The following is a 68,643-nucleotide window of genomic DNA, read 5'->3' as shown; positions in this document are numbered from 1 at the left end:
AAACTTACTTATAGGCTTTTATCTAAACTTGTCTTGATAAGATCTTGTTCCAGGAAGACTAATCTACTTGTCTTTTCCCCTTGGAAAAAACAACATATAGTCTCCCAGTAAATGACTAGGTTTCTTTACAAAATTCAAGGTAACACCTAAAGCCATATGGACAAGTTACTGGAAAAATGTACATGGTATTAGGTATCTATTTTTTTCTTTTCTTTCTTGCTTTTGTCAATCTATCTGTAACAGGGTGGTCCCCAGGAAAGGGGGAGGTTCCAGGTTCCCTACCCCACCCAAGGGAGGGAGAAAAAAAGCAGGATGAAAATCCAAAAAGAGACCTGAAGGAGGCGCATGGAGCCTAGAGACATGTAAAAAAACTGCGCTTGTCTTTTGGTCGTGGACTGGGTGACACAGATGTGGGTGAGACCCGTGGGGAGGTGACAATGGCAACTTTTATCTTGATTTTGATTTTGCTCTTTTCCTTCCGGGCTTGTCTGGTTGTTTCTAACCCTTTTCTGTGTGTCCCCACTGAAAGATGCTTTAGACTTGTTGCAGGCTTTGGGGCCTTGCTCTGGGCCAATCCCATTTGGACGGAGTTTTACCCACGAAGGAACCGGTAACTTAGGGTGCATAATTTAAAAACTAAATTCTTTGCCTTTCCTGTGTTGTTTCCTAATTGAAGTAAAGTTCCTTCCCATTAAAGTCTCATATGTTTTGTGTTGATGCAGCTGATGGCAAAACTATTTAGAACAGGCAGGTTTGCGGGGTCTGGGCTGCTCCTCTCCCTGCCCTGTAACATGTCTAGTGCTTGCCTAAAGAAAAAAAAAATTAAAAATATGTCTAAGTTGTGCAGTCCAAAGAGATAATAAACAGCTATTACGATGTTTTACAATGCAGAGATTAGAAACCAAAATGTAATAATTCTGAATACAAGTAAAAATAAAGGTAGTGCCTTATACTATTGTGTGTTTTTTTTTTTTTTAAATTCTTTTCCCAGGAGTCCTGTATCTCTGTATTTTGGCTTTGACTCTATAAACTGTATAATGTAATGATTGTTTTTAATAGTCTGGACTCTGGTTAAAAATTAGTATAAAAATTTTAGCTTCTTAAGTAAATTTAAAAGTTTCAGTTTTGTATTTTATAAAATCCCTTGCCTTTTTGGTAATGCATTGCTGGATTTTGGTGATTGCCTATTCATTGCTTGGTTAAAAAAAACCAACTCTTTTATCCCATGTGCCCCTGGCAAAGAGGTGTTATATGCAAAAGTGTGTATGTGGGAAATAGTAGCATTTTAGACACAGGACAGGTGAACAAGGTAAAGTAAAATGATTTATATCAAACACCTGTTTTATAGTTAATGACAAAAATGGTGGAAAACTAGTTAACTTGTTCACAAGAGAGGCAGCATGATAACTTTTGCATTTCCTGTATTTTTCTCTGCAGTATTATATGTACACACTGTGTAAAAAAAAATGTTATAATGTTTAATTGTTCAGAATTGGAAAAATATTATTCACTGTTTTGGTGTCACTTAATATCCAAGTGGTCTCTGGTCTCTATTTTATAGAGACTGTATAAAACCTATAAAAATGCATGATTAAAATATGTATTTTTAGCCAGCCTTGTTCTGACATCAGGTGCAGGCTCTGGAAACTAAATTAAGGGCCTAAAAAAAAAAAAAATCCTTTTAACACTTTTATTGCATATGGCCTTCAAGGCCTACAGTAATATGGAGGAGACTAGCTAGACTAAAAAAAAAAAAAAAGGGAAAGAGGCAAGAAAAGGGCCCAGTAAATGGCAGTTGCCATCACAGTGCTCTGCCACCTCAGATTCACCCAAGGCCCCATGCGCCCTAGGGCATTCGGGACCTCAACCTCTCATGGGCTGCCAGCTTGCATCCACTGCCAGCAACCAGGACACCTCAGCTGCAAGAAGCTGTCCCCAGGGCCATGCCTTCGGTGCCATCATACAGGGCACTGAAAAGAGGGACTGTCCCTCTCTCCAGAGAGGGAGGGGGCCAGCCCAAACCATGGGCCATTATGGGAGGACAGGCTTGACGGTCAGCTGCCTCTGATGAAGAACCCAGTGCAGGAAAAGACCTTCTCTGAAGAAGCCCAGAGGTGAGACAAGCTCCCCTGTTTACTGTTTATATGAATAAGCCTCGGGTGACCCTAGAAGTGGCAGACAAAAAGATCATCTTTTTGGTAAATAAGGGGCCACTTGCTCTGCCTTACTCCAATTCTTTGGATTGACCTACTGGTCGACTGTCCCCCTCACTAGTACAAATGGCCAGACTGAGCCAAGACACTTTATAGCACTGCTACCTTGCTCGCTATGAAGCTACTTGTTTGTACATTTTCAGTGGTTAAATAAAATACAGAATGGCTTTGTATTTTTTGTCATTGACAAAATTGCACCAGAAATGTTTATACAGGTATATTTTTAAAACCGTTTTATAAAACATAAAAATATAATTGTAAAGAATTTTTGTTTGCATGATCATGGTTGGCCAGGTCTCATCGTGCATTAATGTTGAGCATCAATGCACAGGAACTGTTCATTGTAAATTTTGGTTGGTACCGGTGAGTCTGTGATTTGGCAACTTGTCTGTTCACGTTTGAAAAAATTATGATGTAAAATTTCCAATTTTCTGTAAAAATAGGTGCAATAATAGTCAAAGTTTTAATGTCCTGAGTCTTCATCTTGAAGGATTACCTCATTATGTTAAAATTTAATATTTTATGTACTAACATTTAAAGGGCCACATTTTAATAACTAAAGTAAAATTAAGTATGTATAAAACCCTAAAGCCCTAGACCTATTAATGGCTAAAGTTAAAAAAATTGTGACCTCCTTACTCTTGAACCTCATCACTCTTGAACTAAAATCTTTTGTTTTTGTTTTTCTCTTGCTTGGGCCTTACATCCTCAGTGCCTTCGTTTAGGTCATTTCTCGCCTGGAGACCATCGAACTATGACTCTTCCACTGTCCTTTCGAAGTCCCTAAGATCGTCGCCCTGTGGTGGAGCCCTGACTGTTTCCCCTCATCGCCCACTTTCAGCAGGAAGCAGTTACTGATCAGAACGACGCCCCTTTCCCTGACTGCAGTTAAGGGTTCCATTCGCAGAAGGGGAGGACTAAGACATAGGACAAGTTAGGGTAATTAGGCAGTTTTAGGGACAGTGCAGGAGGGGACCTCTGAAGAGTTTAGGAAGGCTTCAGAGATAAAAACAACTAAAGAAATGTGTTAACGTTGGCCTTGGTTTCCTTCAAGTAATAATGGAGAGTGTTTTAATTAGAGCAGCAGACTCACCTATGCAAGGAGGAAATAAGAAGGGATTGGTATTAAGACTGGTGGCGGCAGCCTGTTTTATTCAATAACTGATGTTTAGTGACCAGATGAATAACTCTGTGACTGGCTAACTAAAAAAAATCCCTTGTTTGAGCAGAGTAATTCTCATTTGTAACTGAAGATAATACCTCTTGCTGACTAGATAGATGGTTTAGCGTCTGATTTTCAGAGGTCGTGGTCTGAAATGACCCAAGAAAAAAGTCAATGTTTTGTATAAAAATGACAATTTTTCAACTTTGCTGGACCTATAAACCTGTAAATGAACAATACATAGCACATTATGTGTGGCTGAACTTAACCATAATTTTGAGACTGACCTACTGATAAAAGGCTTGGTAGCTGTGTTATAGAATAAATTTGTGCTTGGCCTGATACTACAGAACTCTGGTTATGTAAAGGTTTGAAATGGCTTAGTGTTTGTACAGGAGGAATAATATTTTAAGGTCTGGGAATCTTAGTTAATGTTAGAGCAGCTTTTTACTTCTGTAGTAGAAATGTTAGGGGGAAAAGACAACCTGTTTTATATCGGGGCTGCCCTATAACAGAAAGATACTCTGATAATGACATTGCAGATGAGTAAGACTGAGTAAGTTCCACTGAGACCTGTAAGGAATGCTGTGAACCAGTCAGCTGTGCCTGAATAGACTGGGTACCTGAAGGCCGCTGATGGTGTTTTGAGGCAGCAGTATCTGGCCTTACATCAATAAAAATCTCCTTAAAAAAAAAAAACATAATTACAAACCATTCAGCTCATGGTCCTCCACTCCCGATGTGCTCCCCTCCCTCTTATTGATTCACATAGCTTTGCTTTGTAACAGTTCTTACAAAAAAAAAAAAAAAATGGGGAAATGTGAAACCAAGCATAAATATTCTTAGCCATTGCTTTGTCATTTTGTGTGTAACTGCCATTTTAGAATTTCAGGTCTTGCAGGTCTTGCTGTCCCGGGAAAAGACTGCATTCCAGAGATAGTTTGGACCCTCACTCCACCCTTACTCTCTGGTCACCAATGAGGGTAAACTTGCTGTAATTGGAGCTGCAGGTTGGAGCTGCATCTTGGCCTGGCCAGTCAGCTTAGAATGATAGCCTGGCAAAGTTGGAGAACTCATCCTTGTAGCCAATGAGTAACTGCCAGCATAATTTAACCTTATTAAAAGACCCCTGCTTCCTTTGTTCGGGGCTCTCGGTATCTGCCACTGCGTTGGTAGGTGCCTTGAACCCGGACTCGAGTCTGAAATAAACTCCCTTTTGTGTTTGCATCAGCTGTCTTTGGGTTCTTGGAGGCTATGCTCGCCGAGTCTGCTGACCTTGGGCACAACACCTGGCTGCTCCCTGGCCACCGGCGGAGGGTCCCATATGGCGCGTAGACCTCTCCTACCGCCCGCTGCTCCCCTCAGCAGTGTACTTCGGTCCTTCTGCCTGCTCTGCTCCTCGCTCTGGCTCTGGTGAATTCTCTCACCCTCCCGCGCTTCTGACTGTACCCAGTGCATGTATAAACAAAACAAACAAACAAATAAAAAACATGCCTCTAAAATATATATATATATATATATATTAAAAGGCAATCAACCTCAATTATTTCAAGAAAAAAATTTTTTAAAGATTTATTTATGGGGCCTCCCCTGGTGGCACAGCAGTTGAGCGCTGGGCTGCGAAGCTGCCTGAAGCCCCTGCAATGCCAGTTCGGTCCCGGGCTGCAGGCGAGGGTCCCACATGGCGCAACAGACCTCTCCTGCCGCACCCGCTGTTCCCCTCAGCAGTGTATTTCACCGGTCTGCCTGTTCTGTCCCTCCCTCTGGCTCTGGTGAGTTCTCTCACTCTTCCACTCTTCTGACTACCCAGTGCTTGTATAAACAAATAAATCTTAAAAAAAATTATTTATGCATACAAGAACTGAGGTACAGGCCAGGGGTGGGAGGGTGAGAGGAATCACCAGAGACAGAGTGGGGAACAGGCAGACTGAAATACACTGCTAAGGGGAGCAGCAGGTGAATCAGGAGAGGTCTGCTGCCCCATGTGGGTCACCTCCCTGGCTGGGGATCGAATTGTTGCTACAGTGGCTGCAGATAGCTTCATAGTGCTGCGTCTTAACCCCTTGCACCACCAGGAAGACTCAACTGTTTATTTTGTGAAGAATTTATGTGATATGGAAAACTCTCTTGGGAGTGGGTTGTGTGAAGGTAAGGTACAGAAGAATGCAATGTACTATCTTTTAAGATAGGAGTAAAAATAATGCATTCATAGTCAATTCTACCTGTGTAAGAACCAGGAAATGTGACAGATTTAGTTCTAATATTCCCAAACTGGGAATATTATTCCTAAACTGGTTAGGTTGTAAAATCATGTGACTAGATCTAACCAAAGGATCCTATTTTTCCTCAAGCAGTATTTCAGAATTGTTGCAGACCTGTGAAGCAAATATAACTTGTCCTTTTAATTCATAGGTCTCCAGATCAAGAAGAGCCACTTTTGGATGTGATATCAAAGATGATAGTGAAACTCTGAACCTTGGAACTGTTGTAATTGGACCATAGTAGTAGTTTATCTTTCTTGTGGAGGGGTGTGTCTTTTACATGCAGAAGGCAAGTTAGTATTTTAGACCAAGATAGGAGACTGTGGCACAAAGGAAACTTGGACACCAGGGCTAACAAAGTTTATTGTACGGGTGCTGACTCAGCAGATTTGCATCCGAAGGCTGAGTCCCGTTTGTAGGAAGTCATGGCTTATATACACTTTTAGTTTTATAGGGTTCCGGTTGGGTTTGCATTGGCAGCTGTACATGGTCAGATATGCCATGGCTATATGCCAAGAAGTGAGTTGTATAGTTGCATACAAAGGAGTAAAGGGTCAGTAGTCATGGGACCTCCCACCCAAGTTCCATTCTGCCTCATGGCCAAGCATGGGCTAACATGAAGCAAGATTCATACCAGGAACTAAGTTGCATACCAGGAACTGAGCAAAAGGTTGTTACTAAGACCCCCAGGTCACCATGCTACATATTCTTTTCAGCAAATATCTATTTTCTTCCCTCTACTCTGAAACCAAGAACTCCCTTACTGCAAGAGTACACTTTTCCAGTCCCAATGATGTGGGGCTTGATCAGTGGAACCTGGGTAGAAATAATTATACATCTCTTCTGAGTAGAAACTAACTGTGCTTGTATAATTTGATTTGGCCTCATAAGACATTGTTTCAACAGTGGCTGCTCAGTCTGGATCCCAGAAAGATCAGTCAAACCACGGATCCAAGAAAGTAGCAGCTGCCATAAGCCACTGAGATTTAGGGATTATTCAACACAATTTTAGGAAAAGCAGACTAATACAATTTCTCTCTCAGCATTGAGCTTTAAGTGGCGATTCAAAAGACAATAAAATCCCAGGAAAATGCAAAAATATTTTCAGATGTTGCTGATAATTCATTGGATTGGGACACACTAATAAAATGCACACTTATCAGTATGATTTACTTTCTGCTATATCTATGGACTAAAAAGATATTTTCAAGATTGTTCTTTTTTAATTGAGTAAAAGAACTGGAATGTAGGTGAGGGGGGATGGGTACATGGATGAAAGGATTCACCAGAAAAAGAGTGAGGAGCAGATCAGGTGTTATTTACTGAAATACACTGCTAAGGGGAGCAGCAGGCAAGACAGGAAATGTCTGCTGCGCCATATGTGGGTTAACTCCCTGGTGGGGGTTCAAACTCAGGCCTTTGTAGTGAGAGTGCTGAGATTTAACCCCTAGGCCATCACAAATGCTCAAGAATTTTTTTCTATAAGAAAAACAGAACTTGTCTCACAATTATTCAGACGATTTCCAAGAATATACTGTATTGAAAAGAATAAAACTACAGAAATTATTACTTACCAAATTAGATGAAAACTCTATTCCAAAGAATGTTCAGAATTAAATTCCAGGCAAATCATACTCTTTTTTTGATCAAGAGAACAAATTTCAAATGCTGTCATTTGCTGCAGTACATATTTTCAAATTTAAAGATCTTACAAAAAGAACACTTAAAAATACATTATAGGGCCTCCCATGGTGGCGTAGCGGTTGAGCGCTGGGCTGCGAGGCTGCAAAGCTGCCCGCAGCCTCTGCAGCACCAGTTCGATCCCTGGCTGCCGACCAGGGTCCCACATTGCGCGCAGACCTCTCCAGCCGCACCCGCTGCTTCCCTCAGCAGTGTATTTCACCCGTTTGCCTGTTCTGTTCCCTGCTCTGGCTCTGGTGAATTCTCTCACCCTCCCGTTCTTCTGACTGTACCCAGTGCTTGTATAAATAAATAAATAAATCATTAAAAAAAAAAAAAAAACATAAAAGTGATCACAACAGTTCCAAATTAATAAAAGGTAAAATTATAGCTTTTAAAAATGAAATGGGGGCCTCCCAGGTGGCACAGCAGTTGAGCGCTGGGTTGCGAAGCTGCCCGCGGCTGCGGCGCCGGTTCGATCCCCGGCTGCTCCCCGGCCACCAGAGGAGGGTCCCACATGGCGCGCAGACCTCTCCTGCCGCCCGCTGCTCCCCTCAGCAGTGTACTTCGGTCCTTCTGCCTGCTCTGCTCCCTGCTCTGGCTCTGGTGAATTCTCTCACCCTCCCGCGCTTCTGACTGTACCCAGTGCATGTATAAACAAAACAAACAAACAAACAAACTAAATAAATTAAAAAAAAAAAAATGAAATGGGGTGATATGAAAGGTGGCAAGTTTTATTTTGTAAAAAGAAGAGTAACATTCTTTTTATTTTTTAGTTTACAGAAGTAAAGCATGCTAAATATAGAAATACAGAAAAGACACAATCCCCCTAATGTAACTGTTAACATTTCATATATGCTTTTTTTTCTCTCTTTTTCAAGGTTGAAATGCTTTATTTAGGTCTCTATTCAAATAAGTGAATATACTTTTCTAATGTTCTGGCTGACAAACAAACCCATGTAAGTATTCCTAAGGAAAGTTGGGAATGCCAGGAATGTTGTAGGGAAAACATTCACATACAGTGGAAAGCTGGTATTGATATATTTTAGGCTAATATTTTCACTCTTTTAGGAATATGCCAGTCATTTTAACGATTATATTTAAAATAATAGAGCCCAAGTTATAGTGTTAACTAAAAATTAAAAAAAAAAAAACAGTATTAGAATAGATTCAAAAACACTGAAAATATACTTCAACTGAAATTTGCTTTATAAATGACATATCAAAGATAAGAACAAAGAAATGCCAAAAGAGAATTCTTATTAGATCATGGTGAGATTCTTCTCAAGTTGCAGAACAGTTTCCTTAAGAGCAGAATCCTCTGCCCAATTGGCTTTACTCCCCAAAATGAGGTTCTATAATTAAAAAAAAATTAAAGTTATAAACACTTTCTAGAATTTAACATGATAAAAAAATCTTTGTTCACTAATCTTATCAAATAGTGAACATTTACTAGATTTGCACATTTGCTGTGATCATGAGAAAAAGCATTAATTTTTTTTCATTTCTAATTTCAGTAAAGCTTTAGTCTTGATCCCCACAATGTCAGGGAATACTTACCATATTTAAAATGTGTTTTTAATTGAGTAATGTTGGTTTATAGATTCCAGGTATACAGCATTATAATTTAACATCAATATAATTTAGCATTATATTCATTATCAAAAGTCTAGATTCCATCTACCACAATACAATTGACCCACTTAATATGATTTACCCACCTTCCCTTCTAGTACCCTTATTTACAACAGTTTTTTAATGCTTTATCAGTTTTTGTGGCTAGTTTTTACTTATTCTGGATATTTGCAGTGCATGCTATATTAAAGGAAAAAGACTAGCTATGGTCAAGAATTCACTTCCTACTTCCATGATTAAAAACCAGTAATTTAAGAGTAAATAATAAGCCCTATTTTAAGAATAGACAAAAGTTTCATTCTCAGTCCTTGCAGTTTTAAGACCCTGAAAAATACTTAGAATATTTTTTTTAAAAAGATTATTTATGCATACAAGAACTGGGGTATAGGCCAGAGATGTGGGGGGTGAGAGGATTCACCAGAGACAGAGTGGGAAATAGAACAGGTGGATCAACTGAAATACACTGCTGAGGGGAGCAGTGGGCAAGACAGGAGAGGTCTGCCGTGCCATGTGGGTTTCTCACCAGCTGGCCGGGATCGAACCTGCGCTGCAGAGGCTGCTGAGAGCTTCATAGCACTGCACTCAACCGCCTGCGCCACCAGGGGAGGCCCCTAAATTACTATTAATTTTGATTCAGTGAGGTCATTGCATTGTCAAGCAGGACACAGTTTTGGCCTACTTTAGGAGTCTCTTGTTCTTAAGTTCAACTAGAGGATTTAGTCATGCTTGAATACACACTTCCAACTGTCTTTGTAAATTTGACTAGATTTACATATACTAGACCTTTCATATTTTTATAACAATGTGCTTAATACAGGCCAAAGTTTTAAATATTTTTATATAGTAATATAACACTTCAAATCCGTTTTCAGTAGCATTTCAAGTAGTAACTGTATCTTGAGCCATAGATTTTCAAAGAATGACCAGAATTTTAATTAATTATGATTCTAAGCATTCCTCCATTGTCTATAAAAATATTCTAAGGGATCTCCCTGGTGGTGCAAGGGGTTAAGTCTCAGCACTATGAAGCTATTCATAGCCACTATAGCAAAGCACGAGTTTGATCCCCACCATCCAGGGACCTAGCCCACGTGGTCAGTCTGCCTGTTCTGTTCCCCCCACTCTGTCTCTGGAGAATCCTCTCACCCTCCCGCACATTTGGCCTGTACCCCGGTTCCTGTATGCATGAATAAATAAATCTAAAAAAAAAATAGTAATTTAGATATGAATAAAAATTAAACTCAAAATAACTGTGAAAGCAGTATGAAGGAAACAGTGTCAAAGGAAGTTAAAATGATTCTGTATTTATGATACAATCATCCACTCCAGGTTAGAGTAGGGGATTTGGTCACTCCTAATGCAATCACCAATTGCTACTAAAATAGGAGGTGCAAAATCTGGGGAAGAATTTTTATGGTGAGATATATGACCTCACATTCTACAAGGATATGCTTTATGCACAGTAGGCATTTGTTTTACACATAATAGGCAGCATGGAACCATAAATTTTCTTAACTGAACAATGGCAATTTAGGTGTTTCATATCAATAGTTCCAGAGATATTTTATAACTTTAAAAACAACACCCAGAAGAAATACATAAAGCTTAAAAACTGGGCGGATCTCTGCCTGCCTGTGACTATGCAGGTGCCCCTCACCCCTCTTTTCCTTTCTCCTTTTCCTACTCATCCTTTTAAAATGCAAAATAAACAAAGCCCCAAATTAACAAAACTTAAAAACTGTGCTATTTATTGAGAATTTACTCAAACCAGACACCATGCTACCACATTAGCATGAATTATTTTCTTTGGCTTTCATATGCAGTCTCTCTAATAAGGAAACTGATGCTTAGGAAATTTAAATAATTTGTTCAAGATTTAGCAACTAGTAAAGTAGCAGTCAGAATCTCAACTTTATCTTCCTATCACATTATCCATGTCTTCCCCCAATTTCTAATTTGGAGCTTGATGCTCTGTAGATTGCATCATTCTACTTGCTCAGAGCTGCTAAAATCTTTCCATTTATAAATGCTGAAGTAGAACCATAATGAAAAATCAAAGACTTAAATTTTAAAAGATAGATGAATCCCAGGTATGTCAAAACAATAATATTCAGTAAATTATATTGTCAAGATCAAAAACTGGAAGTTAATAATGTAACAAAATCTATCATTTAAAAAAATTGTTTAACTCCCTTCCTAATTTATAAAAGTGTTACCTGAAACACATGTTGAATAACTGTAGTAATTTGTATTTCCGTCTGTAGGTTTTGTTGTATGGTCTTTATCTTGTCTGAATTTTCCATACTGTCCATACCATCTTTCTGTTTGTTCTTCTCAGTCTGTATTTCTAAAAGCTTACTTTCTGAGGCTTGTTTTAATTCTATAAAATTAAAAATAAAACAATTTATTATAAATAATAACTTTATAAACAAGTACCTTGAAAAATTATGAAGCAGAATAGTTCCTGGTTATTTCAGTGAAGAAAAATTTTAAATGAGCAGCATTTTAGGTTGCATTTTGATCTGAAAATAACTTCCCGAGTGCAAAATCTATTAATTTTCTTCTTAGCTGTACCCTTGGTGAAATGTTCAAGGTATGCATGTGTGACAATGACAGCAATCTACAAATCTTTGAAATAGCATAATGCCAAGGAGGACATACTCTGGGTTGGCAAGATATAAATATAAAAGGAAATACTTCCTCTCCTTTATTAAAAAAACTAATATACCAAACAAGATATATTTTCAATAGAAAGATTCCATTCTCTTTTTTTGTTTTATTTCCCAAAACATTTAAGAATTAAAAGTATTTGAAAATTGCAAATGGATGTGTCTGAAGAGTTTGATTTCTTAACATTAATTAATGTATCAAAAGCAGGTTGGGATGTAATGAAAAATTAAACTTCTAATTAATAGCTAAATGAATAACTGACAAATGAAATTTGAGGGAAAAAATTAAAATAAATGGTGATTAGATTAGATGACCAAGACTATTTCCAACTCTGAGATTACCTACAAATCTGTATATTTAAAAGCAATTAATCATGTCTATACTGATAAATGAAAAAAAGTAGTTTACAACACAAAATAAAATGAGACCAATTTTCCTTTATCCAAATTAAACACTTTTCATAAATATGCTTTTTCCAAATTTTCTACTGAGAATGTTACTTTTGAAATAAATATTTCAATAATTTCAAAGCAAAAGGCATCTCATGTTCATTAAGTTGAAAAGCACAGAAACATATATATCACTTTGATCATTTAAAAATCATACATTGGGGGCCTCCCCGGTGGCGCAGCGGTTGAGCGCTGGGTTGCGAAGCTGCCCGCAGTCTCTGTGGCGCCGGTTCGATCCCCGGCTGCTCCCCGGCCACCGGAGGAGGGTCCCACATGGCGCGCAGACCTCTCCTGCCGCCCGCTGCTCCCCTCAGCAGTGTACTTCGGTCCTTCTGCCTGCTCTGCTCCCCGCTCTGGCTCTGGTGAATTCTCTCACCCTCCCGCGCTTCTGACTGTACCCAGTGCATGTGCAAATGAACAAATAAATAAATAAATAAAATACATGCCTCTTTATAAAAAAAAAAAATAAATAAATAAAATAAAAATCATACATTGGGCCTCCCTGGTGGTGCAGGCGGCTGAGCGCTGCACTGTGAAGATGTCCGCAGCCTCTGCAGCATGGGTTCAATCCCGGCCAGCCAGGGAGAAACCCATATGGCACAGCAGACCTCTCCTGTCTCGCCTGCTGCTCCCTAAGCAGTGTTTTTTGTCAGTCTGCCTATTCTGTTCCCTGCTCTGTCTCTGGTGAATCCTCTTACCCTCTCACACATATGACTTGTACCCTAGTTCTTGTATAAATAAATCTTTAAAAAATAAATATCAATAAAAATCATACATTTATAAATATGTTTATATGGACATAGAAAGTAGCCTGGAATGATACATGCCTAACTTTGCCCACACAAAAAAAGAGACATGAGGGCCTCCCCTGGTGGTGTAGGTGGTTGAGCGCAATGCTATGAAGCTATCTGCAGCCTCTGTAGTGCAGGTTCGATTCTAGCCAGCCTGCGAGAAACCCACATGGCGTGGCATACCTTTCCTGTTTCGCCTGCTGCTCCCCTCCGCAGGGTATTTCAGTCTGCTTGTTCTGTTTCTGCTTTGTCTCTGGTGAATCCTCTCACCCTCCCGCATTGTAACCTATACCCTGGTTCTTGTATGTATGAATAAATAAATCTTTAAAAAAAAAGAGAGAGACATGACATTTACATTATACTTTTCTCTATCAACTGATTTTTCCCCACTGAGAAACTATTCATTTGTAATTTGAAGTCTAAAACAACAAAAATAAATAGAATAATACATATTTTGTATACTTTTTAAATTGCCATGTCCCCACTGGAGCTTTGGGTGAGCTTTGGAGCTTTGGGAGTGAAGCAGGTGCACATATCATGGTGTGAAGTTGGACTCTCAAAATTATATAATTGTGTAAATAACCGATAAATCTGTAAAATTTGGGGGAAAATTGCTGTGTACAAAATATTAAGAAAATTAAGAAATTTCTATTCTTAAGAAAAGTCTTGCATTACAATAGCAGTTGAATTCTTTAAAAAAAAAAAAGATTTATTTATTTATTTATACAAGCACTGGGTATAGTCAGAAGTGTGGGAGGGTAAGAGAATTTACCAGAGCCAGAGGGGAGAGCAGAGCAGTCAGACTGATGAAGTACACTGCTGAGGGGAGCAGCGGGCGGCAGGAGAGGTCTGTGCGCCATGTGGGACCCTCCTCTGGTGGCCGGGGAGCAGCCGGGGATCGAACCGGCGCTGCAGAGGCCGCGGGCAGCTTCTCAACCCAGCGCTCAACCGCTGCGCCACCGGGGAAGGCCCTGAATTCTTTTTTTTTTTTTAAGATTTATTTATTTATTTATACAAGAGCTGGGGTACAGGCCAGAGGCGTGGGAGCATGAGAGAATTCACCAGAGACACAGCAGGGAGCAGAACAGGCAGATGGACCAAAAGCACTGCTGAGGGGAGCAGTGGGCGAGACAGGAGAGGTCTGCCGCACCATGTGGGTATCTCCCTGGCCAGGTGGGCATCAAACCCGCACTGCAGAGGCTGCGGACGCTGTGCTCAACCCGCTGCGCCACCATGGATGCCCCATAATAGCAGTTGAATTCTTTAAAAAAGGAAAAATAATTCTCAGTAGCTGAGCGATCTGGTCTTATCAATCTCCATTGTAAGTGAAATACGTTGTATAAAAAAAATAGTGCTCTACATACGTAACCTCTTCTTTCTAACATCAAGCAGTTTTTCCTCCAAATCCCAAGATACCTGTTATTAGAAATGTAAAGGTTAAAATGCACAAACCTGGAATACATATCCTTGAACATTATATATTTGTTTTTTCTAAAGCTGCAGTCTTTAAATCTTCTATTTCCACATAGCAAAAGAGAGAGAACAATAACATAGTAAGTACATAATTAGTAAAGTTTATTTGCTTAGTCAGAAATTATAGAGTTAAGAAAAAGAGAAAACTTAAGGACAGTGAATTCCAACCCTAGCAGTTCCTTTAGGAGATACCATTTAATCAATAAGTTGTTACCAAAATCATGAGAATTCAAAGGCAACCTAACATGCAAACTTACCTGCTGTGATTTCATTATTAAATTATTTAGCTTCAATATGTGTTTCATGTTATCTATGAGCACACTGAAAAAGAATTTTAAAAAGTCTATTAATCCTACTTAAAAAATTTCATTAATGAATTAGCATATATTTCATTGTATCCAATGTACATGTCAATAGAAAGTCATCATTTAACAAGATAAATTTTAGAAAAGTTTGATGTAAACTAAATTTCTGTTTAAAATTAGACATGCCTTTCCCTAGAAAAGTTTTTGGTCACAGATAATAAAAAATATAAAACTTAGGCATATAGGAACATTTTTTTTAAAAATCTCATATTTAGGGGAGAAAAACTAATTTGCTAAATTGCCCTTTATTTTTGATATACACTTTATTTTTCAGAATAGTTTTAGGTTCACAGTAAAACTGAGTGCAAGATAAATCCATATTCTGCCCTACCACCCCCCAACTGAACAGCCTTCCCACTATCAAAATCCCATGCCAGAGTGGTCCACTTGTTACAAAACATGAACCTACATTTGAAACATCATTATCACCCAAAGTCCATAGTTCAATTCACATGAGGGTTAATTCTTGGTGTACAGTCTAGGGCTATTGACAAAAGTATAACTACATGTGGGCCTCCCTGGTGGCTCAAGGGATTAAGCACCACACTATGAAGCAATCCGCAGCCTCTGTAGCATGAGTTTGATCCCCGGATGGCCAAAGAGAAATCCACATGGCGCAGCAGACCTCTCCTGACTCACCTGCTGCTCCCCTCAGCAGTGTATTTCAGTTAGTCTGCCTGTTCCCTACTCTGTCTCTGGTGAATCCTCTCACCCCCACACCTCTGGCCTGTACCCCAGTTCTTATATGCATAAATAAATAAATCTTAAAAAACAAAAACAAAAACACAAAATCAAAGTACAGATGCCACCTTTACTAAGTCCAGGATAAAAAAAAAGACAAAACAAAAAACATACCTTGTCTTGATGTCAACTTTCTCCAGATTTTTTTTAAGTGCAGTCGAAAGTTGCATCCTATGAAAGGGAAAAAACTTGCATAATAAAATATAGATAACATTTATGGTACATTGAAAAAAAAATGACAAGTTAAAGATTGATTTCTCTTTTCTTTTGAGTTACAACTGATATATAACTGTAGTTTTATTGTATAACAATGATTCAATATATGCATACATTGCAAAATGATCACCACACTAAATTTGCTAAACATCCATTACCATGATTTCCTTTTAAATATAACGTAAAACATAAATAGGTTTTTAAGCAGCATGGTATGGGCAATACTTTTATAAATAAATCATAGATCTATAAAACCAAGATGGATGGGCTGTTAAATATGGCTGTACATGGCCCAGCTGAGGGGTTGAGCTTTGCTCTCCAAGCCATCTACCTCGGTACAGGGCTGGGAGGAAGCTTTAAGGCACTACAGAGATTAACATGGGCTTCAAGTGGAAAAAGCTAGGGAATACAAAGTCACAAGTGACTGTAAACTTTAAAATACGCCTACAGAAAAACAAACATAAATTACTTTTAAATTCAAAAAGCTAATGATACTAAGCTAATGATATTAAAAGCGAACTTTTAACTTATTTAAAGGCAAATAAAGAAAGTTCAATTCATGAAATGAAGATATCTTAATAGCTTTAAAGTCACCTGAGTTAAAAAATATGATCTATCAATATAAAATGACCCAGCATGATATGAGGGAAAAAAGTTCACTGCTAGAAGCAATTAAAAGGGCTTTAGCTACTTTTCAACTAAATGTATTAAGAAATTCATTCAAGGAGCCCAGAAATACAAGGAAGCAATTACAAGTCATTCAGTTACTTGAGATTATTCAGACCACAAGTCTATAACAGACAATGTTCATATTATTAACAGTTGTATACCAGAACCTAGCACAAAACCCAGGACACAGTAAACGATTTTGTTGATAGAATATCAAAATATAGATGCAAAAGCTATAATTAAAATATATTAAACTCAAAGACAATTCTTTTACATGATTAACAGTAACTAGATCAATGAATCCATGTAACCTTTTCAAATACTAAATGGGATTTAATCTTATATAGGTGTTTACTGTGTTGATTGAGATTTCCTTCTTAACCCTGTATTATGTAACTTCATCAAATGATGATATTAATGAAAGATTTAATTTGCCTTCCAGAGCTCAGAATTGTGTGACTATTATCTAATCATCATTCCTCTTGATTAATTCATTGTGACCAGTTAAAATAACCCCTCCACACATTAGCTATACCCATTTTACAATAATTACCTGTCCAGTGCAAGTTTTTTCATTTCAAAAGCTGTTTTCACCTTTTCAATTTCACTTTCCAGGTCTTCAATTTTACTATCAAAGAAGCATGGACAAAAGAATTTCAGCAACATCAGAAAAAGCCATTACTGAATTGTATAAAGTAAACCTTTGGTAAACTAGGACCTTCTGAGATATATACACTATGTTAAGTTCTTGATAAGGAGGATGTCAGAAAGTACTAATATAGCCGTTCACATACATGTAAGTATACATCTCATACTAACAACTTGTCAACAGAGGCATGACAAATTATTTGGAAAAGTAAAGGAAACGTAAATGAAAAGCAATGTTACAAGAGAGGCAATATGCTATCTTAGTGATTACCACAAATAAAACTTAAAAAAATGACGTACCCTTCAATTTGCTTTTCCTGCATGATTTGTTCTGGAGTTTTTTCTTCATCTACAAATAAATAATGTTTTGAATTTAGTAACATTTTACAACAATTTTGTTTGTCAAACAGAAACAAAATTTAAGCCATGCAAATCAAATGTTTGCATTTAGTTTTCAGACTATGAAACAACTGAAAACAATTTTAATATAGTTTATTCAACACAATAGACCCAAAATATTATCATTTTGACATGTAATTAATTTAAATTTACTAGTGAAATATTTCATAATAATTTTTAATGTGCGTATTTTACATTTAAAACTCTTCCCAAGGAGGACTAAGCAGATTTCAAGTGTTAATCAGTCACATGGAATTAGTAGCTACCATACTGGACAAGACAATTTTAGGAGATAAAAGGGAGTAAAAGCAAATACTTTTTCACTGTGAAATGTCCATATATTAGCAATTAGAACGAAAAAGTTTTAAGTACCATGTACAAATGCATCTAAAACCCTGAACAAAATAAAAGTGTATGACCTCTACAATGAAAACTACCAAATACTGAAATGGAAAGATACACCATGTACAAGTATTGGAGAATCAATATTGCTAATATAATAATTTTCTCATATTAATTTACGGGCCCCAATCAAATCTTAATCAAAATTCTATAAGGCTTTTTTTTCTTCTATAGGAATTTATAAGCTGATTTTAAAATCCACACAGAAATGCCAAGGACCTGGAACAAAGTGATTTTGACAAAGGAGAGCAAAGTTGAAGAACACAGAATAACCTTTATCAAGATTAACTATAAAGCTACATTATGGTTTACTGGAAAGACAAATATCTGAAGAGAACAGAGAGGAGTCCAGAAACAGGGTTATATAGAGACACATGGAGAAAGGTAACTCTTTTCAACAAATTGTTCTGTAAAATTGGATTTCTATATGAGAAAAACGAATCTTTAGCCTGACCTTACACTACACACAAAAATTAACACAAAAATGGCTTCCCCGGCAGCTGGCAGGGGTCCCACATGCCCCGACAGACCCTTCCTGCAGTGCCCGCTGCTCCCCTCAGCAGTGTATTTTATCACTCTGCCTATTCTGTTCCCTGCTCTGGCTCTGGTGAATTCTCTCACCCTCCCGCACTTCTAACTGTACCCAGTGCTTGTATAAATAAATAAATAAATCTTTTAAAAAAAAAATAACACAAAAAGGATCACAGACCTTAATATTAAAACAAAAAAGCATAAAAATTCTATAACAAAACATAGGAGAAAGCCGTTGTGACATTGAGGTAGCCAGAGATTTCTTACATAAACTCAAAAATTACAAACCACAGAAGAAAGATAAATGATAAATTGTACATCATCAAAATTAAAACCCTCTACTCCTCAAAAGACACTGTTAAGAAAATAAAAAAGCAAGCAACAAACTGGGAGAAAATATCCACACTAACTAGACATTTATGAGAAATGGGACTTGATTTATATATAAATAAGAATGCCAAATCAGTAAGGCAACAATCCAATTGAAAACTAGTGGTAGGGGGCCTCCCCAGTGGTGCAGCGGTTGAGCGCTGGGCTGAAAAGCTGGCCACAGCCTCTGCAGCGCCGGTTCAATCTCCGGCCACCAGCGAGGGTCCCACATGGCACAACAGACCTCTCCTGCCACACCCGCTGCTCCCCTCAGCAGTGTATTTCATCAGTCTGCCTGTTCTGTTCCCCGCTCTGGTGAATTCTCTCACCCTCCCACACTTCTGACTGTACTCAGTGCTTGCATAAATAAATAAATAAATCTTTTTTTTTTTTTAATGGAATTTTCCATATAGGGAAAATAAGGACTTTAGGAGGTTGTAGATTCCTTAATTACTTGCATTTTAGCTCTAATGTAACCTTCAGAGAAGCATCATTATTCTACCTTGCTTCATAATCACCTTGCATGTTTCTTTACCTGCTTTGCTATATAAGAATGTAAACTCCATAAGGGTAAAATCTTGTTCAACATCGCATCTCTATGCCTAACATGGTGGCAGGGACATATTAAACACTCAGGAGTGAATGTAAGAATACCTATAGGGCCTCCCTGGTGGCGCAAGGAGTTAAGACACAGCCTATGAAGCAGTCCCCAGCCTCTACAGCACGAGTTTGATCCCCCGGCAGGTCAGGGAGCAACCCACATGGCGCAGCAGACCTCTCCTGACTCACCTGCTGCTCCCCTCAGCAGTGTACTTCAGTCAATCTGCTTGTTCTGTTCCCCACTCTGTCTCTGGGGAATCCTCTCACCCCCCACACCTCTGGCCTGTACCCCAGCTCTTGTATGCATAAATAAATAAATCTTAAAAAAAAAATACCTATAAAGATAATTCCACAATGGTCCAAATTTTGAAAAAACCTTTTCTTTATACCCTGTTCTCCAAGGATAAAGATTATCCTTTTTTATTAAATGGGCTTTCATGTCAAGAAAAGCACTGGCCATTTCCTACCTCTCATCTCTGAGATAAACATTAATTTAATACAAGAAACATTAGCTTTGGGAACAAGGAGACCACCAGTTGTTTCAAAGGGAGGAAAGTGACCAACAGACATCTCTGAGGTAAGCATTACTGATATAATGCAAAGGTCAGAGCTTTGGAGACAAGAAGGTCAGGTTTAAATACCAGTTCTACAATTTCTATTTATAGTAATCAGAAAAGAGGCCAGGTGGCCCACTTTATAGTACTTTTTTTTTTCTTTTTCAACAAAATGACTTTAGAATATTTGTGACCCATGCGCTTATAAATCAAGTGGCAACAGATGGTCAGAAGATGTAATTCCATTATTTATTATTTTCTTGGTTCCTGAGATTTTTTGATTCATGATTTTCAAAGGAAAATTTAATTTTTCTGTGTTTAGAATAAGAAACTGCCACTTACAACTTTAAGTTGACCTCCCTTCTGCCTATCATTTCTATAATCCAGTATTTCTCCAAGTAATGGTCTCACATCACTTACTTAACAATCATTGGGTTTGCCAATTTGATTTTCAAGTTGTTGATAGAACTTGTTCTATGATCCCTTCAGCCCAAGGGATTTCACAACTCTGACCAAAAGAATGTAAATGCCCTGCATTGTTATTTGGCTGTTTAAAATATTTTTTTCTAAATCCCTAACTAGTTCCCGAGGGCTTGAGTAAGCCTGCTTTCAGTCTTCCTACACGGTATAGTATTGCATTTTGCTGCCTCTCCTATTCCCTAAATAATTTTTTGTAAAGCTGATTTCCTTTTCCCTAAAGTTTTGTTCACCACCAAATTTATACAACTTTATCTGAAAATGAAAATACTTACTTGCATCAACCATTGATTTATATTCCAAGAGTTGTTGTTTTGTCTGTGTTCTCAGTCTGAAAAGAAGAGAAAGTGATGTTTATTCAGGTTTTATTCACCACTGTATTATAACCTAACTCCTAATTTTTTGGGAAGCAGATGCAACTAAATGAGTACAAATAAACTCAACATTAAAGTCTTCCAGTAGAGCTTATTTTACTTAAAATGGACATAAAGAGTTTTAAGGATTCAGCGGAAGCACAAAATGGAATATAGTGGGGAAAAACAGTATCTATGAAGACGTTAAAAATGTGATTCTCAATATATTCTTAATGAGCCACACCCAAATGGGCCTCCATGAAAACTGCTACGTAAAGAAATAAATCAAAATAGTGAAACCTACAAACACTGTGTTACAGATTCTCTATTCCTTGGATTTTGCTGCCTCAAAATTGTCCTATGATATATTGAATCCAAAATCATACATAAACAAAGAAAAGCTATGGGTAAAGTGGCAATTAGTTATTAAGTTGTACTTAAGGGTTGCTTCCAACTTACATAGCAGTTTCATAAAGCTGAAACTATTTTTATTTGGAGACCTATTTAAGTAGCTAAGAAACACGGAACAAATTTTTTTAAAGCTCCATGGCCAGTTCCTTATGTTTCAAAATCTTAAATTAAAAGGACAGGTTAAATAGGTGAACAAGACAACTGAAAGAATATTTTCTTTCTAGGCAGAGATGGAAATGGGACTCGTACGTCTTTAATATTTAGTATTTCATATTGTAGGTAGAACAGAATTTTTAAAAGGAGGTTTATTATTAGTCAAGGCCTTCTAAAGCTAAAATACGGTTATAAGGCTTATCTCTCCCAATCCTAATTTTCCCCCCATAAAATTTAGATGGTAAGACTGCAAATTTTTTTTTCTGTAAAGGATCAGATAATAAATACTTTAGACTTCATTAGTCATATAGTGTCAGTTGTTATCACTCATGGGTCCTTGTATTAGGAAAGCTGTGTTCCAATACAAATTTAGGGATACTGAAATTTTTGAATTTCATGTTATTAAATATTTTTGTAATTTTCCCCCCTAACCATTTATTTCTTTTGTTGGTTATTTTTTCCTTTTATCATTATTTATTTATTTATATTTTATTTTATAATTCTTACAGTATTTTTCTTTTTTGCACAATGTATGCATTTTCATCTTGGTTATATTCCCCATACAATTGCACCCCCCTTATTTTAACCCTTATCCCTCCTCTCCCCCCTCTCCCACCCGTGTGTCTCTGGTTTGTAGTTGCTTGTTGATTTTGATTTTTTTACATGAAAACTATTCCTAGCTCCGGGGGCCACACAAAAACAGGCGGCAAGATGAATTTAGCTCAAGGCCTCTCAGTTCACTGGATCAGATTGACGTCCCTTATCAAATCTTCCCCTAGGTACTGCTTAGTGGAAAAATGTAAACACTGCAGTCTCGATAGGAAAATATGAATATTTTCATTAATACCCATTATTCTTGTGCACTGAAAAGGGTCGTAGATACAGGAGAAAGGGGGCAAGGTAACCTCCGTTGCATAGCTCGGGTCTTGGATACAGTCCACCTGTTTGAAAATCCGCACCCTGGGGCGCAAGGGGGAAGGAACAGGGCGATTACAGACCCAAAGGACCCTACGCTAAACGCTTGCCCCGGAGGGTGTCATTTAATTCCCATAACGACTCTACTAGGAGGGTGTCATTTTCCTCTCCCTTGGGAAGGATCGTAAGTCGTCGGAGTGAATGCTGCAGTCACACAGCTACCGGTGACCAGAATCCCGACACCGGATAAACAGAGGGCAGAGCTGAACCACCACGCCCACTTGGCCTCCGCCCTCGGGCCACTGGGAACGACCTGAGAAGCAGGGTCACACGGTCCTCGGGGACGTCTCTCGGGCGCCGGCGACCTGTGGGGGTCCGCCTTCAGCGCCGGAGTCCGCGGGCTCGGAGACTGCATGATCCTCAGCTTGCTCGTCCATTCTAGCGGGCGCGAAAAGCGGCCCTCCCGGGCCTGCACAACACGCCACAGCGACAGTTGTTTTTCCCGCCACAAAACTGACTCCCGGAAGGGGCGGGAACCAGCAGTCAGGCCACGCCCCTTCCGCCCCACGGTCACGTCTTTCCGCCACGGACTGGGATTACTGGGATTGCAGGGATTGCAGTGTAGCACTTCCTGTTGTCCAGGCTGCACTGGTTGAAATCGTTGCAGGCCGCTAATGAAAAGTTCAAAGAACTGGGGGCCTCCCTGGTGGCGCAAGGGGTCAAGATGCAACCTATGAAGCTAACCGCAGCTACTGCAGCACGAGTTCGATCCCCAGCCAGGGAGCTACCCAGATGGTGCAGCAGACCTCTCCTGGCTCGCCTGCTGCTCCCCTAAGCAGTGTGTTTCAGTCAATCTGCCTGTTCTGTTCCCGACCCTGTCTCTGGTGAATCCTTTCACCCCCTGCACCACTGGCCTATACCCCAGTTCCTGTATGCATAAATAATTAAAAAAAAAAAAAAGTTCAAAGAACCAGAAGCGCTATCTCTACGGAACTAGCCACAGGCCTGCAACCATTTAAGCCTCTCCTAGGGTATCGGGAACCGCGCCTGGTGGGGAAGACGGGTCAAAAATGGCCTTAGTCTGGACTGTGAGACCTGCAGTACAAGTTTTTTTGCCCATTTTGGCACATGTTCTAGATCTTCACCTTGGAAAATGGGTGTGTATTGAAGGCTGGTATTGGAGAAACATTGGTGGGTTCTTTAAGGTGACATTTGACCTGAACTCAGGGCTAGACCCCCTCATTTGGCGGAGAAACAAGGTGTTCAGTTCAGAGACATCTGTGGCCTCTCAAGTACCAAGCAGTATTGACACTTGAACCTGACTTCCAGCGTGAAATCCCGTGTGCCCCCAAGTGTCAACCTGTAGTTTCAGCTGGTTATAATTGAACTTTACCAGCTGTGCGGTGATTGGGGTAATGGAGAAAATGCAGGGAACCATAAACAATTGATGCATTTGTCGTTTTTCCTTTTGGTCGGTAGTGTAAAGGACGCTGTCCTTGCAGCACAAGCACAATCAGTCCGGATTTTTTGTTTTCAAAGAAGTGACCTCATAGTTCTTTTTTAACTTTTACTACTTTTTCTGGAATGCCTTTAGCATCTCCTATCAATCTCTTCCTTTCAACAGGTCGTTTATCAGGTGTCTACTGGTCAAATGTGGGAAAAAGACAATGCAATAGTTCTCCAGTCTGAGCATGCATCAAAATCATGGGAGGGTGGGCCTCCCTGGTGGCACAAGGGATTAATTAAGCACAGCAGTATGAAGCAATCTGCAGCCTCTGCAGCCTGAGTTGGATCCCTGGTGGGCCAGGGAACAACACACATGGCGCAGCAGACCTCTTCTGGCTCACCTGCCTCTCCCCTCAGTAGTGTACCTGGGTGGATCTGCCTGTTCTGTTCCCTACTCTGTCTCTGGTGAATCCTCTCACCCCCCTTTACCTCTGGCCTGCACCCCCAGCTCTTGTATGCATAAATAAATAAATCTAAAAAAATCATGGAGGATGGTTAAAAAATTGCTAGATGCCTCATTAGTTGCTGATTTGCGTTCTATTAAGTTTTCATATGATATTGCTGTTGCTGACTAGGGGCGACACTTCGAGAATCATTCTATTAATATATTTTAACAAATTTTTAAAATTACAGAGTAAAGCAAAAAAAGTGAGGGGAGAGTGAGGAGCGTTTCTTTAAAGAAAATGTCCATTACTATAGATGGGATGATAACTACTATCATGTTACTCCTGTGAGATAAATGATTCAAAGCCTAGTATCATTGATCAATGCAGAGAATGAAAGCAGCAACTTCACAGCAAAGATGTATCTGGTGATTATCACTTAACAAGATGATCAAACTTGGTATCACCAGTAGTCTAACAATCTGATGACTCCAGTACCATGCATTAAGTACACATCACCTATGTTCTAGTCTAAGGTAACTATGAAGAAACAATCACACAAGAACTATAGACAATAATCTGGACAACTCCTCCTAATATTTTTTGAACCATTGCATTGAGGAAATTTGAATATGTTTTGCATATTATATATTTTCCTAGTGTGATAGAGATATTGGTTATTTAGAAAAATAATCTTGATTCTTGAAGTTTGAAGGTGAAATTATCTTGACAGCTGAATTTTACTTTCAAATGGCTTTGAAAAAGAAAAGGAGCTTGTGTATATATACGTATTGGTGTGATTAACAGTTACTCCATATTTTCTTAGCTTAAGTATATATATGTTTAATATTATTATAAATCACTACTACTTTGCTCCTATTAAATATTTACAGAAGTCATCAAATACTTTACTACAAATAAGACTAAATTTCAAAAAGGCATTTTTGGGCCTCCCTGGTGGCGCTAGGGGTTAAGCACCGCATTATGAAGTAATCTGCAGCGTCTGCAGCATGAGTTCGATCCCTGGCTAGCCAGGGAGAAACTCACATGGTGCTACAGACCTCTCCTGTCTCACCCGCTGCTCCTCTCAGCAGTGTATTTCAGTGGATCTGCCTGTTCTGCCCCCCCACTCTGTCTTTCGTGAATCCTCTCAACCCCCCGCATCTCTGGCCTGTACCCCTGCTCTTGTATGCATCTTAAAAAAAGGCATTTTTATAGCCCACACCCCTAATGACTTTAAATGACTAACATAATAGTTGCCTGAGAAAAAGATTAATTATGACAACCAAAATTGACAAAAGAGTTCAGAAACAAAGTATCTGAGAAGAATGTATACTAATTGGGTTTTTATTACTAAAATACAGAAAATTTTTTAAACTAGAAAATAAGAGTTGAAGCATATACACATCTCAGGGTGTGAAACTACTAAAATTAATTTTTTTAAACAAATGGCAAATCAATGAAATTTAAGATGTTTCTTACTACCTTTTTGTAATTGACTTTTAACTTCAATGAATTGTACTCAGAATGTGGGTAAGTATTCTTTGAAATTTGTTGAGAATATTCTAGAATTTAGTACATGTACAATTTTTGCCAATATTTCATGTATCATTAAGTATGAATCTGAATTGTGTGCACACTTCCATTATGTTCATTAAATATTTTGTTTTAAAAAATCCAAAGGAAAGCAAATGGTGAGAATGTAGAAGCTAAAACTATAAAGATAAAAATAGCCCCCAAAACTGATTGTTTTAGAGCATGAATAAAAGAACCGCTGTGCAAGCCTGATCACTAAATAAATTATTTGATATCCAGAACAAAAATGAAGCTGTAATACAGTAGAGATGAATTATAGCATGAATTAGATCTACAGTGAACCAAAAAATTCTAAAACAGATTTTTTTCTATGAATAGGGGAGAAAATCCCTAAATATCACAAAAACCATAGAAAATTACAATTTTAAGAAGTCCCAGGACAAATGACCTTGTAGTTTAACTTAATTGGTTTTCAATGTATAAAGATTTCAAATTATAAGACACGAAGATGAAAACCTTCATCCACCTTAAAACTTAAAAATTGGCCAAAACCAGAAAAACACTATCAACAAAAACTGTGCCCATTTCCTACATGTGCAAGTTTTCTAAATGAAACATTAGCATATTCAATCTATATACCATGAGGAGCTACTTACTCCACTCTAAAAAAACCTCTAATGTGGAATATTATCAGATTAAAAACAGAAGGACCATGAAATCACAACCTTTAAATGAGGGCCTCCTTGGTTGCGCAAAGGGTTAAGACACAACCTATGAAGCTGTCCGCAGCCTCTGAAGCATAAGCTGGATCCCCCAGAGAGCCAGGCGGAACCCACATGGAGCAGCAGACCTCTCCTGACTTGCTGGCTGCTCCACTCAGCAGTTACATTGGTCAATCTGCCTGTTCTGTTCCCCACTCCGTCTCTGGTGAATTCTCTCACCCCCCAACACCTCTGGCCTGTAACCCAGCTTTGTATGCATAAATCAATCAATCTTAAAAAAAAAAAGTAAATGAAATTCCATAGCTTTGCTATTTAACAATGCCGAACAATATGGAAAAATAGCTAAAATACAGATCACTTAGACTAATAGCAAAAATAATGGTCAATGTACTAAAGAAATAACAGCTCAGAGGGCCTCCCTGGTGTCACAAGGGTTAAAGTCTCAGTGTTATCAATCTATTGCCAGCCACTGTGACATGTGTTGCCTGCTGTTCCCCTCAACAGAGTATTTCAGTAGATCTGATGCCCATTGATGTTTCAGATTATTTGGAAAAGGATGCTTTTAGAGGCAGCTCTCCTCCAAGGCTGCCTGCTGGGAACTATGCAGGCCTCTCTTTTAACGAACTTGTCACTTTCATGTGGTATTGGTGTAAATGGATAAGAATCTTACCTTATACCCCCATCAAATGTACTGAGAATTTTAGATATAAATAGGAAAAACCTAGAATTTAGATGTTTATGGCTAAAGTTCACGTTAAAATTGAAAAGAAGCAAAGAACTACAATAAGTAGATTTGATAATATAAACACTTAAAATGCAAATATAAAAAGATAACAAAGTCAAAGGACAAATTACAAAATAGGAATGGTTAATGTGTTGGTAAGTCAACAATTTATTCAAATAGCCATCAAAAGTATTAACTAAAACAGCAAATAAATTAGGCAATTCTTGGCCAAATTCACAGAAATTCAAGAAAATGACTACCTTAAGTTCTGGCAAAGATGCAGAGAAAATTTAGCACTTTTGTATATTGTTTTGTTATCTGCTAGTAGTACCTGCTGAAACTTTGGAGAAAATGTAACCATCAACAGGGAAATGGTGGAATGCTTTAATAGTATATCCATACCATGAAATGTAATACCCAAACACATACACATTGACATGAACCACTAAGTATACAGAATACCATTTTTTTTTAAAAAGATTTATTTACACAAGCACTAGGTACAGTCAGAAGCGCGGGAGGGTGAGAGTATTCACCAGAGCCAGAGTGGGGAGCAGAACAGGCAGAAATATGAAATACACTGCTGAGGCGAGCAGCCGGCATGGCAGGAGAGATCTGACATGCCATGTGGGACCCTCGCCTTTGGCACGGGATCTCACCGGCGCTGCAGAGGTTGCTGGCAGCTTCGCAGCCCAGCGCTCAATTGATGAGCCACCAGGGAGGCCCTGGAATACCATTTTTTTATATCTCTGTAGCAATTTATATGCATGTCTGTTTATAGAAGGCCTGGAAGGATACATTAAACAATTGATATCCTTTCTAGTGTGCAGGTTGACAAAGTTATGAGTGGCAAACAAACTTTTAGATACTTTTGCATTTGTTTTGAGGATTTTTTTAAAGATTTATGTATGCCTACAAGAACCAGGGTACAGGCCAGATGTGCAAGAGGGTGATTCACCAGAGACAGAGCAGGGAACAGAACAGGCAGATTGACTGAAATATACTGCTGAGGGGAACAGCGGGTGAGACAGGAGAGGTCTGCCGCACCATCTGGGTATCTCTGCGGCCAGCTGGGATCAAACCCATGCTGCAGAGGTTGCTTCACAGTGCTGTGCTCAACCACCTGTGCGACCAGGGGAGGCCCCATTTTATTTTCTTTTTTTTTTTTTTTTTTTTTTAGAGGCAAGCTTTATTTATTTATTTATTAACACAAGCACTGGGCACAGTCAGAAGCGCGGGAGGGTGAGAGAATTCACCAGAGCCAGAGCGGGGAGCAGAGCAGGCAGAAGGACCGAAGGACACTGCTGAGGGGAGCAGCGGGCGGCAGGAGAGGTCTGCGCGCCATGCGGGACCCTCCTCCGGTGGCCGGGGAGCAGCCGGGGATCGAACCGGCGCTGCAGAGGCTGCGGGCAGCTTCACAACCCAGCGCTCAACCACTGCGCCACCGGGGAGGCCCTATTTTATTTTCTTAACCAACAAAAAGTTAACTAAGTTTTGAATATAGAATTTTTTTCTAGTGAAAAAGTTGGTAATAGCTAAAGGTGAAAATTAGTGGCAACAACGCATTTGGAATTATGGCAGCAAGCACCAAGAGAAATGAAACAGGCAGCATTAGGGATCAAGTGGTAGACATTTACTAAGTAGAACTAAGCAGCAGATTCTCCAAAATGACTGGGCTAATAGGCAATATGCCCTATGGGAATAAGTGTTTTTAGTGTGTTCACCTCAATCATTAATACCAAGATACATACAACAAGAAACAAGAGCCAAATACATAAGCAACAGTTATATACATTTGTTGCATTCCCAGGTAAACTGAAAGCATTTTTTAGATCCCCCCACCATACCTTTAAGATAACTTTTAGATTTATTCTAGAGTAGGAAGTAGCCATGAGTAAAGGTATAGGTAAAAAGGACCACAAACTTTATTAAAAGTAAATGAACATAATATGTACAGATAGCACATGGTGCCAATTTTATTTGCAGATATAGTACTCCCAAGTCAAGTTAACATATAGTACTCCCAAGTCAAGTCACAAGTTACACTTTTGCTACAGCTTTAGCTAAATCTTGAACTATTACAGAATTCAACTGTGCCAGAGTGCTGACTTTGGCATGCTTAGATGTCGCATACTTGTTCTTAATTGTCTGAAAGAGAAAGGCATACTAATTAATGGAAAAAAAACATAAGATCTAATTATATTCACTTAAAATATCAACTTAATAATATACGCATTTGCAGGCAAAAGCCAATTATTTTCACCTTTTCCAACATTCTACAGTACACAGCTGACTGACTTACCATGTGCTTTGTAAGTCCACGATTCACCATGACTATATTCTTAGCCAGGTGCTGCATCACAGGAAGAAGGGATTCTTCAGTGTATGACAGGTAGTGTTGTAGAGTTGGTGTCTAAAAACAAACGTTAATGTTAAAAATGCTCCTTAACAATAGTTTTCATAAAATTCCTCGATGTTATTCAATAGGGTAGGGAGCTAAATTATGGATGACTCACTATAATTCAACTTCAAGACAAATTGAACTTAAGACTCCCTTCTATCCCAGGTCCTCTTTTTTCCTTGTTTCTCTGGATCCCCTGCTTAAACCTATTATAAACTAATGCTCAAACCTAATTGCACTATAGTAATTGCTCATTTGTCTACCCCAAAGCTAGAATCTTAAGTTACCTGAGGCAAACTCTCTCATTCAGTTTCATGCCTCAGTAGCACACGATAGGTAAGAGAATTGGTTAAACCCATGAATATGAATGAACTTCTAAAGATGTTATTTGAGTAATACGGGTGTCTCCAACTATGAGGACTAGCAGTTGCTGTTTTCTCAAAGCAGTATTCAAAGATGAAATTAGGTAATCAAATATAAACACTTTATGCTGAAAGACATCACAATTAAGATACCATTTTTAATCATTCACTGGCTAGATTCCATATTTAGGAGACATTTAAATTGTAATTTAATGAAAAAAAGTTCTGTAATCAGGCAAACACATTTTATAATGTAAAAGCTTATGGTGACCTATTCCTGTGTGACAGAGCTTACCCATTCACCATTGTCAAGAATTTTCAGAGCTAAGCAAAAAGCTCCTGCTGCAATTTGAGAAGGAGGAAAGTGCACCATATCGTAATCCAACATAGTTAATTCCATCAGGTATTTGGCCAAAGTATGTTGCTCAACATCAACCTGGAAGAAAATCCGCAGGTCACTGAGCTACTTTCAGAAAATTCCTTATTGGCAATAAGCAGTATAGTATGCCTATATTTAAACAAATGTTTGACTACTAACTCTCTAATGCAATTCCCCATGGGAAGACTTAAAAATAATATTAATATGCAACTTGACTAAAAACAACAATTATTTTTATACTTCCTCATGTGGTTAGCTAGTTAAATTTGATTGGTTTGGCCAGCAGTATTCCTTAAATGTACCATACCGAAAGTTTCTCAAGAAATCTATACCTCTCCAATCTTAGAAGCTCTCCGAAGGAAGTGCAGAGGCAGAGGGCGACCCAAGCCAAAATTTAAAGCTCTTAAAATCTTCATTTCCATCTGTCTAATTTGGTGCTTAGTGTAAGTGTTGTCAGTCACAAAGGCAAAATCTCCAATTTCTGGAGGGTACATTTCTTCGTATTTGCTTGCTATAAACATGGCAGTAACACCAACCAGCTGCAGCATCTTCTTGGGTACACAATTATTCTGCAATGTAAATTTCAATTGTACGAGAATAAGTAATATGTATTTGATAAAGCATACATAAGAGCACTGAAGGAGGGGGGAAGGCACTTCCATAGCAAAATCTCAATTTATGATACCCTATCCTCTAAGACAGATTTTCAGCTAGGACCCTAGAAGTGAGAATCATCAATTACTGAATTATGCTCACCTGCATGAACCGATCAATAATGGAAACAGTCATGTACATAGTCTCCTGCAGCAACCTGAATTTCATCTGAACCTGTACCAGCCAGTCAATTAGGATGGCTCTCATGTTTCCAGTGACTTCACGACCTAGTAGGTATTTTGGTCTAATGGCTTGCTCCTCCTGCAAAAGAAATGTTGATTATTCTTTGCAGCAAGACTCCATGTCACATTTCTGACCAGAAATAACAGTCCCTACACAATAGCTCTGCAGCATTTATGATCAACCAATTGTTAAATCCATACATATTCCTATGTTCACTACAAACAGCTTCATCACTGAGGAGAAAAAGAAAGCAAGCATTAAACAGAACAGTGTGACAGGTGTTTCATATTGGCAGAACTCACCAGAGCTCCTGCTGGCACACACCCTATTTCCACTTGCTCCAATAAAGACACCTTATGATCATCTCAAATCTTTTCAGTTAAGACTCTAAGCCCAAACCCTGTGGTTTTATGAAGCAGAGAAAACAGCAGCAGCCGCCAGACATCCTTGCCACATTCCTGCTCCAAGGTACAAATCCTAAAAACACCATAGCTAAGAACCATTAAGGACCAGCACATACATACACTCTTCTGAAGTTAGAACACAAATTTAAAAAAGCACCAGAAAGGGAGTGAAACCCTAAGCTGACTAGTGCTGCTAGCAAGAAGTCTGATTTGCAGGATAATCCTATAGAAAAATGAAGATGCCTGAAAGAACCAGGCAAGACACTGAAGATGTTAACTGATAATGCTGAGGTATGAATGCATTATAAACAAACAATTGGGTAAATTTGATAATAACTACATAGTTTGTTGTTAGCTTCTAGTAAATTTCAGAAATGGGATTAAATGGAAGAAAACCAACACCTTACGTTTTGAGTGTTCTCTAAGACACAAGGAATTATTCCCTTGATGTCACAGAGAAATCATCCATATTGACCCACAATGCCTTGTGATGGAGGTGAATATAATTTTTCAGCATTTTCTCCACTACTATCTACCTCCTGGGTATTATCCTCCTTAAACCCAAACTGTGGTGGATATAAACACATCATTCAATCTGTGGACTTTCTATTAGAAAGAGCCATGGTAGTACCATCTCTCACTTTGAAAGCTTATTTGGAGGTTCTAACAGGGGAGCACAACTACTATATACCCTTAACTGAAGAAGGGTCCTCTCTATTCAGGGAAGGTAATTCTCTTCTACCGAGCTCTTAGCTTTGAGAGGGACACACATGGAGTGGTGAGGAAGGGGACACCCACCCAATCAACCCTGGATATCAATGGGGTGACAGATGTCGCAGCCAGATGGCTCTCACATCCCCGAATCTCACTTTGAATGTTCCCTTTACTAAAGGACAAAGACTTTACTATTTGTCATGTGACTTTGTTTTTGGTAATCAATTTAAAAGTGGAAAGCTGCTCATGTCCTACTTGAATTATAAACTGTGAATGGAAAATATTCTTAGTAACGCCAGATGCAGTTTAGACAAAAACAAGACTCAAGCAGTAACACTGACCTCAAGTTGTCTCAGATAAGCATAGATATCTTTCACATATTCACTACAAAGGTTTGGATCAGCTCCATCTTCTGCATCCACATCATTTACTGCAAGAATTACATCAGAGAAAGCCTGACACAGATACTCTTCTGCAGGGGCACATCCAGATGTTTCCATTGGACTTGGAGAGGGAGTATCAACCTTGAAAACAGAGCGATATCTCAAAACAACAGTAAAGTGGAATGTTCACTGTAGTTTGGAAGTGAAGATGAGATCAATGATACCAACTCAAGAGACTATCTGCTGAAAAGACCACAAAGGAAAAGTACCTTCTTGTCCAATTTATTTTATTTCTCTTCAGGAAATGATTAATATGAAAGTGAAATGTCAACTTAAAGTGAGCCAGTTTGAATTCAACAGAACCGAAGCACTCACAGATAAAAAACGAAGCAAATACATTTCTATTCAAGCTGTTCTAAAGGAAACGCTAGGTAATGAATCTGTCAGCATCATGTAAATTTAATTCAATTGAATGAAAGTCAGTCTTTAGTCTTTATTTCAAAGTATGTACTTCTCACCGCTCAGGAAAACATAAGTTCTGTCCTGATTTCTAAACACTGACTTATTTATTTTTTAAATATTTATACAAGAACTGGGGTACAGGCCAGATGCGCGGGCAGTTGAGAGGATTCACCTGAGACAGAGTGGGGGACAGAACAGGCAGAGTGATGACGCCATGTGGGACCCTTGCTGGCTGGCCGGGATCAAACTGGTGCTATAGAGGCTGCAGGCAGCTTCACAGTGTGGCGCTCAACCACCTGCGCCACCAGGGGAGGCCCTAAACACTGACTTTGTTATCATTCATTATATCCTGCAAGATGCTCCCTTTACCTTAATGTTCAAACATTTTCTGAACATCTTCAAGTCAAGCTCTATGCCAGGCACTGGCTTTATGGTGTCCTCAAGGGGCCTTGCATTTAAAAGAGATAATAAATGAAGTAAGGCCATTAATTCTAGAAACAATGGCAGGTATGCATGAAGTTAAAGTTTTAGTAGTTGATGATTGAGCTGTTTTAAAGGATGAAAAGATTATTAGCTAAACATAAGAGAAGGTGGGGATAATGGCATTCTGAATAAAAGGGGATACAAAGGCAAGAATTAGTATAGGGCTTTTTAGGGAAATCTCAGGTAGTTTGATATGGCTGATTAAAGACTGCACGTAGTACAGGTTTCATGAGTTATGTCCAGGTCAATGCTAAACACCAGCTTCAAATCTCTTATCCTTATGTAAAAAATCCTTACGTATCTTTGTTCTTGAGTGAATGACTTTTATAACCAGTTTTAACAAAACTATTAAAATTAGAGGTTCAGAATACATGTCATTCCAATTTTAGCAAAATAGCCTCTTCCAGATGACCTGTTTTTCCTTCACAGGGTTAAATACACTTGTATACCTGATATTTAATAAAAAGTAGTGTTTTGAGGCTGTTAAGTCATCTCACCTGCTGTTAGAAGAGCTACATTTCCTTTCTCCTTTTACATCTTCATATTTTCCAATATTATAGGTTTACTATTCAGTGGTCACGTTAGAGTTAAAAACTCAAAGAGAACAAACTGTTTCAGTTAAATTCTAGGTAGAGATAGCTTATACCAAAGACAACTAAATCTTTATTTAAAGCAGTTACTAATCAACACCATTAGACAAAGGGGACAAATTAAAAGCATAGGTTCCAAAGTCAGACAACTTGGGTTTGAAACAATGTACCACTTATTAGATACGTGACTTTAGAAAAAATACTTCTCTAAGCCATTATCTAAAAGGTGGAGGAATAATACTAGCTAAAAAGAGTGTATATAAGGGCTCCCTGGTGGCGCAAGGGGTTAAGAAGCAACCTATGATGCTCTCTCCAGCACTGCAACACAAGTTCGAACCCCAGCCAGGGAGCTACCCACATGGTGCAGACCTCTCCTGACTCGCCTTCTGCTCCCCTCAGCAGTGTATTTCAGTCAATCTGCCTGTTATGTTCCCCACTCTGTCTCTGGTGAATCCTCTCACCTCCCCAGCTCCTCTGGCCTATACCCCAGTTCTTGTATGCATAAATAAAGAAATCTTTAAAAAAAAAAAAGTGTCTGTAAATACCATGGGATTTAATGCAGGTAAAAGTGCTGGGCAGTGCCTGCCGCATGGCAAAGCAAACAATGTTCTATTATTACTATTTATTCAAATGTTATTCTATGCATCAAAGAAATGATGGAAGGAAATAGTTATAATAGCCTCTAAAAGGATAAATAAATTTACCAAAATAGGCTCAGGAGAAAGTTTTTCTTCTTTAACAGGCTCAGATTCCAGTTCAGGATGAGGCTCAGATTCCGGCTCTGGTTCCACCACAGGCACAGGTGCCTTTTCCAGAGGTTTTGGTAGTTTTTTAGCCATCATTTTCCCAGCCGCTAAAGTTTTTGCTTCCTGTAGATGAAAGGGAGAATGGAATGTTTCTCCATGAAGGGTCACTGTTGACAGTGAACGCTTAAAGACAAGTTGGCTCAGGATGATAATTACCTTTTTCAGAGGCATTTTGCCCTGGGGCTGTTCACTGACTTTGTTTCCGATATCTCCAAGGGCTGTTCTTGGCCTCAGCCCGGGTTTGGAAGCTGCAGCAGAGGCCACAGGCACACGCTTTGCGCCTGCCATACTAATCTTCGCCTTATTTTCACCATTAATTTTCGTGTTCTGAAATAAGCAAGACCATTTTGAGAGCTGACCCAGCAAGGCTAGAGTAAGCCAAGGGTTAATTGTGGCGAGGTAAGGGAGGCCCCCGGGAGGAAAGCCAGCAGTAAAGGAATTCCCAGGGGAAACCCCCCCCCCCGACCTTCGCCGCGGCAGTGCCAGTCAGTTTTATCCCATTTGCCAGCATGAGATTGCCAGATTAGTCCCCGCCGGCCCTAAAATACCACGCATTTGCATTTGAAAGGAAATCGAAAAAGCCTTCAATTGCTGGCACCTTCTTTCAGGGAAGGGAGTCACGCAGCCGGTAGCTTCCCCCTGGCCCTCCATCACCTTTTTAAAAAGGTTTCCCGTCGTCCATCCACCTCCCGCCCCCCGCAACATTTATCCCAGGCCGGTGCAGCTCGTTCCCACCTTCCTCCGTTCCCCAAATTCCCTCACCATGGAAGAGCCCCCACCCCCAACCTCACCCCCAAATCGCCTCCCCGGGTCGCTCCAACCCCGGGTCGGGGGGAGGGCGACTACAGCAGGCGAAACAGGGCAAGAGAACACGCAGCGAGCGGGGAAGGCCGCGCTGCCCACGGCCCGCGGCAGCTCACCCTGGTGACCCGCAGCGCCATGGCTTCCTCTCCCCGGGCAGCAGCTCAGCGGCGAGAACAGAGCGGGAGCCCCAGAGCAGCCCAGGACCTGCACCCACAGATCAACAGCCGTTCCTCCGCAGCACGCCGGGAGCAGCCGCCTCGCCTTAGGTTTAAACCCCGAACCGCTCCCTCCTTATTGGCCTGTTCGTGGCACTCGCTCCCTTCCCATTGGCGGCTGCCGGTTCCTCGGAGAATGCGTTTCCAGGGCGATCCCGCGACGACATTCGAGAGGGGGCGGGGCAGAGCGAGGCTGCTCCGCGCGACGCGGGGCCGGGACGTCACGTGACCTAACTCTGCGCCTGCGCTCTCTGGACCGCTGCGGGGGCCCCCGGGAGAGGCGCCGCCCAGCTGGACCCGCCCGGAGAGCGCTTCGCCTGAGCCTGAGAACCGGGTGGCCCCGGGAAGGTGACAGTGAAGCAGCTGCAGTTTGCGATGCGTTTATGCTGGGTGGCTGTGAAGTTGTTATGAATGTAGTCTTGCCTTTTGTTAGGCCTCTCCACGGCGGTATTTGATATATGTAAGAGCCTTTGATATACTTTTCAAAAGCACCTGGGATGGAGGAATTGAAGTTCAGAGAAACTTTGGGTATCCTTCCAGGATCCCAGGTTAGACAGAGGTTGTGCGTTTTCATCTGTGAGGTTTCTACAACAGCAATTGTTTTAAGAATTATTGCCAGCTTCCTAACCTGTCAGATCCGTAAACCAAATTGCTTCCCCAAGTCAGTCCTTTCGTTTTAGCTTTTTATTTGAAAATAATTTCAGACTGATGAAAGTTGCAATCAAAAATATTACAAGGAACATACATATACGCTTAACCCAGATTCACCTATCCTTACATTTTGGTTCTTTTGGTTTTTATCATTTATTACATCAGTCTCTCTCAACTATACACAATTCCCCCCCCCCTCATTTGAGAGTAAATTATATAGGGTTAGAGAGATAGATTTTGACTCTTTATCTCTCAATTCTTCTGTGTTTCCTAAGAAAGATAGTCCCTTACATAATCACAGTATAGTTATCAACTTTATAAATCTATTTTGTTAAAACTTTTTGTTTTTAAGATTTATTTATACAAGAACTGGGGTACAGGCCAGATGTGCAGGAGGGTGAGTGGATTCACCAGAGACACAGTGGGGAACAGAACAGACAGACTGACTGAAATACGCTGCTGAGGGGAGCAGCCAGTGAGACAGGAGAGGTCTGCAGTGCCATGTGGGATTCTCACCAGCCAGCGTGGATGGAATAGGCACTGCAGAGGCTGCGCTCAACCGCCTGCGCCACAAGGGAGGCCCTATTTTGTTAAAACTTTTTTTAAAAAAAGATTTATGCATACAAGAACTGGGGTACAGGCCAGAGGTGGGGCCTATGTGTGAGAGGATTCACCGGAGATAGAGTGGGGCACAGAACAGGCAGATCTACTGAAATACACTGCTGGCGGGAGCAGTGGGCAAGACAGGAGAGGTCTGCTGCACCATGTGGGTAGCTCCCTGGCCGGGGATTGAACTTGTGCTGCAGTGGCTGTAGATAGCTTTATAGATTGCGTCTTAACCCCTTGAGCCACCAGGGAGGCCCCTTGTTAAAACTTTTTTTTTTTTTTAAGAATCTGGGTTGCAGCAAATACTGTTTTTTTTTTTTTTTAATTAATTAATTAATTTATTTATACAAGCACTGGGTACAGTCAGAAGCGGAGGAGGGTGAGAGAATTCACCAGAGCCAGAGCGGGGAGCAGAGCAGGCAGAAGGACCGAAGTGCACTGCTGAGGGGAGCATCGGGCCTCAGGAGAGGTCTGCACGCCATGTGGGACCCTCGCCCTGTGGCCGGGGATCCAACCAGTGCTGCAGGTGCTGCGGGCAGCTTCGCAACCCAGTGCTCAACCCCTGCGCCACGGGGAGGCCCCCTTGATAAAACTTTTTTATTTGACCTACTTTATATTCCGGTTTTGTCAGTTGACCTAACACTGTGCTTTATAGCACTTTCCCTCCTCCAGTACATGATCCAATCTCAGGACAGATGTTACATTTGTTTATCCTGTCTATTTAGCCTCCTTTAATCTGGAATGGTTCCCAGTTTGTCTTTTATCACACTGATGTTTGGAACCCTTTCTACTATTTAAAAAATAGAATTTTCTTATTTTTGTTTGTTTGATGGTTCTTATGATTTAAATCGTAATGTATGATTTCTTGTGATTGAAATGGAGGTTATGCATTCCTAGCTGTTACATCTTTTTCTTGTGCATCAAATCTGCAAATACTTGATAGTTGTCTGCCATAAGTAAGCTTAATTTTATCACTTGGTTTAGAGTTGCATGGTTTCTCTACTTTTTTTTTTTAAAGATTTATTTATTTATTTTTTTGTACAATAGCTGGGATACAGGCCAGAGGCGCGGAAGGGTGAGAGGATTCACCAGAGACAGAGTGGGGAGCAGAATAGGTAGACAGACAGAAAGCACTGCTGAGGGGAGCAGCGGGAGTGACAGGAGAGGTCTGCCGGGCCATGTGGGAATCTCCCTGGCCGGCCGGGAATCGAACCTGCACTGCAGAGGCTATGGACAGCTTCACAGTGCTGCGCTTAAACTGCTGCGCCACCGGGAGGCCTCTCTGCTTTTTTTTAGCTATTATTTTTTTCTAGCAACTAATACATTCTCTTGGGGAGACACTTTAAGAACAAGTTTCACATCATATTTTCCCCTAGGTTCCAATGTACTCATTGCAGCATTAGCTTAGAAGCTGTTGAAATTGTTTAATTGCCATGGCTTTATCTAGTTAATAAAAAGTCACAAGTTTTGATTGACCCTAGGATGACAGGCCTTTATGAGACCTAATTGCAGATCCCTTTCTGACCATTGAGCACTGGAACTTCTTTATTTATTTATTTATTTATTTATTTATTTATTTAATAGAGGCATGTTTTTTATTTATTTGTTTGTTTGTTTGTTTGTTTTGTTTATACATGCACTGGGTACAGTCAGAAGACTGGGAGGGTGAGAGAATTCACCAGAGCAGAGCGGGGAGCAGAGCAGGCAGAAGGACCGAGGTACACTGCTGAGGGGAGCAGCGGGCGGCAGGAGAGGTCTGCGCGCCATGTGGGACCCTCCTCTGGTGGCCGGGGAGCAGCCAGGGATCGAACCGGCGCCGCAGAGGCCGCGGGCAGCTTCGCAACCCAGCGCTCAACCGCTGCGCCACCGGGGAGGCCCTGGAACTTCTTTTAAGCCAATAGTTCTCTGGAGTGTTTTGTCCCATGGAGACATTTGGCAATGTCTAGAGACACTTTTGTTTATCACAACTGGGAGGATGCTGCTGGTATCTAGTGTGTAAAGATCAGAAATGCTGCTAAACATCCTATAATGCATTGGTCAGTCCATCCTCTCTCCCCAACCCTACCACAAAGAATTGTAAATAGTTAATAGTACAATAGTGCCAAGCTTGAAAAATTTTGCCAACTATGTCTATACTTATGGACTCATTTCTATTGAAAATGCAACCTATACTTAATTAGCCTAAGTGTCACAGATCATATCCTTTCTTCAAAAATGCTTAAAAACGTATGATTTTTCTCCTCACCAGTATTCCCTCTCCTGGCCAAGTTTATTTTTTTTTAAGATTTATTTATTTATGCATATAGGAACTGGGGTACAGGTCAGAGGTGCAGGGAGGTGAGAGGATTAACCAGGGACAGAGGGGGGAACAGAACAGGCAGACTGACTGAAATATACTGCTGAGGGGAGCAGCAGACAAGACAGGAGAGGTCTGCTGTATCTCCTGGCCAAGTTTATAGTATCAATTACCTAGCAGAGATTGTTCTAAGTGCTAGAGCTACAACTCTGAACAAACAACTCTGAACAAACAGATGAGATCCCTGCTGTCATAAAGTTTATATTCCAGTAGGAGAGAGCAGACTAAACAAGTAAATGTATAAATAAAATGAGTAAAAATCAGATATTTTTAGGTTCTAAACAGGGAATGAAAAGAAAGTGACTTGGTAAGTACTTGGTGATCAGAGATGGTCTGAGAAGGTGACATTTAAGCTGAGGCTTTAATGACAAGAAAGAGAATATTCCAAATAAGGGGAAAAGCCTGTGATAATCCAATGATAGAAATGATCTTGTCAGGTCTTCAAAAAAAAAAAAAAAAAAACGCCAGTGTGGCTGTAGTATAGAGAGGGAGGAATAGAGGGAGATTAAAGAGCTAGGAAAGAGAAAGATTGTGTAAGTCCTTGGAAACCAAGATAAGGAGTCTGGGTCATAATAAGGCCAGTGAAAGCCTTTGGAGAGTTTTAAGGCAAGGTGTAGCATGCTTGTATCTTTAAAAAAGATTACCTTAGTAACGTGGAGAGAATATATACATATAGATTGCAGAAGAGAAGCAAGGGGAACCACTTTTGCCTGGGAGCCCAGGCAAAAGATGATGTCTAGGATGGAAAAAATTATTTTCAATTTTTAATTCTGTCCAACCAACAGCCAAATAACATAGAATGAAGGCATTCTTTTTATTTTATTATATTTAAGGCATTTTATTTTTACAAAGTCAAAAAGGGATGAGTTCAGATTGTATTTTGAGGTAGAGATGCTGGGTATTGATGGCTTGAATGCTTGGAATGACAGAAAGGAATCTAGGATGAATCCTAGGTTTTGACTTGAATAATAAAACAGAAGACTAAGAGAGGAGTAGTTTTTAATGGGTAGCAGGGCTTGGGTAGTAGATAAAAATTCTGCTACCTTTGGATTATTTAGAGATATACAAGAGGAGAGGTCTCCTAAGAGAGGTCAGCAAAAAAACTAAAGTTTCCTTTTGCTCTAAATAGTATGATGCAGATGAGGTCATCTAGAAAAGGAATGTAAAGAAGAGTAGAAGTCCAGGAGCAAGACCCAGGGCTCTTCATATTTAAAGATTAAACAAAGTGGGAAAAATCAGTTAAGAAAATTGTGCAAGAACACCAGAGAGATAGGAGGCCAAATTGTGATGACTCAAGAGACAAGCAGGGCTTCCCCTGGTGGTGCAGGTGCTTGAGCGCAGCGCTGTGAAGCTGTCAGCAGCCTCTGCAGAGCTGGTTCGATGCCGGCTGGCCGGCGAGAATCCCACATGGCGGCAGACCTCTCCTGTCTCGCCCGCTGCTCAGCAGTGTATGTTCAGTCAGCCTGCCTGTTCTGTTCCCGGCTCTGTCTCTGTGAATCCTCTTACCCTCCCGCGCATCTGGCTTGTACCCGGGTTCTTGTATGCATGAATAAATAAATCTTTTTTTTTTAAAAAAGCAGTATTTTACACAGGGAATACTGTTTTAACATGGCAGATTGAATATACACATTTTTTTTTTCCAGAAGATAATTATTAATTTAATTTTTTTTTAAATAATAAATTTTATTTTTATATTCCCCATACAATTGCAGCCCCCCATTCTGGCCCCAATCCCTCCCCTCCCGCCCCCGCCCCCCAAAAAAGTGTCTCTAGTTCATAGTTTTTTGTTGATTTTGATTTTCACTTTCTTATAGTTATTCATTTTCCTGGTCCCTTATTTAAGTTTTCTAGAGTCCTGCTATGAGTGAGACCATCCGGTATTTTTCTTTTTCTTTCTGGCTTATTTCGCTGAGCATGATCCCTTCCAGCGCCATCCATGTTGCTGCAAATTGCATGTGCTTATCTTTTTTGAATGCTGAGTAATATTCCATGGTATATATGTACCACATCTTCTTGATCCAGTCATCTATTTTTGGGCATTTGGGTTGTTTCCAAAGCTTAGCTATTGTAAACAATGCTGCTATAAACATAAGGGTGCAGGTGCTCTTTGGAATTGATGTTTCTGTGTCCTTTGGGTAAATACCTAGGAGTGGAGTTGCTGGATCATATGGAAGCTCTATGTTTAGTAGGTCAAGAAATCTCCACACAGCTCTCCATAGTGGCTGGACCAGTTTGCACTCCCACCAACAGTGCAGAAGAGTTCCTTTTTCTCCACACCCTCGCCAACATTTGTTGTTGCTAGTTTTTTTAATATGTGCCATTCTCACTGGTGTAAGATGGTATCTCATGGTAGTTTTGATTTGCATTTCCCTGATGACAAGTGATGTTGAACATTTTTTCATATGCCTGTTGGCCATTTGCATTTCCTCTTCAGAGAAGTTTCTTTTTAGCTCTTCTGCCCTGAATATACACATTTCTGTTTCATCTTTCTTTAAGACTGTAAAAGGATTTTTAAAAAAGCATAAACTCTCAAGGATGGGAGAAGAGATAATAATGACACCAATTTAGAAGCAGGAAAGCTTCTAAAGTATCAGACCAAGAAAACTGAAATCTAAGCTGGCAGTGAAAAGCCAAGATGCAAACTAATTCATGTTATAGACGCCAGCAAGTCTCAGGAATTGGAGGCACCAGCAGCCTGTGATGTTTCTGACAGTGGTGGTATAGGTGAAGCTGAAAAGAGTTGGTTGATACCCTACACAGTTGACATTGTAGCTGCTTCTTGGTCCTGGCAGATGACTGGAGATTTTTTTTTCTGGAGAGCCAAACTAAAGGAACTCTGAGTTTCAAAGCCCAGACAAGCTAACAGGGAATTAGTGAAATCCTTCACGCCAAATAGTGAGACCTCTAGTTCTTTCTCCTATTCAGTCTCCTAAATGTTGGCAGCTGGATTTAACTCACACTCTAAGTGAGAGGGGAGCATGGTTCTTTGGAAAATGGACCAATTCTAAAGAAAAGTTTTAAAAGTACTGATGGTTAAGAAGGGTGCCCAACAAAATAATTAGGTCACCTTAAAGTTATGCTTCCTTTGACATGCTTGCACCCTGACCCAGAGCATCTAATCAATATTTGAATATGACTCTCAACTATTAACAGCTAGCCAAGAAGCACCAGACATTTGAGGAAATCCTCCAACTTGAAAGAGAGCAAAACAAACAAACATAAAGGAAACTCTAAATGAAAAAACAATTCAAGGAGAAAAAAAGCTAAAAAAATATATACAAAAGATATCATATCATCAGAGAAATAACAGATCCATAAGAAAATTTTAAAAAGAGCTATGGGACATTAAAAAGATGATCACAAACATTAAAAATGCAATACCGGGTTTGGAAGAGAAAGTTAAGGAAATTTCCCAGAAAAAAATGGACTAAAATATAAAGAGACAGACTGTAGAACAGATAAGAAAATTAGAGTAGCATTGCAAAAGGTTAAACACAACTAATAGGAATTCCGGAAAAAATTCAGAGATCAGAGGTAAAGAAATTACTAAAGAAATAACATGGAAACTTCCCAGAACTGAAGGACATGCCTTTCATGACTCTATCTCTGAGTGCACTGCACAATAAATCAACGAAAGACTCATCCCCTGGACTGCTGACATGTAACATTAAGAGTAAAGTCAAGGGCTTCCCCGGTGGCACAGCGGTTGAGCACTGGGTTGCAAAGCTGTCTGCAGCCTCCGCAGCACCGGTTCGATCCCCGGCTGCTCCCCGGCCACCGGAGGAGGATCCCACATGGCGCGCAGACCTCTCCTGCCGCCCGCTGCTCCCCTCAGCAGTGTACTTCAGTCCTTCTGCCTGCTCTGCTCCCTGCTCTGGCTCTGGTGAATTCTCTCGCCCTCCCGCGCTTCTGACTGTACCCAGTGCTTGTACAAATAAATAAATAAATCTTAAAAAAAAAAAAAAAGTTTAAAAAAAAAAAAGAGTAAAGTCAAGATCATAATTGGAAACAAAACAGAAATCATACAAAGGATCCGGAATAAAAATGGAATTGGACTTTTAACAGCAATGTTGTAAGCTAGAAGATTATAAGGGAAAATTATTTTCAACCTTTAAAATTCTGTCAAACCAACAAACAGCCAGGTAAAAAAGACAGAATGAAGGCATTTTCAGATTTATGAAGTCTAACATTTTATCCAAAGTCTAAAATTTATTACAAAGTCTAAAAATTTATCTCCCATGTACTCTTTCTTAGGAAGCTATTAGTCTCCCAGACTATGTATAGTCTCTCAGAATAAGAGTAAAAATTAAGAAAAAGAGGGGCCTTCTTGGTGGCACGGGGGTTAAAGTCTCAGTGCTATCAAGCTATTGCTAGTCACTGCAGCATGAGTTTGATCCCAGCCAGGGAGCTGACCTACATGGCACAACAGACCCCTCCTGTCTGGCCCGCTGCTCCCCTCAGCAGTGTATTTCAATGGATCCTCCTGTTCTGCTCCCCACTCTGTCTTCGGTGAATCCTCTTGATGGAGGAAAGGAAATACAAGGAGAAGAACCTAACTCACACAAGGAGGTAGGGGTAGAAGGGATTAGCATAATCCATTAACCCAGTTATAGAAACCAAGACCCTTAGGCATCAACGTCCAGATCAGAAGGCCCAACACCCAGAAACTCTCAGACTGCTATAGGAGCACAAACCATTCACCCACAAAGATGAGCTCCTCCCTGAAGATGATAAAACCTAATGCAGCCCTCACAACAGGCAGCACTCTGTCTGCCCACCTGTGACTATACAGGTGCTTCAGTTCACCAGCTCTCTCCCTCTGCAGGGCAGCAGCCTCCTGCCTGCCTGTGACCTGTACCTGCCGGGGCTTCTTTTCACTGACCCCCTCAGAGGAGCCAGATCTCCTCAAAGCCACCCGCCTGCAACCATGCAGGCCTCTCTCAGCAAACCTGTCCATTTCGGAGCAGCTCTTTCTGCCCGCTTGTGTCTATGCAAGTGTCTTTATTCTTCTGTCTCTTTTCCTAATAAACCTGCTCTTTAAATATGACTGACATCTCTTTCTCGTGGAGAAACTTGCCTGGGAAACGCCGCGTGCTGCTGAAATGGGAGCTCTGGTGAAACCTTTCCTAGAGTAAACTCAAGAACCCCGCACTCCAAACCCACAGACTCCAAAAACGACAACACTCTCATCCCCCACCCCTCTGGCCTACAGCCTAGTTCTTGTATGCATAAATAAATAAATCTAAAAAAAAAATGAAGAAAAAGATGTGTGTTCTCAAAAACACAAAAGAAAGAAAAAGGGAACTCCCAGGATTTAGAATGTGCTCTATTGGCACTGTTCTGTAGATCTAGAGAGCAATCAGTGCATGCTGGAGTAAGAACAGCAAGTATGGTGGGCTCTAAGTGGGGCACCTCCAAGCCAAAGCATGAAAATGATGGATGACCTGATGTTTTTGAACCACTGATCTGATGCACTTTTACAAGGCTAGACAATCAACCTTCATCTGATTACAGGCCTGTGGTTAATTTGTAACCTGGTATTCTACTACCTTCCTTCCCCTGCTCTTAACCTTCCTAATCATAGGTTTATAAATCACCTACCCAAAAGCCAGGATTATGCAAAACTGAGCTACTAATGGGCTTACTCAATTCATTCCAGAAGGAATTAATTTTCTTGCCATTGCATTTCCAACCCTGCCAGTTCAATAGATCTATCAAATGCCACTTCAGCTGTGAAAACTCATCCTTTTCAGCTAAAAGTATCCTCTCCATTTACTTGATTTTGCCACTCCCCTATGGCACCAAATCTCTCTAAATCTTGAATTATAGTTATTTATATCTTTCCTATGGTAATAAGCATATTGAAGGGAGAGACTGTGTCCAATTCATCTTTTACCTTACATCTCAAATGAACAAATAAGAGGCAAAGAAAATGTTTCTAGTCTAAAACACCATCCTTTTTCACTTGGGTTTTGGCAAAATCCTTCCAACTTTTTCCTGTTCCTACTCTCAGTCTCCTAGCTTGATCCTTTTGAAACTCATCACCTCAAATTAGGTCCTTACTCAAATCCCTCTACAGGCTTTCAGCGTCCTGTTATACCATATGTCTAATCTTGCTGCTATCACACTCGTTTTCTTGCTGTTCTTCTAGCATGGTGAGCATCAAATGCTTTTGCTCTTAATATTCTCTCCGTTTAGAAAGGTGGGCATTAGTAGCATATGGTCTAGGATACTAGACACTGTTTGCCTTCTTACTTAAATCGGGTTGTAAAATCTTTTTTTAAAAATTATTTATTTATGCATACAAGAACTGGGGTACAGGCTGGAGGTGTGGGGGGGGGAGTGAGAGGATTCACCAGAGACAGAGTGGGGAACAGAACAGGCGGACTGACAAAATACACTGCTGAGGGGGGCAGTGGGAGAGACAGAAGTCTGCTGCGCCATGTGGATGGCTCCCTGGCCGGCCAGGGATGGAACTTGTGCTGCAGAGGCTGCTGACAGCTTCACAGTGCTGTGCTTAACCCCTTGCACCACCACGGTTCTAAAATCTATAGAGAGCCTCACTTGAAATCAGAATGTCTGGCTAGGAAAGTTGTCTTTATCACTTAATAGTTATGTGATTTAGGGCAAGTTAATTAGCCTTTTTTTTGCCTCAGTTTCTGCATCAGCAAAATGGGGAAATCATTATACATATTTATTACTGAGAACAGTGCTCATCTAGTACATAGTAATACTTATTACAACCTAAAAATTTTGTAGATTAGTCTGTCTCCTCCTCTTGATCACAATAAACCTCAGCCCCATCAAGGCAGGACTTTGTTTTATTATCATTTTATTCTTAGGCTCCCAGAGCAGTGTCTCTCTATTTTTAAAAAAGATTTATTTATGCATACAAGAACTGGGGTGTAGGCCAGAGCTGTGTGTGTTGGGGGTTGAGTGGGTTCACCAGAGACAGAGTGGGGGAGCAGAACAAAGGGATCTACTGAAATACACTGCTGAGGGGAGCCGTGGATGAGACAGGAGAGGTCTGCTGCACCATGTGGGTCAACTCCCTGGCCAGGGATTGAACTCATGCGGCCGTGGCTGGCGATAGCTTGATAACACTGAGACTTTAACTACTGCTCCACCAGGGAGGTCCAGAGAACAGTGTCTTGGTATAAAGGACTTCAGTAAGTTTTTGTTGAGTATGAATGAACTTACTGAATATTTATAAAACCATAAATAAGCTATTGTTATTTTTTAAAAAGTAGGCTTTCTGTAACTGAATATTAACAGATGTAGCTATTGTATTTTGTTGCAGGCCTCTATGGTTTTTTTTTTTTTTTAATTATTTTTTTTTTTCTTTTAAAGCTTTACCACAGCACCATGAAGCTGTAGATGCTTATGCATTTTTTTTTTTACAGAGGCATGTTTTATTTATTTATTTGTTTGTTTGTTTATACATGCCCTGGGTACAGTCAGAAGCTAGGGAGGGTGAGAGAATTCACCAGAGCAGAGCGGGGAGCAGAGCAGGCAGAAGGACCGAGGTATACTGCTGAGGGGAGCAGCGGGCGGCAGGAGAGGTCTGCGCGCCATGTGGGACCCTCCTCCGGTGGCCGGGGAGCAGCCGGGGATCGAACCGGCGCTGCAGAGGCTTCGGGCAGCTACGCAACCCAGCGCTCAACCGCTGCGCCACCGGGGAGGCCCCATGGTCTTTAAATTGATATGAAACATAGTCATAAATGGAACATAGTCATGAATGGAATTTTTCAAGATTTTTTCTTGAAAAAAATCTAGTCAACTATACCACATTGTTGAAGTAGCTGGGTTAAAACAAACTTAATAATTGATAACACCAGAGTAGTAGGAGAAAAAATGCCCCTGTGATTATGTAAGGTATTTAACACAGTGCCTAGCTGTACTAACTTCCAAATAAATAATTATTAGCAAACTATAAAAACACTTAAAAAAGAAAGAATATTATATGAGGTCAGGAGTCTGGCAAGATGATGGTAGAATGGAAATGCCTGTGTGCCTCCTCATTACAGTCAAATAATTTGCATCAGAAGGAAATCAATAACCCCTGAGAGGTAAATGGCAATGGTAGCACACATCAGAAACAATGTTCCAGCAATAAGGGACAGGAAAAGTTTGACCTGTGTTTATAGCAATACTGTGAAAGTAGAACCTATAGGAAGAAGTGCCAGATGCTGCGCAGGGCGCCTCTACAGTTATTGACTGAGGGGCACACAACCACATCAAGGTCTTTGGAGAACTGGCACTGTGCTGGATAAGGCAGGTGCAGAGAGTTGGCATTTAGGACTGAGTCCACAATTGGATACTTGTAGGAGCAGGGGTGCAGAGTGATGATTATTGGGATGAAGCGAAAGCTCCCAATATAAAACAGCCGTAACCTGTAACCTGTACCAAGGGACTCAGATTGAGCACCTATTACTCCTCATAGAGAATGCTACTACTTGTAGCCTGAGGCTGGGATATTAAAAGCACCAGCCATTCCCTTACCTAAGGCTAAAACTGAGAAAAGAATTGAACATTTTCACTAACTTGAGTTTAACTACCTGTTAGTAGTAGCAAACACTCCAGGGTAATGCTCTGCCCTGGAAAAGAAAACTCCTGGCTTGTAACCCTTCTCTACTGTAATTCCTGCACCACACTGCATTCAGTGCTCAAACGCAGCCTAAAAGTGGAAGCTGACATAAGATTACATGAGACACTTAGACCAAGGAACTGGCCTAAAGGAGGGTAAGCATTGTGGAACCCCATCACACAACTCAAGTAGGATACTTGAGTATCTGATGCTCACTGGAACAGTCCTTTGGTAACGTACTACCCCGGTTTCTTTATGCATGTCATCCCTTACTGAGATGTTTTCCAATCAGTTCTCTGATCATGTTCAGACAAAGGCAGCAATCTGAAATTTATAAAAACTAAAAACGAAGAGACAGAAAACATGTTATAAATGATGGCGCAACAAAACCCCCAGAGAAGTCTCAGTCCAGCAGAACTACAGACTATGCCTGAGGAGGGGTACAGGGTAGCAGAGCATAGAAATAGAAAAAACAATGGGTGATATAAAACATGAACAGAGTAAAGACCAAAAGGATATGAGATAGTCACAAATAGATTAATGGTTCTTAAAAATATCATAGCTGAATTAAAAAACAAAGTAGAGAGCCTCAACAGCAGACAAATGCAAGCAGTGGAGAGAACTGGTGAGCTTGAAAACAAAATGTTGGAGAACACACAAATAGAAAAGCAAAGAGAAAAAAAGAATTAAGAAAAATGAAAATGATATATGAGCCCTTTGGGCTACCTAAAGAGAAGTAACATCTGTATCATGTGATCCCAGAGAAGAGAAAGATAGAGGTATAGAAAATATGTTTAAAGAAATAATACTCAAGAACCACCTCAGTCTGGGAAATAAACCAGACATCATGATCTAAGAAGCCCAAAGAGTACCAAACAAAATAATAGACAAAAGAACACATTGTAGGGCCTCCCCTGGTGGCGCAGCGGTTGAGTACTGGGTTGCGAGGCTGCCCACAGCCTCTGCAGCGCCAGTTCGATCCCCTGACACTGGCGAGGGTCCCATCAAAAAAAAAAAAAAAAAAAAAAAAAAAACAGAACACATTGTAATAAAACCGTTGAAAGTCAATGACAGGGACAGAATTCTGAAAACATCATAAAAGGATAATTAAGAAAACACCAATTAGACTATCAGCAGGCTGTTCAGTAGAAACACTACTTGCTAGTAGGAAGTGGCAAGAGATATTGAAAGTATTTAATGAAAAAGATTTCCAGTCTAAAAATCATTTATTGAAGTGAAAATAACATACAAGATAGAAAGAAGGGTATGGAGGTATACTGACACAGAAAAACTAAAAGAACTTATCAACACCAAGCTGTATATGAAAGAAATTAAAGGGGCTATTTATAAAGCAACAGGATAACAGGCACCTATGTTGTATAACATGGAAAAGGAGGAGAGTAACAATGTGGCCAATCAGAATGAGTTTGAGACCACACTGTCCAATGTGTCACAAAAACAGTCCATCATAAACTAATCTCAGTAGTATTCAAACAAAAAAATTAATAGGAGTAAACACATGAGATGATGGAAATTGAACCTAAATAAAACATAAAAGGTCTGAAAAATAAGAAAAGACACTAAACAAAACAAAGCAAAAATGGCAATGAGCACTTATGTGTCAATAATCACTTAAATAGGGCCTCCCCGGTGGCGCAGCAGTTGAGCACTGGGTCGCGAAGCTGCCCGCAGCCTCTGCAATGCCCGTTCGATCCCCAGCCGACAGGTGAGGGTCCCACATGGCGCGCAGACCTCTCCTGCCACCCGCTGCTCCCCTCAGCAGTGTACTTCGGTCCTTCTGCCTGCTCTGCTCCCCGCTCTGGCTCTGGTGAATTCTCTCACCCTCCTGCGCTTCTGACTGTACCCCAGTGTTTGTATAGATAAATAAATCTTCAAAAAAAAAATCACTTAAATATAGTCTGAATTCACCAGTCAAAAGGTGTTGGGTGACTGAATGGATTCAAAACAAAGCCCAACAGTCTGCTGTTTACAAGATATTTAACTTACCAATAAAGACAGGCACAGACTTAGAGGTAAAGGTTGTAAGACAACACCGTAAGCAAATGGTAAAAAAAAGTCAAGGGGCCTCCCTGGTGGCGTAAGGGACGCAGCACCATGAAGCTATCCACAGCCACTGCAGCAGAGTTCAATCCCGGCCAGGAAGGTGACCCACATGGCCTAGACCCCTCCAGATTCACCTATTGCTCCTCTCAGCAGTGTATTTCAGTCAGTCCTCCTGTTCTGTCCCCACTCTGTTCAATTCCCACTGTGTCTCTGGTGAATTCTCTCATCCCCCCACACCTCTGGCCTGTACCCCAGTTCTTGTATGCATAAATAAATAAATCTAAAAAAAAGTCAAGAAAAGCTATTCTTATATCAGATAAAATAGACATTCAATTAAAAAAGATGCACATTACGTGATAAGGATCTAATATAGGATGAAATAACTCATATAATATATACACTGAAAGAGGACTAAGATATCTGTCAATTACTAGTGCAGCTAATGAGAGATATTGGTAACAAATACTATAGGATTTTAATACTCCACTTATTACCATGGATAGATCAACAAGACAAAGAATAAATAAACAACAGCCTTAAATATACAACAGCCTTAAATGTGGAGCTAAACCAAAAAGATTTAACAGGTATCTAAAGAACATTCCATCCAAAAAATCTGTATACACATTTTTCTCAAATGTACATGGAACATTTTCAAGAATGGATCATATGTTGGGACGCAAGTCAGTTGTCAGTAAAGCTACAAGGACAGTATTCTGACTATAATGCCACAAAGCTAGGAATCAGCTACAAAAAAAAAAAAAAAAAATCAAGGTAAAACTAAAAATACATGAACACTAAGCAATATGCTGCCTAATAGCAACTAAAAATGAAGATAAAATAATCAAAACTTACTTTGAGACTAGTGAAAAAGAGAACACCATTACCAGAGTCTATGGGATGCAGCAAAAGCAGTCTTCAGAGAGAAAATAATAGCAATATAAGTCCACATTAAGAAGAAAAAAAAAATTGTGACTTCCTGGTGGCGCAAGGGGTTAAGCACTGCACTGTGAAGCAATCCGCAGCCTCCGAAGCCACTGCAGCACGAGTTTGATCCCACGGCCAGCCAGGGAGCAACCCACATGACGCAGCAGACCTCTCCTGACTCTCAAGCTGCTCCCCTCAGCGGTGTATTTCAGTCAGTCTGCCTGTTCTGTTCCTCACTCTGTGTCTGGTGAATCCTCTCACCACGCGCATCTCTGGCCTGTACCCTAGCTCTGTATGCATAAATAAATAAATATTGCCCATTTAAAAAAAAGATTTATTTATGTATACAAGAGCTAAGGTACAGGCCAGAGATGCAGGGGGGTGAGAGGATTCACCAGAAACAGAGTGAGGAGCAGAACAGGCGGAGTGACTGAAATACACTGCTGAGGGGAGCAGTGGGTGAGGCAGGAGAGGTCTGCTGTGCCATGTGGGTTTCTCCCTGGCCGGCCAGGGATCGAACTCTTGCTGCAGAGGCTGCGGAATGCTTCATAGTGCTGTGCTTAACCTCTTGCGCCACCAAGGATGCCCTAAATATTGCCCATTTTTTGACTGGATTATTTACTTTGTTTTTGTTGAGTCTCATCAGCTCTTTGTTAGATTTTTGTGCTCAGTCCTTTATCATTAGTGTTATGTGCAAAAATTTTCTCCCAATTGGTGGGGTGCCTCTTAGTTTTGGTTACTGTCTCTTTTGCTGTACAGAAGCTAAAATGTTCAACATCATTTGTAATCAGGGAAATACAAATCAAAACTACAATGAGATACCATCTTATACCAGTGAGAATGGCACATATTAAAAAAACTAGCAACAACAAATGTTGGCGAGGATGTGGAGAAAAAGGAACTCTCCTGCACTGCCGGTGGGAGTGCAAAACTGGTCCAATCACTATGGAAAGTTATGTGGAGATTCCTCAACCTGCTAAAGATGGAGCTTCCATATGATCCAGCAATTCCACTTCTAGGTATTTACCCAAAGGACACAGAAACATTAATTCAAAAGGGCACTTGCACCCTTATGTTTATAGCAGCATTATTTACAATAGCTAAGCTATGGAAACAACCCAAATGCCCAAAAATAGATGACTGGATCAAGAAGATGTGGTACATATACACAATGGAATATTACTTAGCAATCAAAAAAGATAAACACATGCCATTTGCGGCAACATGGGTGGAGCTGGAAGGGATCATGCTCAGTGAAATAAACCAGAAAGAAAAAGAAAAATACCAGATGTCTCACTCATAGTAGGAATTTAGAAAACCTAAATAAGGGACCAGGAAAAAGACTAATTACAATAAAGTAAAAATCAAAATCAACAAGCAACTATAAACCAGAGAAACACTACAGGGTGGGGCAGAGGGAGTAGGATCAAAACAAGGGGGGAATGGGGATTGTAAGGGGACTATAATCAAGATGAAAATGCACACGTTGTGCAAAAATGAAAAATGATGTAAAAATATATAAAATTAAAAAAATAATAAAAAAATAAAATTTAAAAAAAGAAGAAAAAAATCAGGCCTCCCTGGTGGCGCAGGGGTTAAAGAAAGTGCTATCAAGCTACCACCAGCCACTGGAGCAGGAGTTTGATCCCCCACTGGCCAGGGTGCAACCCACAAGGCACAGCAGGCCTCTCCTGCCTCTCCTTTCAGCAGTGTATTACAATACATCTGCCTGTTCTGCTTCCCATTCTGTCTTTAGTGCATCCTGTCAACGGCCTATACCCGTTATTGTATGCATAAATATCCCTCAAGCAACTTGAAAAAGAGGAACAAACAAGCCCTAAGATAAGGAAGCATTTCTTAGTACATTTTATGATGTACATTTTATGATGTACTATTTAACAATACCCAAAACCAGATAAAGACAGCACAAGAAAATTTTAGAACAAAATCATTACGTAAAAGGACAATAAATCTGTATTATGAAAGATGTAAAGTTTATTCTAAGGGGAAATCACCAGCTCCAAATTGGTAATGAAAGAAACTAATGGTTGGAGAGAAAGGGAGAGAAATTAATCTGTTTAACAACTGCCACTCTTTTTGAGGGAAATGATCTATTAAATAGGCTTCTGTTTTAAGTATTTAGACTTATTAGTACACTTAGTATATAATTATTGTCTTAGAATGCTGATTTTAAAAGAAAAAAGACAGATTAATGAAAACTACATTTGAAGTTAGGTTTAAAATAATTCCTCAACTTTATTTAGCCCTTTTTAACTTTCACTTCATTTTCATATACATTATTCCTTTTCTTCTTCATAACCTTGTGAATTTGAGGTTTTATTCTGATTTTATGTGTGAGGAAAAAACAAAAAACCCGGAGAGGCTAATTCACCTAAAGTTACATATTTTGTATGAGCTGGAGTCAACTTTCTGGGGCTTCCAATACTTGACCTTTCCTGGTTCCCACCTGCATCCACTTTAACCTTCTGCTTCTGTTTTCTTTCTCATCTTGAAATCTCTCAATTATATTAATTTTCCTGCTGTGCATATGCCTTCTAAGGGAAATGACAACTTTAATGGTGCAATACTTATTGTACCTATTTTATACTGCATAAAATATCGATATGCAATTATTTTCCCACCACTCAAAAATTTTAATATGTATTGAAGATTTTGAACCAGAAAATATGTAAGAGAAGACAAGGCATAGAAAATAACTTATAACAAACTTCTAAAACCTCTCACATATTAAAACTGGTATGACAAAAATATGATTTATAATACATTTTGTCATTATGGTATAGACAAGAAAATAGTACCCATACTAAATGAATTCATCCTACTTATCAAAAAGAATGAAAATACTCAGATACTTATAAATAGGTATTCAAAAGTTTCTTTTGGAACAACATTCTTTGGTGTTCATAAAACTGCATATATTATATATATATATATCAGTCTTTCAGACTATATATTCAGTGTAAAATGGAAATGAAAAAATATAAATTAGATATTACTACATAAAGTAGTTAGAGGCTAAGTATCTTGATTTTACGGTGCTCAAGTATCTCCAGAAAAGATTTACTCACTAAACTTTACAGTAACTACCTATTCTTTGATATTTCTCACATATCTACATGTTCCAGAAAATAAAAAGAGTTCATCTATTAAGCAGAAAATTCAATTCTGGCAATTATTACTGAATTTTTCCACTTACTGTTCTATAACACATGGAGCTAAATGAAAACATGAAAAGCCCAGCATTACTTGGATACCAGCATGATAAGTAACTTGGAATGCCAGATACAAAACAAGAAATGGAATATTCTGGTTTAGAGGAGAAAGGTAAATGAATAACATGGACACAACTTTTAGTATAAGTTCTTTACCCTAACAAAGTAATTATTCATTTGCAAATATTACCAAAAGTAAAAAAAAAATTTATTTTACAGAGTGGTTGGATTTATAATACATAAAAAATTGTAATATTATAATTCCCTATTTTTACTGCTTATCTCAGATCAGTGGTTGAAGTTTCTCCCAAATAATTTAGTTTACATTTAAAGTGGCAATACAGATTTACTGAATGGATTTAAGTTATAATTAGAAACCAGTTTTATATACAGAAAATCCATAAATATAGAACCTTTATTCCTATTTTATTCTAGGACTATGCAAAAATTTACTAAAAATTTTTCATTTGGGTCTTTGTAATAAACATGTAAATACATTACTTACAGTGGAGGTGCTTTCTAACAAAGCAAACACACAGAAGTAATTTTGGTCTTCACTAAAATCCATCATTATATGTTCACTTTCAAAGATGATGTAATACATCAGGTTCATCAAATTTTAAGATTCTTACTATACACATCATTCAAATAATTTTTTACTTGTACAATGAATGCTTCATTCTATATTTTAATTTCCTTTAAGAAATATTCCTGATCCAATGGTAGGGAGTGTTAAAATTTTTTCACATATAGCAAAATGTTTCTGTACAATTATGTGCAATTTTCTTCCTCCTGGCAATATTATAAATACTGGGTCGATTAGTCTTCATTGTTCATATTCCAGGTGTAATTCTCAAGTTATCTCACATGATGTAAGTACCATCTTTGTAATATTTCATGGACTCCATTTGTTTTGTCATTGCCAGAACATCATGAAATCCAGTACTCAGGCCAGACATATGTTGAAAGTATGCCTCTTTTTCCACTTGAATTGTTAAGTTGTTTACTCCAGCATCTTTTAGTATTCCTGTAACCTGTTATAAAATACACACATTTAGAAGAATTTAGATTAATACATTCAGTGCATGTCTTAAATAATTGATATTATATTTATATAACTACAATCAAAGATGAATCCTTAAAGTGAGGTTTATTATTTAGTTAGTCAAATGTTAGATAGGATATTTTAGAAGTCCAGTAAAATTACTGACCTGACATTTAAAGCAGAAAAGGAAAACAGCTATTGTTCTTAATTCAGTATGTCAAGAATAGTAATACAGGAACTATTTTAATCTTTACCATATTTGTCATACCCTGACAAATTTATATCAATTTAGGGCTATCATTATAACTTATTGATAACCTATTTGGAATCAAGATGGATCATCAATTAAAATTTTTTTTTAAGATTTATTTATGCATACAAGAACTGGGGTACAGGTCACAGGAGCGGGGGGGGGGGGGTGAGATGATTCACCAGAGACAGAGTGACTGAAATACACTGCCAAGGGGAGCAGCAGGAGAGCCAGGAGAGGTCTTGCTGCGCCATGTGGGTTGCTCCCTGGCCGGGGATTGAACTCGTGTTCAGTGGCTGAGGATAGCTTCATAAGTTGTGTCTTAACCCACTGCGCCACTAGGGAGGCCCCATCAATTAAATTTTAAAAAAAGATTTTTTTATTTATTTATGCATACAACAACTGGGGTGTATGCCAGATGCAGAGGGTAGGGGGTGGTAAGAGGAGTCACCAGAGTGGGGAGCAGAACAGGTGGATCTTCTGAAATACACTGCTGAGGGGAGCAGTGGGCCAGATAGGAGAGTCTGCTGTGCCATGTGGGTTAGCTCCCTTGGTGGGTATTTAACTCACACTGCAGTGGCTGGAGCAGCTTGACAGTGCTGAGACTTAACCCCTGGTGCCACCAGGGAGGCCCATAAATGAATTTTTTTAAAATGTAAATTAAGCATGCCCTCTAATTTCTACAACTTGATTTTATTTTAACCATTTCAGAATATAAAACAAATCATGATATAAGTAAAAAGTTAGGTAATCTTTGGCTAGCTAAAAGATGGGTGTTTTTAAACAGTTAAATAACAATTGAAGGTATGGAACTTAGAGTGTATGCAATGTTATGCATGAATTACTTCAATTAAAATTACTTTAAAAACAAAAGATTATTACCTGCTGTACTATTCTTTGTTCCAGCACATCAGATGTGACCTGTATATGAATTGTTCCTGCCACAATATTGGCAGAATGACGCCAAAAATGGGAGTCTCGGTATGATATTAATCCTTCAATTTTTTGTATCTGTTAAATAAAAGGAGGGAGATATAAATGGTCTTAAAGGCTAATTTACTTAACACAAAGTAATCTTTCTGATCTAGGAATCACTATTAAGTGGATTTAAACTAAACTAAACAGAGCCTGTAAGTGAGAAAGGAATAGGAAGGGGACAACTAGCTTGAACTAAAATTGTGTAAAATATTATGAGTCGGGAATGTTACCAGGGAAGGCAGGGAAGTGAATAGGATTACAGATGTCTTTACACTCAATAGCTGCACATCCATTTTCACTTTGCCTATTTGAAATACTAGATATATTATGCTGATACACACATTCATGTTACTTTCTATGCAGAGATAACATGTTCAAATGACAGTGTCCATGATCAAAGAGAAGGGATTAAACATATTTTATAGGCTACCCAAACAATGAAATTTGTCATTGCCTTTTTACAAAACAGCACAACAGTTTTTTTTTGTTTTTATTAAAAAAAAAATTATATAGAAAAACAACTTTAAAAAAATGTCTCTTTCCAGGCCGTAGAATTGTATGTAATCTTTTTTTCTTTTTTTTTTTTTGGGGGGGGGGTACTTTTCTTAATTTGAAGTTTTCTGTAATGAAATAAAATGAAATAAAATATTTTTTAGTGGGATGTACCATTCATTAATGAGAAGGCTTGAGAAAATAACATATTATGGAAACAGTGGATAAAGATGCTGTATCTTAAACATTCAAGATACCAACTTTTCACTAGAAGATCAGAATTTGAGTATGACTTGTCTGTTTAAATTCTCAGTCCATTTTTCTATAATTTTTTTTTCCTTGATGTAAAGGATAGTGAACAGTAAGTCTTTGCCTGTTTATATGTGATACAAATATTTTCTTTTAGCCTTTGTAGTTTATATTTGTCAACAGAATCTTTTGTCAATGGCAATTTTCAGTTATCAAACCTATAGTTTTTTTTTTTTTTTAAAGATTTATTTATTCATACAAGAGCTGGGGTACAGGCCAGAACGTGTGTGGGGTGAGAGAATCCATCAGAGACAGAGTGGGGAACAGAACAGGCAGACTGACCGAAGTACACTGCTGAGGGGAGCAGCGGGAGAGTCAGGAGAGGTTTGCTGTGCCATGTGGGTTGCTCCCTGGCTGGCCGGGGACCGGGGAGCAAACTCATGATGCAGTGGCTGCGGACAGCTTCATAGGTTGTGTCTTAACCCTCTGCGCCACCAGGGAGGCCCAAACCTTTAGATTTTTTCCCCCTCCATTTTACATTCTGGTTTTACTTTAAGTTTATGAAAAAGAGACTTTCTCTACTAAAATATTCTTTCTTTTTAGCAGTTTTATAAATTTTATTGTTTACATATTTAATCCACTAGAAATATATTTTTATATGGTATGGTATAGTGATATAGTTTTGCTTCTCCACCAAGTGGAAATGCTGATTAGGATCTGAAATGCCATCTTTGAGAGATACACACACACATATACACACACATATATATATGAATTCTCTAAGTTCCCTGACAACCTATTTTTAAAACAATTTTTTGTGTTTACTCCTGAACAAGAACAAAACTTAGCTTTTTTTTCCTTTTTTTAAAAAGATTTATTTTTGGGCCTCCCTAGTGGTGCAAGGGGTTAAGATGCAACCTATGAAGCTATCCGCAACCTCTGCAGCAAACTCTGCAGAGTTTGATCCTCAGCTAGCCAAGGAGCAACCCACATGATGCAGCAGACCTTGACCTCTCCTGACTTGCCTGCTGCTCCCCTCAATCTGCATGTTCTGTTTCCCAGTCTGTCTCTGGTGAATCCTCTCAATCCCTCCCCCCCAACTCTGGCCTGTACCCCAACTCTTGTATGCATAAATAAATCTTAAAAAAAAGATTTTTATTTATACAAGAACGGGGTACAGGGCAGAGGCTCAGGAGGGTGAGAGAGGATTCACCAGAGACAAAGCAGGGAGACAAATGGACTGAAGACACTGCTGACGGGAGCAGTGGGTGAGACAGGAGAGGTCTGCCATGTGGGTATCTCCCCGGCCGGCCAGGAATCGAACCCACGCTGCAGAGGCTGTAGAAAGCTTCACAGTGCTGCGTTCAAACCACTGCGCCACCGGGGAGGCCCCAAAACTGTTAACTTTGTTGGTTAGTTGTGCACAACTTTATAATGACAAAACAGAATTCTACTAACTAGTTTATTCTGGAAAATTTTTATGTTTTTATTTATTCTTGAACATTAACTCTTCCAAATAAGCCTCCAATACTGGACTACTAATCTCCCCCAAAACAGAAACAAACAAAACAAGACAAAAATCCCAATGAAAGCAAGTGTATAAAGATTTACATGAAAGAAAATCACCATCTTAGCCATGCAGTTTCCTATCTAAGAAAATGTTTCTATTTATTCAGTGTCTATTTTACGTTCTTTAAAAAAACCTTTATTTTCTTCATATCTTGTTTATTTCATGTTAGGACAACTATACTCAGTTTCAAATGCTATTTTAAACAGAAAATAATTACACACAGAAGAAATCATACAAAGTACCTTTTCTAAAGCAATATGTAGTTCTTTTTCACATTCTGGTGGCAATCTCAGAAGTAGAACTTGACAGGCATCTTTAATCAGTGGAACAACACTTAGGAATATTAATATAGCAATAAAAAGAGAACAGAGGGGATCAGCAATGAACCATCCAAACTGTTCTATGAGAATTGTGGATACGATCACACCAATACTGCCAAGTGTGTCTGCTAAAACATGTAGAAATACACCTAAAAGAAAAAAATAAAAAATATTAACAATTAAATAAAGCACTTCTAATTTAGTTCTTTTATCCATTCTATAAATATTACTTGAGGGCCTCCCCGGTGGCGCAGCGGTTGAGCGCTGGGTTGCGAAGCTGCCCGCGGCCTCTGCGGCGCCGGTTCGATCCCCGGCTGCTCCCCGGCCACCGGAGGAGGGTCCCACATGGCGTGCAGACCTCTTCTGCCGCCCGCTGCTCCCCTCAGCAGTGTACTTCAGTCCTTCTGCCTGCTCTGCTCCCCGCTCTGGCTCTGGTGAATTCTCTCACCCTCCCGCGCTTCTGACTGTACCCAGTGCATGTATAAACAAAACAAACAAACAAACCAGCAAACAAATAAATAAAGCATGCCTCTATTAAAAAAAAAAAATATTACTTGATACTACTGTGTATGTGGCACTCTGTAAGGGCCGGTACCTCAAAATGATTAAAATACAACCACTGTCCTCAAGGTTGTTACAATATAATGGTAAAAAGGCAAGGACGTGGGCGACCACATAGCACAGTATGGTAAGCTTTATGATGGTGTGGGTTTGTCTGACAGAGCCTCTGAGAAACCATACATGAGTTAAGTTTTCTCATTATCCAAAATTTACATTAAAAATTAAACAACCAGAATAATTCAATATAGTAAGTGATAAATACTCCCCCCCCCCCCTTTTTTAAGGAACGATGAAAATTTCCTGGTTCATTTTTAGTGAAAGATCATAATGGCACACTCAGTGTTTTCCTTGCAAGTAATATTTATGCAAATGTGAGTATGAAAAGGACTCTATCATTATAATAATTTATTAAAAATTTGAAATCTATGAATGTGCGCATTTTCCATTACTGATAACTTTACACCTTTTTACTTTTTTCTAATTTTTTAAATTTTTTAAATTTTTAAACAATATTTGCTTCCCCCTACCCCCTCAGATTGAGTCCCCATAGAATTTCCTTCCTCAAGGCACCTGTGCACCATTACCACAGTCCCCTGTGCTCCTCTCTCTCTCCCTCCTCCCCCCCTGCAGTATGTCTCTGATTTATAATTGTCTGTTTTTGCTTTGTTGTGTTTTGTACTGTTGTTGTTATTTTTTTTTATACTGATATCTTATTTGTTTCCCCTATATTCCTGTTATAAGTGAAACCATTCAGTATTTTTCTTTTCCTTTTGGCTTATTTCACTGAGCATAATTCCTTCTAGTTCCATCCACGTTGCTGCAAATGGCATGAGTTTATCTTTTTTGATTGCTGAATAATAATCCATATTGTATATATATCACATCTTCTTGATCCAGTCATCTATTTTTGGGCATATGGGTTGTTTCCAAGTTTTACCTATTATAAATAGTGCTGCAATAAACATAGGTGTACAGGTGCTCTTTTGAATCAATGTTTTTGTGTCCTTTGGGTAGATCCCTAGGAGTGGAATTGCTGGGTCATATGGTAGCTCATTTTTAGTAGGTTGAGGAACCTCCAGACAACTTTCCATAGTGGTTGGACCAGTTTGTACTCCCACCAGCAATGTAGGAGAGTTCCTTTTTCACGACACCCTCACCAACATTTGTTGTTGCTTGTTTTTTTGATATGTGCCATTCTTACTGGTAACTTTACACATTTTTAAAGCCCCAGATTGTTTTTCAAAAATAAAATTGCACCAGGAGTCCAATATTTAATACAAATGAACAGTTTCAATTTAGAACACTACTGAAAGGTAGGACTCACCTCTCATGTTTGCATTCATGCCTCCTCCTGCAGCTCCGTGGCTGTGACCATGCCCATGGTCATTGTGTCCATGCATATGGTGTGAATGGCTGTGATCAGAGTGACAGCTTCCTTGAGAAGCTCCATGGGTATGGTTATGGGCATGGCTAAAGGCACAGATACCAATAAGGTTTACTATCAGTCCTCCAACTGAGACTGGCTAGTAAAAGGGAGAAAAGAAAACTTTTAAATTTGTAATTAAAAAAAAATTTGCTATTTAAAAGTTAACAGAGCACATAAATGGGTTTCTGTTTATAGTAAAACCATCTAAGTTCAGTAAGTAAACCCAAAATTTAAAAAGTGTTAATTTTATAGTTTCTTAGAAGAAACACTTTAATTTTCAAAAACCAAAGTGTTGAGGCCTCCCTGGTGGTGCCAAGGGGTTAAATCTCAGCACTATGAAGCTATCTGCAGCCACTGTAGCAGACTTCCATCCCCGGCCAGGGAGCTGACCCACACAGCGCAGCAGACCTCTCCTGTCTGGCCTGCTGCTCCCCTCAATAGTGTATTTTAGTAGATCTGCCTGTTCTGTTTCCCACTCTGTCTCTGGTGAATCCTCTCACCCCTGCCCCCACACCTCTGGCTGCACCCCCCAGCTCTTGTATGCATAAATAAAATAAATCTAAAAAAAAATCAAAGTGTTGACTAGTAGCAGGATCTGAACTGCTTTCATTGATTAAGAATAAAATGTACTTGGTTGATGGCTTAGGGACAATTAATGTTAAGATTTTCTTTTGTTTATTTTGCTTACTAGAACAAATATCAATTGTACCCAAAATTGCCTTTGTATTACAGGGTAAATTTCAACAGTTGCAAGACAATAAGATAGGAAATTGGTTTAAATAAATAAAACCTTCCTGGATTAATAACAAATAATTAAACCGTAGCATGGAAAAAGCTATATGACATGTAATTCAAAAAGGAAAATAAAGAGACTTACTGTTAACATGTGTGTGTCCAATTCTGGTGGATCAATTAATCTAGCCACTGACTCCATAAACACAAAGAAAGCTATTACCATTAGAAAAAGTCCATTAATAAATCCAGAAAGAATTTCTATTCGGCCATACCTAAAAATGCAGAATATATTTTTAAAAAAGAAAAATGGCAAATATTTTAAAAGAATAAACTTAGGAAATAAGATATCCAACTACATAAACAGTAAAATTAATTATCATGATTTTAAACATCTAATGCAGGACGATTCTTCCATACATATATATTTGTTGAAATTTTAAATATCAAAGTTCTTTTTTAACATTCCTCTCTACACAAATCTTTCCTAATTTTTTAGCAAGAAGTTCTCTCTCTCCCTCCTTTCTTTGAAAAAGAGTTATCTTTCGTCCCTTAATATACTTTTTTATCTTTTGTTATAGCATACAGATTCTGCTTTGTATCAAAATTATTTTGTATTTTTGGCTCATCCATCATTCAAAATATAAAAATTAAAAATAAGTCCTGAATTTGTCAGTCTGTTTAGGGTAGATCTTATCAAAATACCTTGCATGAATCAGGGATTCTAAAATTTGAACTGCATTATTCACTCAGGGAAAATCTACTTCAGGTATAGTTATTTCAAATTTTGAGTACTCCTTCTAACAGTACTCCTTCTTACATCTAAAGATGTAAGTGACCATGCACATTCCATCGATTCAAAGAAACACGGTGGGCAAAGAGCTCAATATTTAACTGATTTTTACTACTTGCCCATAAGATTATTTGTTGTGAGGTATAATGTTGAGCTTACCACCATTTAGTAGTTATCAAAATGCTTAGTTCAGTTCCTCTTATCCACATCAGATTAAGAAAAAATGAAATGCTGAAAACTTAAGAGTAAAAGTAATAAAATTTTATTCCATAGGATGGAATCTATAATTCAGATTTTTCTGTTGTGCTACATTGCCTTGATAGTTAGTGTACCTACCCATAGGAGAAAATTCGAGTTGCTTTCCATCTACTCATCAGAGCTGCAAAAAGTCCCATGACCAAAGCAGAGCAGTCAAAGAGCATATGAAATCCATCTGAGATCAGACCCAGACTATTGGTTAACACGCCATAGAATAATTCCACAAAGGTAAAAAGCTAAAATGTTTAAAAAAAAATAGGGGAGGAGTGTGTTGGGAAATACTGTTGCAAGACAGATTTACCAGAATTTAATCATGAGGACTTTAACCTTTGGTCACCCAAACCTTTTTAAGGTATATATGCTTCTTTAATTATTTAACTAGCATTTATACCAGAAACATCTTTTCATATAAATTGTAAGAAACGAAAAAGTTAAATTAGGTACATCCATCATATAAATTATTTAAAAGGAGATAGTTTTATTTAAATATACAACTTAATAAACCAGCCTATAAGATGTTAGCAGTTTGGTCTGAAGTGAGATTCAAAGGTTTATTTTCCAATAGACAGCTATGCTGAAAATCTTCACCCATGGAGTTATAAAGAGGATTTCCTTCAGGAATAGATGATTATCTTTAGAAATTACTGTATTTATTGATGAAATAGCATAATAAAGCATGCTTCCAAAATGTCTCAAACATTGTTTGCTAACATATTCTCAACATGATCCTACAATCTTTCCAGCACTTAGAGAAAGTGTAATTTTAGACTTTCTGTATCAGAAATTTAGAAATTACTAAAATTGTGCTAGCACTATCAAAAGTAAAAGATTAAGCTTTTAACATAGGCAATTAATAGTTAAAATCCTTACCAGATTCAAGCACAAGAAGTAAAAGATCTGCCTAGAATCATTCTCCTCAAGAATTTGTTTTAGTGATTCTTTAATAAATCTAGGGATCGATTGCGAGCTATGCTGAAAAGCATCACCCATGAAGTGATAAAGAGGTGTTCCTTCAGGAGAATATCCAATTAGGGTACCTTTCTGTCCTCTCTTAGAGGGAGATGATAAGATGTTGGCAGCTAAAAAGAGGAGGGAAAAAGACTATTACAAAAGTTTTAAGAATTGAAGCTACCAGAACGCAACACAGTTTCTGTCAGCAAAAATGCAAGCATTGAACAAATTTTAAAATTAAGTAAATTATTTGAGTATCGGAATTCACAGAAGAAATTTATTAAGGGGAAAAACGCTTACACAAAATGAAGAATATTGCGCTTACTACCACTCCTCCAGACAAGACGTGTTCAGTGCTCTCCTGATGTGCTGCTTTGTTTATAGCTCGAAGCTGGTCTGTTATAGGATGTGTCCAAAAGTTTCCAAAAAGTAGAGCGCTAATAAAAATGGGAAAGGATCCATAGCGGGCACATTTGGAAACTTCCATTTTGACTGAACAAATGGAATCGACATAGAAATCCAGGATCATGACAAAAAAGATAACCGTTGTGAAAGGCATAATGAGAGAAAACCAAGATTCAACTTTACTCTAGAAATTTAAAAAAAAAAAAAAAAAAAAAAAAAAAAAAAAAAGCAGAAATTGTCAATATTATTTGGGTATAAAGTTCACATCTCATAAGATGTCTTAGATTAATCCCTTTATATATAAGCAAATATTCTCTTGATTCAGTATGATTTCTAAAATACCAAAATATAAGAGCTATAAAATATTGGAATTTCCCAATAGTCCCAAGTGATTAAAAAAACAAAAGCATTATTGTTTAATAATTTTATACTAGGTGACCAAAATCATTGTGCTTAACATATAGTAGGTATTAAACTGCTTTTTCAAAAAGCTGATTCTTTGGACCATACTAAAGGGAAGGATATATAAATGTAATAGTACTTGATTTGTATTTTCTATAAATAATATATTCAACGCCAAATAATTTTCAAAAACTGTAAAGAAAACCCAAAAATAATTTAAGACACATGTAACCTCAAATTGAAATAGGATATAATGTACTGAATTAAAATTTATAAGGAGTAGCAATTCATTTTACTGACAACCAATCAATTTCTGTTCTTACCTCCGTTGTTATAGAAAGAACAATGACCCATGGGCACAAGAGAAGCACAGAAACAAGATGGGATAAAGCTTGAAGACGTTTGGCTCCACCAACATCTATAGAGAGCTTTCTGGAAGCTGTATGAAAACCAACTTTACAACACAAAGCCAGTACAAGCAACAAAACTCCACCCTATGAGTAAAATTAGATAACTCTCATTAGAAACATACAGTCTAATACTCAATCCTTAAATACATAATATTTGGAGAAATGTAACTAGAATTTTTCCCATATTCCAAATTATTGAACTACTTAAATGGCAAGCAAAACTGTAATTTACTGATTACTTATTTTTAAATGCATTTTTAAAGTTCTATTTGCTATACTTCTCAGAATCTTTTCATCAAGTTAGCAACAAAGAGGGCCTCACTGGTGGCCCAGGTGTTAAAAGTGTCAGGGCTATCAAGCTATCACCAGCCACTGCGGCATGAGTTCAATTCTGGCTAGGGAGCTAACCCACAAGAGTTCGATCCTGGCCAGGAAGCTAACCCACATGTGCAGCAGACCACTCCTGACTCCCCTGCAGCTCCCCTCAGCAGTGTATTTCAGTGGATCTGCCTGTTCTGCCCCCTACTGTCTCTGGTGAATCCTCTTACACCCTACACCTCTGGCATACACCCCAGTTCTTGTGAGCATAAGTAAATAAAACTAAATCTTATTTTTAAATTTTTTTAAAGATTTATTTATTTACACATACAAGAACTGAGGTATAAGTCAGAGGTGCAGTGGGTGAGAGGATTCACCAGAGACAGAGTGGAAAGCAGAACAGGCAGATCTACTGAAATACACTGCTGAGGGGAGCAGCCGGGCGAGGCAGGTGAGGTCTGCTGCGCCATGTAGGTTGTTTCCTGGCCGGCTAGGGATCGAACTTGTGCTGCAGTGGCTGGCAATAGCTTGATAGCGCTGTCTTTAACCCCTGTGCCACCAGGGAGGCCCCTAAAACTAAATCTTAAAAAAAAAAAAAAAAAAAAAGTTAGCAACAAAGAAATGAACATACCTTGTGATCTGCCACACCTAGGAAGGCAATGGCTGTGTAAAGCATGTGAGTCAGAGCACTGTCATGATGTCCTTCAGCTAAGTGAGTTGGAGTATAGGATAAAATTCCAAATATTAACTCTGAATCCAGAAGTCTTCTTGAAATTTTCGCTATATAATTTGGGGCTGAATATAAACTAGTCTGTGGGTCCCAAACCTGACTATTCTCAGTAAGTTTCCTTTTGAAACAAAATAATTTAAAATTTAATTTTAGGACAAGATTTATAAGTTAGAATGGACTGATTTTCTTTTGTTGTCTCCTAAACGACAGATGTCATCTCTAATAGACATATACATACATACTGTAAATAGGACAAAGAGACAAAAGCAAGGAACCTTCTTGGACGACTCTTACCCAATGGAATTAAGGTAGTCCTTTTAGAATGACACGTAAAATCAGCTGTAAATTTGTTTCTAAGTCGTTGACCACATAAGGCTCAGCAAAGCAAGGAAGGAGCAATCACAGGAAAGTGGGTGGGGAATAGTATCACAAGTAATCTGGGATTCAGCAAACTTATGCTACCCTCTTTCATTTTCACAAATTATTATTATTAACCACTAGGTTTTAGGGCAGTGTATTTTAGTAACCAGAAGTCTTAAAATGGTCTTCTGGATTCTTAGTAGTAAAGTGGGCACTTACTATACTTAGTAGTAAAGTGGGCAAAGATGTGTGAAGAGGAAAGAATATGGAACATCTGCAAAGGAAAATGAATAGACATATTAGACTGGAAAGTTGATTTATACAAGATAAGAGTGAGGGATGAACTGGAAATAATTTAGAACAAAAGAGTGAATACTAGGCTAAGAAATCTGAACTTTGTGTTTCAAGCAAGAAGATGCCAAAGGTTGTTTATTTAATCTCAAAAAGGTTATACTCAATAATCACTAAAGTGAACATCGAAATTACAAATATATTTTATTGACTGGCAAATCATTTATTGTTTCTCTTTACCACCAGGACATTCTAAAATATTCTTTTATTGTCCCTACATTTAGGGTTCTACAGAAGATATTAAGATGCTGTAAAACATTTAATTTAGAATTAATCTATTCACTATTTGAAAACTGATTTAGAAAACCCATATTAATGTATGACAATTTCACCCATGTTTTATCAGTTTAACTCACTCACTCCTTTTCCCATTCTGCCAATCGTCTTTTTCTGCAAGATTCCTAAGTCCAGTTTATTGCAAAAGGATACGGTGTTCAGCCATTTTAGCCATGAGATCATCATTGTCAAAAAGCAATAGGCAGATGACAGCGATAATGAAAAAAGCAGCCCCCCTTGTCTGAAAACAAGAAAATAATATTAAGGATGGCTTTTTCAAGAGTTGATTTTTAAGACCATGACTATATTAAACGCTAATGTTTATTTTATTCCAAATAAACATTTAAAACAAAAATAACATCTAACATTAAAACTTATGCAATATACATTTATAGTACTAACAGTAAGATATAAAAGTAAAGAATACATTCTGCAGGATGTTTTATTTTTTTATTTTTTTTATTTTTATTTTTTAGAGGCATGTTTTATTTATTTATTTGTTTGTTTGTTTGTTTGTTTATACATGCACTGGGTACAGTCAGAAGCGCGGGAGGGTGAGAGAATTCACCAGAGCCAGAGCGGGGAGCAGAGCAGGCAGAAGGACCGAAGTACACTGCTGAGGGGAGCAGCGGGCGGCAGGAGAGGTCTGCGCGCCTTGTGGGACCCTCCTCCGGTGGCCGGGGAGCAGCCGGGGATTGAACCGGCGCCGCAGAGGCCGCGGGCAGCTTCCCAACCCAGCGCTCAACTGCTGCGCCACCGGGGAGGCCCTCTGCAGGATGTTTTAAGGACATTTAGACACATAATGGCCATTTCCATTGTTTCCTTGCTAATATGGCCAGACATGTCACCATACACAAGGGATAATGCTAAATGAAATAAGTCACAAGAAGAAAAATACTACCAGATGATGTCATTAATATGTGGAATATAGAGAAACCAAACCAAGGGTCAGATAAAGACAAGCTTTAAAACTAATCCTTGAAAACTGACTACAGAACAGAAGCATCCAAGAGGATGTTTGTGGAGTGGGATTAAGAATAAAGAAGGAAGCACAATGGACTATGATGGAGGACTATTTTGTGGTAGGTGCAATATGGAGCTGATGTGGAGAATCCTATTGTTACCTCAGTTAAATTATTAAAACAAAAATACCACAATTAATCATCTTAAATATTATTTTGTTTCTGGGCTTAAAAGCCCAAGTAGCTGAAGAATAATTAGTAGGGACTTATTTATTCTACAACATGCAAGTGATTGACAAGACAGTAAATTTACAATAATATCAATATCCGAGTCTCCAGTCTTTTTGGGGAAAAGAGCTAAGAGGGAATGCTAAGGAAATTAACAAAATCATTTGTAAAGTCTAGTAAAAGAGTAAATAACTTAAATGCTGATAAGCTATTTAAGTTTGTGATCTTATTCCAAGGAAAGTATTTTGACAAAATAAAATTCTAGAAAGGAAATACTATTCTAATTTGTGTAAATACTTCAGAA

General features: G+C 39.0%; 3 protein-coding genes across 5 annotated transcripts in view; all 3 read right to left on the bottom strand.

Moving 5' to 3' along the window:
- Window positions 1–8,030: 8,030 nt before the first annotated feature.
- Window positions 8,031–22,664, bottom strand: CENPH (centromere protein H). The gene is given in 10 exon segments (XM_037530292.2): window positions 8,031–8,671; window positions 11,168–11,331; window positions 14,226–14,277; window positions 14,592–14,655; window positions 15,555–15,611; window positions 16,879–16,953; window positions 17,274–17,322; window positions 20,581–20,636; window positions 22,451–22,481; window positions 22,484–22,664. Coding segments are annotated over 10 exon segments (732 nt in total). The 5' UTR covers window positions 22,575–22,664; the 3' UTR covers window positions 8,031–8,578.
- Window positions 22,665–28,403: 5,739 nt separating this feature from the next.
- CCNB1 (cyclin B1) lies at window positions 28,404–35,980 on the bottom strand. Its single transcript, XM_037529977.2, has 9 exons — window positions 35,750–35,980; window positions 34,986–35,156; window positions 34,728–34,892; window positions 32,447–32,629; window positions 30,907–31,065; window positions 30,483–30,719; window positions 30,067–30,207; window positions 29,311–29,421; window positions 28,404–29,156 (listed from the first exon to the last, which is right to left on the bottom strand). The coding sequence occupies exons 1-9, from the start codon at window positions 35,768–35,770 to the stop codon at window positions 29,049–29,051; spliced, it is 1,296 nt and encodes a 431-aa protein (XP_037385874.1). The 5' UTR covers window positions 35,771–35,980; the 3' UTR covers window positions 28,404–29,048.
- A 17,692-nt stretch (window positions 35,981–53,672) lies between these two features.
- SLC30A5 (solute carrier family 30 member 5) overlaps window positions 53,673–68,643 on the bottom strand; it is a 30,814-nt gene continuing 15,843 nt past the window's right edge. For all 3 annotated transcript variants that reach the window (XM_054687955.1, XM_037529249.1, XM_037529250.2), the window contains 11 exons: window positions 67,303–67,390; window positions 66,064–66,140; window positions 65,028–65,198; window positions 64,198–64,486; window positions 63,817–64,025; window positions 63,025–63,182; window positions 62,041–62,170; window positions 61,062–61,260; window positions 59,099–59,325; window positions 56,450–56,578; window positions 53,673–55,306 (listed from right to left, as the gene is read on the bottom strand). In XM_054687955.1, coding sequence (XP_054543930.1) covers window positions 55,136–55,306; window positions 56,450–56,578; window positions 59,099–59,325; window positions 61,062–61,260; window positions 62,041–62,170; window positions 63,025–63,182; window positions 63,817–64,025; window positions 64,198–64,486; window positions 65,028–65,198; window positions 66,064–66,140; window positions 67,303–67,390 — 1,848 coding nt within the window. In that variant the 3' untranslated portion in view covers window positions 53,673–55,135. The remainder of the gene's footprint in view (window positions 55,307–56,449; window positions 56,579–59,098; window positions 59,326–61,061; window positions 61,261–62,040; window positions 62,171–63,024; window positions 63,183–63,816; window positions 64,026–64,197; window positions 64,487–65,027; window positions 65,199–66,063; window positions 66,141–67,302; window positions 67,391–68,643) is intronic.

The sequence above is a fragment of the Talpa occidentalis genome, unplaced genomic scaffold (genome assembly GCF_014898055.3).
Source record: "Talpa occidentalis isolate TD23 unplaced genomic scaffold, MPIMG_talOcc4v2.1 talOcc4.6, whole genome shotgun sequence".
NCBI classification, from domain to species: Eukaryota; Metazoa; Chordata; class Mammalia; order Eulipotyphla; family Talpidae; genus Talpa; species Talpa occidentalis.
Note: the sequence above shows the minus strand (reverse complement) of the source record. Positions and strands in the feature narration are given on the sequence as shown.

What these genes read in the sequence shown, in the direction of transcription:
- CCNB1 (XM_037529977.2), bottom strand. Translation starts at nt 35,770, where the DNA reads ATGGCGCTGCGGGTCACCAGG. An exon ending in GCAAAATGCCTCTGAAAAAG is followed by an intron (nt 34,893 to 34,985) that starts GTAATTATCATC and finishes TTTCATCTACAG; the next exon opens with GAAGCAAAAACTTTAGCGGC. An exon ending in CTTATCTGAGACAACTTGAG is followed by an intron (nt 31,066 to 32,446) that starts GTCAGTGTTACT and finishes TTTCTTTTGCAG; the next exon opens with GAGGAGCAAGCCATTAGACC.